The sequence below is a fragment of the Apteryx mantelli genome, chromosome 1 (assembly GCF_036417845.1).
Source record: "Apteryx mantelli isolate bAptMan1 chromosome 1, bAptMan1.hap1, whole genome shotgun sequence".
In the NCBI taxonomy this organism is placed as follows: Eukaryota; Metazoa; Chordata; class Aves; order Apterygiformes; family Apterygidae; genus Apteryx; species Apteryx mantelli.
This window is the reverse complement of record NC_089978.1, coordinates 107898257-107970345: the sequence shown is the minus strand read 5'-3', so window position 1 is coordinate 107970345 and position 72089 is coordinate 107898257.

The window sequence follows — 72089 nt, the reverse complement described above, 5'->3', positions numbered from 1 at the left end:
AAGAGCTTCTGGCTGCCACTGTGAAACTTGGTCAGTCACTGTTACAAGGAATTATGGTTGTGCTCCCCACCTCAGACTGAAGAAAATACACTTGGCTAAAATCTGTCAAAAACCTATTTTATGTGTACATGCTTTTAAAAATGTTCTTCCCATCCAAAGAAAGTTCTAGTGACGTGATTTCTTTAAAGGTTAGAAGCAAAGCTTTTCATCAATTTCTGACGAAGTCACCTGTCTGTACAAAAATCTGTGCCTCATTTTCAGACGTAAATAAGGAATGAACTCTTAAAAGCCAATTTCCATGAAGTAATACAACTATTGAATGATATGAAATGCAACATGGTCTATATCAATCAATAAGTCATGATTCAAAACTATTGGTGAATACTTCTAGCCCAAGGAAATACAGCCCTTTAAGGAACACATAATACCAAGGATTTTCTTGCAACATCAGTGTTCATCAACTGAAATTTGGAGAAGACAATAAGTCAGTCTAATGGCATCCATCAGTTTAATAAGACACATACTTAGGAAAGCTCAGAGGCTTTGAAAACTGTAAAATGGCATTTGTCTATAACACTTCAATCTTTACTCAAACATGAAAACAGTGGTATCATAAAAGTTTACATTAGTGACAGAATGACAAGAATAAAAATTAAGATCAAAATATTAGGTCTATTATTATACAGTGAAATTAGGGGGAACAATATGCTAACTGAACAGCTTGTCATAGCCTAGTAGATAATATAAATGTCTAAAGCTACAAATATACAAAACATTTTGGATAGGCTTGTAGGATTTACAATATTCTGCTACTTCCCCTGCATATTTTTTAACATGTATTGCGAAGCTTTTTTGTCAACAGTCATTCATGGGAGCTTTACAATTGCCAAGAATATTTAAACATAACTGATACTTGACAATACAAGATAGAAAAACAATTCTGGTGTGTGAAAAACACGTAATAAAACTTTTGTCACAAAGAATATAAAAAGTATATTGGATAGATCAGGTATTATTTATTCCTGTTAATTAACTGGTTACATAGTTTGTGGAACTTTTAAAATACATGCAGTTCTCTTACAGAAAAGTCCCCTTTCATCAAAACCCACAATTTCAGAGGACTGATCTGAATGAAGATTTCAACAGAAACAATTGAAAGCATTTAAAATTAAAATGGAGGGTTTTGTCTGAAGTATTTTTATGCTGTCTTTTAGTGTTTTCTTTCTTCTTACCTATTTCCTGTTTTACTAAATCATCTAGATTAGATCTTGATATCATTTAGACATGTTATTGTTTCCAAATAAAATATTACAGATATTTTGTTCTGCAAAATACTGATCAAAGCCTGTCAAAGTTCAAGAAGAAAAAAAGTTCTGAAAAGCTGTAATACTCCAAACAAACAGAACCCTGGGCTCCAGTGGATACTGACATCTGTGTACATTTTTCAGAAAATTAATTTGTGAAATGAGCATTCTCCCCCATGATTTTATCTAAAGGCACTGAAATAACCTCACCAATGATTTTAAGATGCAAGCAATATACAATAATAAAAATGGAGATATTACTATAGGACATTAGAACCTTTTTTTCCAGGAGAAAGTCTCAATTCAGAGACTATACAGAAGTAGGATAAGAAGTCTTTTTTTCCCAGAGTTTCAAATCTAAAATAAGAGACAGACTGATACAGAGGGATGACAGAGTGCAATAAAAGTGAACAGTGACACAGTTTTGGTCATGCAGTTAGGAGGGGTTTGTGTGCCTAATGAATCACGAAATAGAAAACTTAAAGAATAGGTTTCAAAGACGACTAGAGTAGTGGCTTCATATATAGTTTTGGAAAACTCTTTTCAAACAATAGGGAAAGGCTGAAGGATTATACAGAAATGTTCGTCTGAAAAATAGCAAATAGATAATGGAGTCTCTAGGCCAGTCCAGAGAGAGAGTAAATTAGGTCTTGAAAGCAAAGGCAAGTAACTGAGGTGTGAGATGACAGAGCTGAAAGACAGCACAAAAATGACATGTCAAACCCAGTCCTGGGAAATAGTCGGTACTGTGTTCTGAGTGGAAGGCACAGTGGTGTCCTTTAACACCCAGATACATCTGGTGTATCAGTAACAGAAGTAAAGTAGTAGTATTTGTCTACTGCCTACACAGAACTAGTATCAGCAGAATTACTAATTACTTCTTTACTACAGGGGGGAAAAAAGTCCTTACTACCATCTTTTTTCTTTCTGTCATCATTCAAACTTCAAATGTGCCTAAAATAACAAAGAAAAGCAAAGTGAATATTTAACTAGGGAAAATAAGATCCACTTTCATAAAGGATAACAAGTTTGACTAAAACTTCTCATCTTCCAAAATCCAAACTATGACTTACTGGAATCTTAAGAATTGTAAAATTGCAGAGGTAGCACACAGCTGTGTCAGTCAAGAGGAAGTATACAGTAGTTACTGCTATAGACATAAATAGGAGAAAGCCTAAGGACGCTGTTGAAACATTCCGATTTGAAGTAGCAGATGACCTGATCTTGTAGTGCCTTATGTCATGAGTAAAAACTGCCTGTGAATAAAAGGATGATATGATGAGTCATGACAAGCAGAAGATTATACATTTAGTTTATTGTTTCTTTATATCTTAGCAACAGGGCAACAATGGCATGCCTTTTTTTTCCTATATTTATGCCATTGGAGGATTTCCAGTATGTCATGAAGTTTCTGTATTTGTCAGGGAGGATGACAGAACAGAGGAGGTTGGGAACTACTGATTTGTCAATCAAAACCCCTAATTGTACCTGTATATCAGAGAATTTAGACATATAAATATCCTTAACTGTGATTGCTACTCAGCTCAAACAAGGTTGTCAGACACTACACTTCCTTTTACTGTTCAGATCCTGCGTGATGTTACTTAGTGTCCATCATAATGCTGATTAGGAACTCAGCAAATGTAGTTTTTCTGGCATCACAGGGAAAATGACATGTCCCTCAAAATTATAGCACTCAGGAATGGTCAGTCAAGTATATCTCTTGCTTAACTGAACGTGCCCTACCTGTATAGTTTTTTCATGGAAGAGCCAATTAGTTTTGCAATGATGTGTTTATAGTACATACTGAAATGCGCAAAGATTGCCAAGCTAGTGCTGCTAGTAAGTCTAGGTGATACAGGGCTTATTAGCCTGGCCGAACGCAAATACAGCTATGCCACTTCCAGACTCATGCTGTCTTTGCATGAGTCAGCTTAGGTTTCTTTGCACAACACTTTCAGTTCCATGGTTGTCTGGGTAGAGCTAGGCCAGAGTGGTGGCATCAGCAGTGCAAAGTTGTGGTCAAAGGATACTGGACCAAAATGCAATACTCTGTATGGAATGAAATGTTTTTGGAGTTTTGTGAGGAAAAAAATGATAATTTCACTACATTTCTAATTTTCTGGGATTCTGACCTTCCCAAAGTCTCAGCAATCCTGCCTGCCAAGTAACTATGAGAGCTTCAATTTCAAAGTTTCATACAGGGTCTAGGAAACAGCAGAGTTCAGTTGGTGGCTGCCTGGAGTCCAGCCTCTGGAGTGCTTTCTGAGAAGCTGGAAATCTAATCCAGCTGCTTTTTTTGTTTGTTTGTTTTTTGTTTTTTAACATGAGTTGGCAGACACAGTCCCACAGTATAGTTCTAATAAAGATTGTTTTCATTAACTTTTTTGTGAGCAACTCTCTGCATCAGATTTGAAGCTGTCCGTTCATTTCCTGGGTCGCATTTAATAATCTCTGATGAGATGATTATTTTTGAAAGATCATGGTGATTGGGAGAGGTTGCTGGGGACTGGGAGACAGCAAACATCACTCCTATCTTCAAGAAGGGCAAGATAGAAGATTTGGGAAACTACAGGCTCACCTTGAATCCTGGCAAGGTGATGGAGGAACTAATCCTGGATACTATTTCCAGACAAGTGAAGGACAGAAATGTGATTAGGAGTAGTCAGCATGGATTTATGAAGAGAAAATCGTGCTTAATCAACCTGATAGTCTTCTACAACAAGATGACTGGCATGGTGGATGAGGGGAAAACAGTGAATGTTGTTTTTGACTTTAGTAAGGCTTTTAGTAATGCTGTCTCTCATAACATTCTCATAGGCAAGCTGGCAAAGCGCAGGCTAGATAGGTGGTCAGTGAGATGAACTGAAAACTGGCTGAACTGCTGGGCTCAGAGGGTTGTGACTGGCTGCCTAAAGTCCAGCTGGAGGTCAGTCACTAGTGGTAACCCTCAGGGGTCAATAATGGGGCCAATATTGTTTAACTTCTTCATTAATGACCTGGATGATGGGACGAAATGCATCCTTAGCAAGTTTGCAGATGACACAAAATGGGGACAAGTGGCTGGTACACCAGAGGGTTGTGCTGCCATTCAGAGGGACCTCGGCAGGCTGGAGAAATGGGCAGAGAGGAACCTCATGAAGTCCAGCAAAGGGGAATGCAAAGTCCTGCACCTGGGGAGGAATAACCCCATGCAGCACTACAGGCTAAGGGGGCAACAGGCTAGAAAGCAGCTTTGCAGAGAAGGCCTTGGGTGTCCTGGTTGACAACAAGCTGACCATAGGCTAGCCATGCATCTCGTGGCGAAGAAGGCTAACAGCATCCTAGGCTGCATCAGGCAAAGTGTTTTCAGCAGGTCGAGGGAGATGAAACTTCCCCTCTCCTCAGCACTGGTGAGGCCACATCTAGAGTACTGTGCCCAGTTCTGGGCTCCCCAGTATAAGAGAGAGAAGGACATAGTTGAGCAAGTCCAGTGAAGGGCCACGAAGATGATTAAGGGACTGGAACAACTCTCTTACGAAGAAAAGCTGAGAGAGCTGGGACTGTTCAGCCTGGAGAAGAGAAGGTCTCAGAGGGAAACTGGTAAGTAACTAATGGGAGGGTGTCAAGAGGACAAGGCCAGACTGTTCTCAGTCGTGCCCACCAACAAGATGAGAAGCAATGGGCACAAACTGAAATGCAGGAAATTCTGTCTGAACACAAGAAAACACTCCTTCACTGTGAAGGTGGTTGAGCACTGGAAGAGATTGCTGAGAGAGTTTGTGGAGTCTCCATCCTTGGAGATATTCACAACCCAACTGGACTTGGTCCCAGGCAATCTGCTCTAGCTGACCCTGCTTGAGCAGGGGGTTGGACCAGATGATCCTCAGAGGTCCCTTCCAATCTCACCTATTCTGTGATTCTGTAATTTCTGATTGATGGGAATTTTAAAACTGTTACCCACTGAGCTGAGTACAGTCATGTCAGCCAATCCAGCTTCAACCAGAGTTGCACTGTTGAAGCACAAACAGGCAGAATATCTGCTGTACCTGAACAGGTTACACTGTAAATTGAAAAACACTCCTAAACAAACATGGGGCAAAGGAAGGAAGGAAAATGGAGAAAGCTGGTGAGGCAACCACTGCTGTCTGCATGATAAAAGAGCTTGCCACAGTTCAGCTGTGTTATTGAGACCTTTTTCTCTTGTTTTCTGTTGGTAGAAAAGAAGAAATCTTTTGATCAAAAAGGAAAACAGACTTACAGTAAAAAGACAGACCCTGCAGTTCTATTAAAAACAGCAGTTACTCTCTAAAAAAATCAAACCATACTGGTTAAAATCTGTCAGAGATGAAAAGATCAACCCCCAGGATATTTTGAATTATCTCAATATGCCATTATAGGCTCATCAAATTCCACCTACCTCAGGCCTCGGTAACATCTGACAGACTCCCTGAATTTTGTGAAATTTTAGAAGTCTATCAACATAAGCTTTTTTCTCACACAGGAAAAGGGAAAGTTAATAATTTTCCATTTAAATATCACAAGATGTTTTCAGACAGAATTATTGGAATGAAAAGGTAGCAAAGAAGAAGAAAAATATTGAGCAAGAAAAGGAAGGTATGGTAATTTTTTCATAGTCTATGAATGAATAAAATCTAACAGTCTATTTTGCAGAACTATAGGATGAAAGAAGTGGAAGATACTTGCTCCCTTCAGCATGAATGTGGTGTCTGGATTAGTCATACACAAGCACTTCAATAACAGTTATGATTAATATTGTTCAAAAATTTTGTTCAAAAACTGTTAAGAAAGAAATGGAAAGAATTTTTTCACAGTCTCTGAATGAATAAAATCTAAGTCTATTTTGCAGAACTATAGGAAGAAGTAATTATTTTAATTTGACTTGTCTCAAAGTTTGGAAGAACTGTAAAAATATGTATTTAATATGCCATAGCAGGAGTCCTTTTGGCTAGTTAGCACATTGGTCATAAACAACATAAAGATGTTCTTCCAGTGCTTCAGTTTGCACAAAAACTTGCAGGATCCATCTTTTAAATATTCCAATTACTAGAAAGCTACTGAACTAGATAAATAGTTTGGGTAAATCACAGAACTATTGTGACAAAACTATTTTCAGAAGAAAACGCTGATTAGACAAAAAAGTAATTCCTCTTGGGAATGTACTAGCAAGTTTGGGCAATGACTCAAGCAGAGTAAGATTTTGAACCATGACATTTGCAGATGAGTAGAATTACTTAAATGTTGGCTATTTGGAAATGGTGGTCTCTCCCACTGCAACTCTGCATGGAAGAGTTCGGCTTTTATCTTAGTTGAAATGGGAAAAATGTTAAAGTCTCTGAAACTTTTATAGGATGAAAAGTAGTTTTCCATACAGTTCTATTACTGCACACTGGTATCTATATTACACCTGTGACTTCAGGAAGTAACAAAACTCACTTTGCTGTAATAAAACCAATTGGTTTCTCTCAGCTGTGAAGTTCTATTCTGCATGGGTGGAGAATTTGTGATAGGTTTTAGTGGAGACTAACAGTTCTACTTAAAAAAATAATAAATGCAATAATTCACAATACTTTTTGGAGGGTTATCATATTATCCCTCCTCTTGTAAGTTAAAAAAAAAAAAAAGACAATCTGTTTCTAGGAAAACTATCTGACAACAGAGATCTGATAACATTTTCACAAAAAAAATCATCACAGAAGATTAAGGGATGATACATATTCTATTTCAAAAGTGAAAATTAAATGACTTCCAGCAGGCATTCAGAAACTGCCCAAACTTTTTTAAGATGAGACTTCAATGAACCTTAGTGATTCAGCACTTGAAAAAGATATACTCATCTATGACCAGATCACTGTTAGAAACTGCCTGATATGCACAGTGTAAAGCTACTTTTCACACAATAACAAAAGACCAGAGTACTTTGGGCAACTTATGGGTTATGTATCTATTCATTCCTACCCTAATCTCCTGCACTGATGGCAAAGGAAGCAGATATAGGAAGTTTTTACATGTCACACTCAGAACTGTTGGCAACCAAATCAGGGAATCACACCACCTACCTTACAAAGTAAAAGACTTTATCCTGTGGAAGATACTTACTCCCTTTAGCATGAATGCAGCATCTGGATTAGTGATACAAAATCATTTCAATAACAGCTGTGATTAATACTGTTCAAAACTTTAGAAGACAAAATGAAGGCATACCAGGAAGATGATGTGTATGGTAAGTGCCTATTGTTACCCTCAGGAAAAGTAAGGGTGGAAAAGAATGCAAAGGACAATCTTTCAAGGTGTTGGTACAACATTTAAGAATGAGTTAGGTCTTCCAGTTGTAAACAGATTTGAAGTATATAGAATAAATACCTGGAGCTGTTCTAGCTCATTTATCCTCCATTTAAGAAGATCTCATAATATCATGTTTTGTTCACCTAACTTTGCACATGCAAAAAATATCATACTGTCAGGAGATTTCACTATTTCTGAATTGAGAGAGCAATCAGTTACTCATTTTTATTAGATTGTAAACTTTTTACCCTCTAAACATCTTTCTGTTGACAAAAAATATAAACATTTTACACAACCTAAGACAGCTTAGTTCAGTGATGAAGTCATTAGTGCTGCAGAATCTGATTCATTTGATGCTTTAATAACACAAAACATGGTTTGTGCTTTATTACATAGTTGTTAATGCAGAAATGACATGCTTACAAAAGATTTACTTTATTACTGTTTGCATACAGGCTTCCTTAATAGATGAAAATGCTTATTGCTCCTTTGAAATAAAAATATTTAGTCTAGGTGTTCTACACTGAACAAAGACTGCCATCTTCTGCTGCATCTGCAGCAGACAGAGATACCCATAGTTGGCATCATAAAAGGGCAATGTGTTAAACTGGACTTGTCCTAGTAAATAGCTTAGAATAAATAGTCCCTCTTTTTTTCCAGTAATGTAATAAAAGAGATGTATCCAGAGACATTTACAAAATATTCCACTTTTTTTGCATCTTCCTTTTAAAACTACATATCTTTATTCTTCTAATCCTTTTGAAAAGAACAGAGAGGTAGCAATCTGAAAAAGGGATTCCATGGGATTACAAAATATGCTAGCCCACCTAGTCATGGAAATGGATTACTGCAGCAACTTCACTGCAAAACATCCTTCTCTTGTCTGGCAGCATTACTGCTATAGTTTATTGATTACCATTCAAAATAGAAATTTTTGTAACTTAGCAACAGTTAGGTTGCATTTGGTTCAAATAAATAAGTTACTCTAAGTGTCTATAGTGTCAATGGGACTTCCATCCAAGGTTTCTCAAATTTCAGCTAGGGAGTGAAGATCAGCCTGAGTCCCAAAGAGAGGATTCAGCATTTAGAGTTCTGAGGAAATCATCCGTTTCAATCTATAATTGATTAGATAGCCAATGAAATTTGAAACTCCAGCTAATCTATGAAACTAGCCCAACGAAACTTTGTTCACTCACAAATCAGCAGTAATGAGATCTCAAACATAAAGTGCCCTTAAAATTCATTTGGCATATAAGAGATTTGTAAATTAACAGATGTTTTGATAAGGAAGATACAAGTCTTGAATGAATGGTATCATAAGTAAATGAATTCAGCATTGCTCATTTTGGACACTCCAAGGACTTGTTTACACAATTCAGTCAAGTCCACAGCTGTCTAGCAAATACCTGACAAAATGATTTCTAATTAAAAATTGCCTACTGGTCAAGCCATTTGTTTTGCAAAAGATTAGAGAACTTTGGCCATAAAACAGTTTCTGCTCTTCCACCCTTTCAGATTTGTCAGTACGTTCTAAATACTCTGAACCACTGTTGAATGATACTTTCATATAACAAAATTGGCAAAGCAATACTCCCTCTGTCTTGTGGTTTTGGGAGGCTTTGGGGAAAGGGAGCAGTGTTCTGCTAATAATCCCCAGAGGAATGTGAGTGTTAAGAGGATATAAGAATTTGGGCTTCTTTGAAAATTGTTAGATGAAGGTCTATGCCCTATTAATATGGCAGGTTCAATTAGTTTATCACAGTTGCTCAATCTAGCTGAAAAAGACTTTCTTTCTGGGATGCCTTTCTATCTTTTTCTACTCAATATTAAAGATAATGTATAGGATGCACAAGCATTGCAAGAGACATTCTTACAGGTTAATTCAGCTCAGAAGTCTAGCATGCTGATATATGCCTCCTCATTGATTTAGAAAATGTGGTTAAAGGGACACTAAAGTAAACAAAACATTTTCCATGTGATAGAAATTTCATCTGATGAAATATTCTGAAGTCTTTTGTTATAAAATGTTAATTTGTTTATATAGAAATACTTCTGATGAATCTATAACCTAATTTCAAAAATATAGATTTTTCTTGTTAAAATCAGATATCAGTGTTGTACTTGAGTCCCGGTTCAAATGGCAAGGAGAGAAGAGAGGTAAACTTACTTTTGTATCACATGCAGTGCCCAGCCACAGATGATGTCTTCTCTCTAGTGTACTGATAAGTCTGTGCTAGATATGTTTGAGAGACACTGAGATTTTCCCACATAAAATAGGGAATTCATAAACTAAGAGCAAGAACTTAAATCTAACTTTACATGTCTAAGTCCAAATTCTGACCCATACTTTTTTTCCTCTTCTTCTTTCATCCAGTGAATTATCATCTTTACAAGGTAGAGCAGCTCCAGTTAAAGGCAAAGAGAGATCTGTTCCAGAATAGCTATTTACTTAGGGTGTGAATGCAGAATGTGTGACACAGTGGTCCAAACCCCCTGTTTTGGATTAGGTAGAAGAGAAATTTCAAGCAACCTACAGATGTATAGCTGAACCATGGATCACTGATGTCGGCACTGAGAGCCCTGATAACAAAGCTGCTGGATATCCTGGGAGTGGGGAAAGGTGTTGATCATTTATCTTCACCTTCCCATTTCTCTGTTCTTTGCTTTCACTGGATACGAAGGAGAAGCATTTTGAAAACCTCAAAAGCTTTCGCAGAACAAACTTCTATATAGAGTTCTGACTCTACTGACCTCTATGAGCTTTGTATCAGCATTACAAGGAGGACTAGCAAAATCATCAGAAACAGGGAAAAGAAAAGAATAACAGTGGCATGAAGCAAGCAGATGGGCACAAAGAAGGAAAACTTCCTTCACATTAGAAAGGCTGAGATGGAACAAGACACCAGAGGGAAAGAAAAAGAAGTAAAAAAAATATGTATATCACCATCTCTTATTTGAGGCAGTAAAGATTCCACCCCAAAGACATTAATAACTTCAGTGAATTAATGCCCCCTCCTCCCTTTGTTTAGCATAATGTGCATACAAGTGCTCACACACCGGGAGACTAAATGAGCTGTTTGCCTTATCATAATGAAAGCCCATAGGCAAGATGTAAGCAAAACAGACAGCAAGGTCAAATTAAAAAGTTATAGTTGGCTGGGGATTGCTATTTTAAATCAGAAGGTGCTTGCAAACAAAAAACATTTCTACTCCATTGTCACCAGGCAGGCCTAGGTCAGTTCGAATTCTTGGCAGCGAGAGAGGCACAGCGTCCATCCTCTTCCAGAAGAGATGTTTTCTCTCTGAAGAAGAACAGCAGCTTTACCCTGAGTCTTTGGCCTGCAGATGCAACCCATAGGTGAAATGGTTTGAACTGACAGAGCAGGGAGGCAAAAGGAGAGAGGGAACAAGGCAAAGGAAAATATCGACACAGTGTTGTTTCTCTCATGTTTCTAGTTCAAAAAGCCCCAAAGGACTGAATTTTCAAGACTAAGTAGAATGAAAGCTAATAGTGGAATCTCATTTTCCCCTCATAAAATGGGATTCTTCTTCACTAGACAGTCCTATTCTGGCAACTAATAATTAATTAATAACTGGTTCAAGATGAAAGCATCAGAGTCTTGAGAAACAACAAAAGGGTATGGCAATTAAATCATGGTAGCATTGACAGGAACAACTTTCACATCATTTGATGGCTTAACATGCAGGACATCAGGCATTGCCACAAGAGTATTTTTTCCGCAAGGATATTGAAGCTATCAGCCCACATTATTTCTCCAAGAGGCAAAAAACAGAAGAAGCTGGGACCTTGAGAGCATGTGCTTCCTTCTCTTCCATAGTCCGGCTGTAAGTGCAGAACTTATTCCACTGCTCGTCTTTGAATTCCTCTCCAGTATATTATTACTGAAAAGGGTCTCTCTAGAAAGGTTGGGTTTTCATTGTTTGTTAGTTTATTTTTAATATTACTCTTCAAAACTACCATGCTGCATGGAAGACACTCCCTCAAATATATATAACTATACTTGAGCCTTCCTTAAAATGATCCTATGTCACAGTGATTACAAAACAAGATCAACACTGCAAAAGGTATGCTACTTCTATTATGCTGTTTATAATCACCTCATTCTTGCCCAACACTCCCTCTCTCATCCTTTTCATCAGAGGACCCAAATCAAAAGAATCCTTTTCTGATTGCACAAAGTTTGGTATACTAAGGATTTGATCTCTGCAAAGTGATTAGTTCTGCTTTTAGATAAATTTATTCCTTCATCTCTGACAGTGAGATCCTCCTGAAATAATACAGTATACCATGGTCCCAAGTCATCATTGCTGACTCTGTCTGGCTAACTTGGCCTGCAGAAACATACGAGAGTAGCAGCCACAATGACACACGCAACAGTGATAAAAGGTAGTTGAAAAATGAACTGACTCAGCTTTAACTCATTTCAGAAATACAAAATGCATGAAAATGTGAAATTATATCAAAAATAGTTATTTTCATGCTGAATCAGTATGAAAAAATATGAAAATTTCCCATAAGACAAAAAAAAAATCTATATTTTGCTGATCTCAGCATAAGTCTCACTACAAGTAGTATAGTCAGATGCAGGCCCTTCACATGCTTCACCTTCTTGCTTAACTACATTACTGAATCATGGCCAATAAAAAGGGTTCCAGCTCTAGTAATCCAGCATCTTTTCAAATAGAAGTACCTTATAATTGCTCCCAAGAACACATATTCCACTTTGTTAAGCATTCTTACTTAATGAGTAAAAGTAGACAATAAATATTAGTAGTAATAATAAATTATGTTCTATGTTTCACGAGTAATGCTCTAAAAATCAAGCAGAGAAAGTAATTACTGTATGCAGCCATAGTAGGTCTATTTTTTTCAGCTCTACAGAGTATACTTGCTGTTAGCTTTCAATCTTGCATTGACTGAACTCCTTCAGGGATTGTCAGGTAGTGATAAAGGAAAATGTGATGTCAAAGCCAAAGTGGTTTAACTTAGAACTACCAGATTCTAAGATTCACTTAATGTTAGTATTCTGGGGGGCCTGCACCTATGACGTAGTCAGCACAGTTTTTCAAGGTTAGAAATGGCATCTTTGTCTTTCAAGAGCTGTGATAAATTGTTTACAGGAATGCAAATGTGTAGGATTTAGCAACAGACTGAAGCAAACAAACCAAAAAGAACGGCTGATTTTATCATCGATGCTTAACTTGGCTGAATAATAACATACTTAGTGCATTAATAAAGTTGTACAGATTCAGACTGTACTGAGGTGCAGTTCTCATCCCCTTAAAGTTATTTGCTTTTGTCACTGACTTCAGCAAGGTGAAATCTCACCCCAAGCTTTGAACTCACTGGTACTTTTGATGACTTATGGGCAGAAACATCAACATGAAACATGTCCTTCGTCATTCAAAAGTAAATAATCAACACAGATTTTTCTAAAGCCCAGCTGATGAATACCTTTGTACAAGCAAGCATTTCTCTCAACATGTTCCATTGCTTGAGGTTGCCTTGTAAATAATAATAATAATTATTATCATTATTATAAGTTATTTGGAGCATTTGTCATGTGACTCAGTCTTTCCATGACAAACTGAACTGTCATGTTAGTAATTACTTCTTCCCTCTTTTTTTCCAGTTAGAAATTTTGTAAAGTTTGGCATTGATCAGCAGCGTATAAAAATTATAGAGAAAAATCAATTGTTAAAATGAGTTCCCTTAGAGTGTGGCAAAACCTCATAGGTATTCTCTTATTTTGATAAAGAACCTACTATGATAGGCATAAATATAAATTACAATTATCTATCTGCAGAATTTGCATTCTAAAAAAGATAAGAAGACTAAAAAGAGGAATAAAATTAGACACAAGGGACAATGTTTCTGTCTAATAATGAAAATTATAGGATAAGGTAGAGAGAGGACAGGGGATTATCTAGCCCAAATGGTGTAGAAACTGTCTAGATCTCCTTTGCTGGGTACATATCCAACAAACCCGACATGCTTGTAGGAACTCATAAATAAATGGAAAATAGATCTACTTCCCCCACTGGTGGCAATAGATAGATTTTTACAGAGAACTGCTGGTACCTGCATTCCTAAGGAATAGTTCAGAACAGCCTTTCAGTAAGACAACTCCATACCAGTTTACATCATCAGAACTTCAAGTCCAAACAATATAGCTCCATACAGATGTTCAAAATATATCCTAAAAATACATTTTGGGTAACCAAATTAGAGGAAAGGCTAGCAGTCCAAAGCACTATACCCAAACTGTTCAGTTAAAGCAATACTGAGAATTAAAGATACTCCTGTTAAAAGAGCAGTGCTTTTGAAAATTGTTGTATAGAAAAGGATACGCTATTTGAAAAGAGAAAAATCCAAAATCTCTATAGGAACCAGAAGTAATTTAGTCGTGCTTTTTTCATTTGGGTAAAGGTCTCGCCATACTAGTTAGAAGACACTGACTATTCAGAGACATTTTGTAGACAGTGTGATAAGATTCAATTATCTAGCAAAGAAAAGAGATGCTTGTATCATGTTTATGCAAAGATTATAAATACAATTTCACAAGGCTTTCTTTTGTCATTGCTTGTAGACAGCAGTTTCCATTAAAATAGATTTTGTACTTAAAAAAAAAGAAATAAAGTTTCAATCTATGAGTAAAAACAAAGTTTTCTTGAGTCCACATTTCACATGTATTCTATGATATTGAATCTTCCCTTCTCAAAAGTCCCAGTTCATTTGTCCTGTTCATATGATTATCAGGTTTGCAGTATTCTCGCACTGCAGTATGGATACTTCAGTGCTTCCATGATCAATCAAAAGGTACCATGCTAATGCAGCGCAGCAGATGCTGAGGAGCAGTTTAATAAAAACTGTTCATAAAAAGGGACCTAAGAGAATGTGAATATTATTTCCTAATATCAAATTGTGATTGTGTTATTTGGCCTAATTTAAAACAATGGCAAAACTGCTATTGAGTTCAACAGACTTACACTACCCAAATGTGTGGATTTCAAATGTACTAAAGATTAATTTGGGTGAATCACATACCTGAAAACCTCACAAAGTTTCTAACTCCTTGTGAATCAAGAACATCCTCCTCCCACATCCATGATATATCCTTAATACTATCCACCCTATAGCAGTGAGTACTATTCTTTTTATGAAAAAAATATGGCATCTTGTGTCTCTATTAAAAGTTCATTTAACCTTCTATATTTAAATATCAGGCTAAACCTGAAGCATTAGAATTATATTGCCTCTTACATTTATCTTTATTTAGTAATAAACAGTAAGTATTGCCTTCCCACAAAACTATCCAGTTCCTCTTTGAATCCTGCTCTCAAAGATGTTCTTGGGAACAAGTTTCACGATCTAGCTAAGCATGAAAAAAATTTGCTAATAGTTTTGAACATACCTTTGAGTTTCACTGGGTAATGAGAGTGGAAAATAAAAGCTCTTATGCCAGAAAACAAACTGCATTCGCAGTTAGTGTTGCTTTGTGCAATGGCTAAAGAATTTATCTGCAAACTGAGGGAGCAGACAGGATGCCACACTGGGCTAGTTTAGGCCCTTAAATCATCAGCCCTATCTTTTTCTTGACCAGAGCTAATCAGGAAACTCATGTTTTGATTTGATGTTAAGAACACCAAAAAACCCTCTTTGTTTTATATATTATGGAAGTAGCTCAGTTTCAATCTAAACTATTTACTAAAGAATTTGTTTCATCCCATAATGATGTAAAACACTAACCTCACTTGCAGCTAAAGACAATTATCAGATATTTTGACTTCAGTGATAGACAGGATCTCCTCCTGTCAAGGTACTCTCTTCACCTCACACAATTAGAATATTTCTTTTGAAAGCTGCTGGGTTTGCCTACAGCTTCCTATCTCCCAGCAGGAGTCACTATAAACCAAAGCCATGCTTCCTTTCTTCAGTCAGTCATTTCATAATGCATACTTGCAAATACTCTTTGAAATGTACTTTTGATAAAGCTTCAAAGTAGCTACCCTGTACCTAGGGATAGACAGAAAGCTGAAATAAAAGCAATATATTTCTGTGAGGACATTTTTCTGTAGCGATAAAGGGGTATACAATAAGCATTCTCCTGATGTTCTCAGCATTTATTATTTCATTGAAATATTCATAGGAGGAAAGCAAATAATGATTAGCACCACAGTCTATTATTTTATGACATCTCATTTTTTTGCAGGAGTGCCTTCAATTTTCAGCCTAAAATTCTAATAGTTCTTTGCTGTAACATATTTTTTTCCAGAAAAAGATATTTTTAATAATGCAACTTTAAAAAAGATGTAATAGTAATGCCACTATCTCAGAATAAAAAACATTCCATACAGAGGACTATTCCAAAGCTTATGCATGACTTAATAAGGATAAAGAACTTCAAAAACCCCAAACTTCAATATATTCTGGGAATGGGTACATAGAGACTAGTGAGGAGGAAATTCTAAGACGAAAAAATATGGAAGAACTGGTAGTTACTGGAAAACACAGCATTAAAGGGAGAGCTATCCCAACATAGAGGGAAAGTAAGAAACATAAGAGAATAGTAGGACTACAAAAAAGGTGTTAAAAACCCTGGAATATCATAAACAGCAAGATTAGGAATGAAGACATGATTAAGCATGGGTTTAAAGGGATCGCACAAGCACACGATAAGATCAGCAAGGCAAATGCACAAAGCCAGTTACAACTGTCAAAGGATTTAAAGCAACAAGAAAAGATTTTATGAATATGCCAGAAACAGAAGATGACAGAGGAAAATAACTATCTGTTTTTTAAACATGGAAGAAGAGTATTAAGAAATAGAAGATACATTAAAGCTGATATTTTCATGTTTGTAGTTCCTACTGCTTTTCACAAAGAATTCAATTTAGCCAAGATTTGGAACATTGTTCCAAAACTGTTTTGGCTGGTTCTTTAATGATTCTCAATAGATCCATTGGATCTTCGGGAACATTTTAAAATATCTAAGTACCGTATAAGCTAGTCCCCTCTCCTTTTTGGACTATTAATAACTATCTGCAAGTACTCACCAGAGCGCAGAGGAGGTCCTTAAAGATTAAAGAACTTCTAATATGCTACCTTATCCATTAGTGAAGGAGAAAGTGCAGAGCTGGGTAAAGATATACTAATCTGTCTATTTTCAAAAAATGAAAAGATACTGACTGAAATTATTAAACAGTTTATTAGTATCTAGAAGATAAGATGACAGCATAGATTTGTCAAGGTCAAAAATGTCAAACCAATAGCTTTCTTCTTTATCAGCATATATGGCTATGTTAACAGGATATAGCACCACAAAGATTTGAATGCCTTCCACATGACATCTTCATAATGTTAGGAAAGGCTATCTAAATGAACAACCAAAGAAAAAAACAAAACAAAAAATCTCAAAGCAAAGCAGATAAGGATATAATCTTTTTTATTGTCAGGGCATTTCAGGTGGTTTCCAGAAATGGTTTGCTCTGGAATCTGTTCTGTTCAGTTATCCTTGAATAATGGAGCAACTTTATGAGGAAATGGAAAATGTATTCACAGAATTTATAGACAATAACAGTATAGGCAAGATTGAAAAGGTTTTTAAAGACAGGATAAGAATTCAGAATGATCATGACGAACAGGAGAGAAGTTTGAACAAGAAACCAGAGGAAAATCCAAGCGGAGACCAAATCACTATATTTCAGAAGGGGAAATAAAATGTACAAATAGGAAATAATTGGCTAGGCAGAAACTTGTCAGAAAAGGATCTGAGAAGAGTGTGGATCAAGCTACAGAAACGCCACAGTAATTCTGCTGTATATTACCACAAATGTCATATGTAAGAGAGACAAGAAAATTATTCCTGTTTAGTGCTAATGAAGTCTCAGATTCAGTACAGCATAATGGTTTAAATGCCAAATGAGAAATACACAGCTTATAAGAAAACACAGAAGGAATGCAGTTTGTTTCATCTAGCAAGAAGAGGACTAAAAAAGACATAGATAAGAGGGAACAATCATCTAGTATTTAAGAAATTATTTTTAAAATTTTTTAAGATTAATTGTTCTCTGTACAAACATAAAAGGTTAATTTTCAGGAAGGACTATTTAAATTAGATATTAGGAAAAAAGTCTACTCTTTAAGCATAAATAAACTTAAACAAGATTTTGGAACATCTATCATTAGAGGTGTCCAGCCCAAATAAAAGTGTGTTTTGTGGGGAAATTGCCCACTGGCTTTAAATGTATTTTTCTTAATCCCATGGTTTTATCCATTGACAAAATCTACTATTCAAGATTCTGTTTTTCAGAACATAAAGCCTAAAAACAAGTTCTATTCACAAGTACTTAAGAAGCCCTCCAGTACAATTTATTACTTATCTTATTAGAACCAACTGATGATTTGCAATATGTTAAATCTGAGCTTTTCAAACTCCATGAAATCAAGCTATTTTCCAGACTGAAACCTTAAAAACACAGGACTTCAAGTTGAAATGGATATGTTTTTCATAGCCTTGAGCAATGGTTGAAAAAAAAAATGCAGTCTAGATTAAACATTATTTAGTTGATTGTGAAATTGATATCTGTGGAAGAGGATGTTCTATACTGCCGAAAACACCTAAGGTATTTGCTATGCAGTTGTTAAGCATTTTGAGAAATCCATAATTTAATCTGCCTGGAGAGCACTGTAACTGACAGACCTGCTCAGGAAACCATTTGAAGAAGAACATATATTGAAATCTCTTAGTTTTTAGAACAACATTTTCTGACAGTATACCTAGAGATATTCAGAAATGTCAACATTGGGGATTTTTCAAGTGCTAAAGAGAATTTCTTAGCAGACAAGGAATCCACATTAGGGGGAAAAAAATGAAAAGGTATTATTTTTTCCTTCAAGGTAAATTCATTCAATTTTTTTTGAATTTTTATTCAAAACTCTTACCGTAGACTTAATCGTTGCAATAAAACCCCAGAAATTTGCTTTATTATTCCTCATCTCCCCTCCCAACAAAAAAATCCTGCATATCATGAGGATAAAAATTAATTTTGTTTTCAGTACTACAGCATGCACCTATGTGAAGTATGTGCTCTTCCATCGACTTTCCTTCACTCTTTTGCTATAAAATGCAAAAAGCTTTAGGTGAGATTTTAATGCTGGTAGCTTCTTTCCGCTTTGGTTTAGAAGAAACCCAACTTTTTTGTACAGGTTCCCAATATTCCATAGGTGGTCCTCATTCCTGACCAGTCAACACACTTCTCCACAGAGTTTTCTCCCCCACACAGTCAGGCTATACTTGGATGTCTGTCAGACACAACCTAGGAGTGGGAAATGCTCCAGAGAGTGCTCTGAAGAGTAAAATGGGGTTTTAGCCTGCCTCTCTGTCGAAGTCCCCACGCATGCCCACACTGGCATTACAAACTCAGCTACTTATAGCCCTAATAGTTAAAAAAATAGATGTAGGCAAGCTGTCAGCTAGGTTCTCCTTCTGAAAAGCAACATTTCCGCTAGGAAAGCAAGAGCTCATTGTCTGGTGAGTATTTTCTATTTACAAGAACAATCCTCAGTCATTACGGTGATCACGGATTTTTCTCCTCATTAGGAGCAATGGGCTTTCTCTCCTGGAAGAGCAAAGTCCCACCCCCGAAGGCCTCACTTTTGAACCTCCCAGACTAACCAAATTCACTGATGTGGTTACCTTGGCCTCAAGAGAAACAACTGTTGTCTCTGAGGATAAGTAAACCTCAAGAAGTTGCCTGCAGCAAGATGTATTTTTTATTATGTGGAGAATTTTTTTTTCCTTAACATATGATTGTCTTACTGACAGCATGATTTTTTAAATATGATTTTCAGATAAAAATTTTCACTTTTCACATCATGTTGCTTTAAATCTATCATACATGTTATTCTGATGCAACAAGACATGAAACAAAATGAAAATGAAGCATCTTCACGGAAAATGTGACAAAACTTGACAAGTCAAACAAGAAAAGCCAAAGAAGGAAGTTAAATGTCTTAAAAAAATAAGTACACTTCAGAAAAATAAAGACTTTAATTACCTATAATTAGATCATTAAATAAATTGAGCAGAATGGGGACAAGTTCATATCTTCTTTTATTTTACTTACATTAAGCTGACAAAACCATGCACTTTTGCCTAAACATCTGGCTCAGAGATGTTATGACAATACTGCAAAATAATATATCATATTATTTGATGTATTCATTTGAATGAACAATAAAGATATTTAAAGTGGTTATTTTTAAGCTGTCAAAACTTCTCATTTCACAAGCATGGAGAATATGAAGCCTATCACTACTTTAATAATTTTACTCTACCCATGCATAACATTTTCAACCAAAGCCAGACCTTCCTAGTACTTACAATTCAATACAAACCAAAAAGAATCTGATGTCTGATCCAAAAAAATTTCAAGCAGAAGAGAAACATATTTAGCCACAAAGCAAAATAAAAACCTATATGTCTTCTAAGGTATAAGGATCAGCGAAGTTCTAACCATTTTCCTTTAGGTACATCTTATCCTTCTCTTCCCAACAACCTTATCTTTCTCCAGCACTTAAGTTTTTATTGACTTCAATGGGCATTAGACTGGTGTCAGCCAATAAGTAATTACTCCTGTGTAAGTAATGGTTTGGCCACTGTAGTGAGGTTGCCTGTCTGCTCATCTGATCAAAGCTTCAAGCAAACAGGCAGCTCAACATGAGGAAAAGAATTGATGAAATTCACTTATTCATATAGACTACTTTATAACTGACCAAGCGGCAAGACATTTTCACTGGGTATTTTCTTGCTCAGCTCTACTACTAATCTTAATCCCGATGCTCTAACTAGCTGTGAAAACTCCATGTACCAAATAACTGCAGATTTTGATAGAAATACTCCAAAAAGTGATAATAATTACAATATCAAAAAATTATATTCTTCTCTAATATTCTATTACCTTCTTGAATATTTTATGTATATAGGCGGTACTAAACCCAAGACCGTCAAGCAAGCATTACAGTTCACAAGTTAGCATATAATTTTACACTGCATTTATCAATCTTATCAGTTTTTCCAAAATTCTCTGCTGGACTCCTTCCAAAGACAGAAGGCACCTAAAAGTCATTACCAACATAACTGAACTTTGCTTTTAAGATGACTCAGTCAGGAAACTTTGACTATGTTAAGTGAGTATAGTTCACACTCGTTGTTGGTCTTTGCAAGGAAGTCTTGTATACCAGATTTGAAGCTGACACATTCCATCACTGAGCAGGGAGAAGAAATTACTAAATAGGCAACTCTGTTGTTCCTTTTAATTTCACACTTTAAATTTCCATGTACACTGGAAAAAAAAAAAAAGTAAATTCTTCCATTGAATTAACAGGTATCGTCTGACTGGCTTTTTTTCTTTTTTCTTTTTTCTTTTTTCTTTTTTCTTTTTTCTTTTTTTTTAAGCATGTTAACTAGAATATGAGTTTCAAGGAAATTAAACATACATTTAATATATATACTTTTTTTTTAAATTATATTTCCCTTAGACACAGTTGAATCTCTGTGTGATCTAGTCTTCCAGGATGTTTGATAGATGATGTTTGATAAGCAGAAAGATACTGCTTTACATACCAGCACATTTTCAGCATTCCCTTTAAAATGCCTGAAAAGCTGTTGCAATTTTAATGGAAAAGCCTAAAGGGAACTTGAGCAATCTGACCATCTGCTAAGCACCTAAGCATCAGCCCACAAAAACTGTTGGATACTCATTGCTATATGCAGTGTCATATGGAGCATATTGAACACAAAGGTGATCTGTCACAGAATCATGCAGGCTGGAAGGGACCTCCAGGGGTCATCTAGTTCAACTTCCTGCTCAAAGACAGTCCAGTTGAATCTTGTCCTTGTCCAGCCAAGCTTTGACTGTTTCCATGGATGGAGTAACCTGCGCCTATGCCTGACCAGCTTCACAGTGAATTTGTTTTCTTGTACTGAGTGGGAATCTCCCACGTTCTAGTTTGTGCCCGTTGCTTCTTGTCCTTCTACTGTGCACCTTTGAGAAGAGCCTGGCTCTGGCTTCTCTACCACCTCCCATTAGGTAGTTGCCAACAGCAGTAAGATCTCCCCTTAGCCTTCTCTCCTGATATAACGTGATTTAATAAGAGCTTGTATCATCTTCAGTCCTTTCTTCTCTTGTCTTACACCTTACCACCAGATTCTGCTACCATTTTTCAGGCAGAATAATGTTGCTGGTTTTGCAGCAGTATCACTGAAACCAAAGGCACAACTTAGAGCATAACATCATTCTGCAGTGGTAAGAGTGTGCTTAATTTAAGGAAGCATCACGCTTCTCTTATTCTCTTTTAGCTACATCTTTCTTCACAAGCAATTGTACTGAAACCAGTAATCCAATATACTGAATAAGTTTCTACTTACATAAAGGATATCAGAATATGGTTTGAATATATTCAGTGTTTCTCATATGATTGTTTCCTATTACCTAATTGCAGTTTCATACATGCACATAGACACTTTCAAGCTCACACATAGCACCTCCAGCTGTATCATAACAAACAAACATACAGAAAACAGTGTAAAAATATATATTTGAAATTGTTTGTCAGCAGCATTTGCAACTTTATATACTCTATGTCCCTAGTTTTTATATCAGTGTCACTTCCCTGTAATGGCTATGAAGGAAAATAATATTGTAATACTAGATAGTGTTCTTGGTAAGAGAGTAAAATGTTTATTTATTTTCAACATGAATGGTCTCATATATCTGTGCAGTAAAGTGTATTCAAATTGCTTCAGGTGAGATAATGAGGAAATGTGGAACAGAATCCAAGGATCTCCCTCAGGGCTAGCTTTGTTACAAGGAGGCTTCAGTTAAAGTCAGATTTATGATTTGGATGAAGCCAACCTCTGTTGTTCTCATCATTAAGGCTCCGCTCAGTTAAGCAAGGCATATTAGCAACTATTGTTGGGCAGGAATTTTCCAAAGAAATATGCCTTTGACTCTGTAAAACAGAAGTGTTGCTGAATGCACCAAGTTTGGTTAAGTTAATCAGGGTTCTCACAAAAATCTGCTCCTCTGGCCTCCTGAAACCAGTGAGGGAATCTGCGAGGGTGCCAGATGGCAGGGAGCAAGGCAGAAGACAGCAGGGGAAAGAGGCAGCCGTCTAGGACAACAGACTGTCAGCGCTGGCTGTGGCAGAGGAGGTGGAAGATTGGCCCTCCCAGAACAGCAACCAATACCGCGGGCACAGCTTCCCCTGCAAAGGAACGTGGCTTTCTCTTATCCAGTCCCACCTCATTCCCCCTTGATCTCCCCTTTCCCCATAGTAAAAGAAGGTGCTGGCCCTAGTTCCTTCCCAGCAGTCCCAGGGATGCAGGGTTTGCTTCTTGCAGAGAAAGAAGATGTGAGAAAAGGAAAGATCTAGGGTTAAAGAAATACTAAGGAGCCAAGAAAATATTTTCAGCAGAGCTATTCCACAGTACCTCAAGATTTAAAATAAAACATTCGTTTTTTTTCTTGAGTAGGAAAGTGATACACACAAAAGGCAGTGACCTCCTTGCTACTGAAAAGAACCTCTTTGCAAATCTCCTTTCTCTAGATTACTGGTTCTTAATTGATAATTTTGTAGTGCTTTTAGATTCCAGTTTGTGTAGTACTCAAACACTGTTTTAGCATTGACAGGTAAAACAAAAGACGATTGATGTGCTGTCCTCCTGAATACAAAAAGACAGCCTGTTTTCCTGACATAGTACACTTGTAAAATAACTGGAGTTATACTTGCTTTGGCATGCTTGTTTCCAGGCAGAACTAGATTGTGTGGACAGGCAGATTCCTAAATAACCAGCAACCATCCCACATACCTCCCCTTTGACCCAAGGAGGCAGTTTCTTTGCTGATATTCTTCTGGCCACTAGTGTAAGAAATGTACATCCAACAAGCTAGTCAAGTTTGCTAACAGGAAAGTAAAGGAGGAAATGGGACTCCAAACTCCAGCCACTATCCATTTGCTTTACCTATTTACTTACAGTAGTTAGCATGCCAAACAGCAAAGGCTGTGGTCTACACCAGACATGGTATTTCCCTTCTTTAAGTGAGTGAGATGGAAACATCACCTATAATTTTAAATAATGGGGAGTTTTAATGGAATGAAGGCATGCATGAGTTAATTTGTTTATAAAAATAAGCTTACTTCTCCTTCATTTCTAAAATATCAATCTGTAACCAATGCATACAGTCCTGTATTGCATGCATCATTATGAGTTACAATACCTCCTGTGTAAAGGTTTAGACTTACAGCATGTATATCTATAAATTAACATAAATTGCCATGTGGAAAGTCACTAAGGCAGTTGTTCTGCTTAGTTAAGACTGATAATTGGACTTCAAGCTATTCAGAAATTCATGGGATGAAGTATATTGAACTACATCCCAAACATTATACATAGACTGAAAACCAAAATTTGAATTTTTCATGTTAACTGCTTATCACATTTTTGGAATTAAACTTCATCAGCTTGTTAAAAAATACCTATTACTGTGCTGAAGGAAGTGCTAAGTCTCATTAGCCTTTCCAGAAACCACATTTTTCAATTAAAAAACTAATATACTGTTTTACAAGTAAATTCTAGGCTTGAAAAACAAGTACTGTTAACTTTATCAACCACTCTTTTCCATTCAGAGAAGGCTCAACTCTTCTGTCCATACAGGAAAAATGGCAACAATAGTACATAGGAAAACACATCTACACAAAAGCAAAAAAAAATAGTTTGTCTATACAAAAGCATCTCTATTCTGAGAGAGGGGGGGAAAAAAAAAAAAAAATCTTGGAAAACTGATATTCTGGTCCACAGAAGGAATACCAATACTTTGACGTATTCCACACAGTATTCTGTTTCTCCCTCAGAGCTTGCCCTCAGCTTTGTTTGTAGGAAGCATATCATCATTGTTGCTATTCATTCATATCACAATCTTGTGGACTGATATTTATAGTCTCATCTTGAGCTTGAGATTAACCAAGATGACACAGAGATCAGAGGGGGGGTGCATAAAATGGGAATGCTTTCAAAATAGCATGTTTTGGAGTCTTTTGACACTGTTGGAAACAGTTGAGTCAGCAAAGTTGTTATTCAGGAAAAAATCTCCCTACTGTTTACAACAACTAGTACTACGTTAGCCTGCCTCTATTTCCTAAGTCAGACCACAGAAGTGACTTATGAGCTCTGTTCTTCTTCCCTGCTTCTGAAAAATGGAAGATCTTCTCTTTGCTCCTTCTCTTGTATGCCTGAAGCAGTATGTATAGTGTGTGTGTGTGTGTGTGCACCACAGATTCATGTCACTGAGGGAACTGGAGAACAGGAAAAGTTAATTAAAGAGCACATAGGGGGCTGCACTACCAAAACTGGCATGAGAAATGGAGCAAAGAGTAATAGATTGTTGGAGTCAAATACAGACAAACATTGTAGTGAACGAGGACAATTAATGCATTAACTTTTCAGTGGTCAGAAGAATCAGAAGTTGCAATGGCAGACAACCAAAGACAACCTTCCAGTGGTGAAGAGACAGAAAAAAAACATATTATCAAATAAGAGTGCATTGGCAACATTGTAATTGCTTGACTGTGGGTTTCAGGAGAAGATGTACACATAAGCAGAGACAGACTCAAATCAATTTTTCATATATTTTAATCTGATAATTTTTGAGTCTCTGTCACGCATTTTGAGCTTCCAATTTTGAAGTTATTAATACTGCATGTTCAGACCTATTTTCTTCCAGATCAGCTCTCTAAATGTGGCTTTCAGATGTCTTGCTGACATTATGCTCATTCTCTCCAGGAGAGAAAGAAAAACATCAGACAGAGGAAATAGGTGTGAGGAAAAAGCTAAATAGTATTAGAGGAACTGTTGGAATCCATTTCTAAAATTTTTCTCAAAATTATTTTGGAACCAGTTTGCCTACAAAGAAACCAACAAAAAATTGGAGGAAGAGATCAAGTATTCTCTCATTTTCTCCCCTTTCTGCAATCAGACATGGGAGAAGAAATGACAATTACCATACCCAGCAATTCAGGAGTTGAGGGTAGAAAACAGGGTTCCGCCGCTCCTGATTTTATCACTATGTGCCCAGTTTGAGTAATACTGTGACATGAAGCCCAGGACATGATATATCCCTTCTTTAAGGGAAAAGGGAAAATACTCTGTAGCTTTAACTGTTGCTCTGCTTTTACAACCAGAATGAGAGATTTTACTATGCTTCATACAACTTACAGTGAAGAATCAAGACAAAATAAATACCTAAGCAGAACTGCCAGTTAGTCAAGCCATCTTTTCCATGTGTCTACTGTTTGACTTAGGAGTCAGGGAAAGAGAATTAACAAGGGAAATACATATTTCCACCTGTCTTGCACACAAACATGAGTATAGGCTTCCAGTAATGCCCAAATCCTTTTCGGAGTGCAACTGCACCTCTGAGGGAACTAGTTGCTTTTGCTGCAAAATGTGTTACTGGCACTCAGCTGCATCCAGCCTAGGTTTCTCCTCACAGTGTCTGTCAAAAGGATCAATCTGCCTTGGAAATACAGTTGAGTACTGGGAGTAACATACTGAGGAAAAGTGGATTCTGTAGCTTAGTCACTCAGCTTTCAAAATGAAGGTTTGATTTACAATGCTGAGCCTTTGAAGACTTTTCACTCCAAAATGTGACCCTGTCTGTTCTGACAATCTGCCAAATATAGAGCTGAAATGGATGGTGATATATTTAAAAATGACAGCTTTAAAGATCCTCAGGGCTGTCAAAGAAACCTCAGTTTTCAGCACTGACAAACTATGCACGATAGCCATATTGTGAAGTACTAGGTCCAGCCATCAAAACAGACCAAAAGTGCAGTTTTGTTTTTAGAAGTTGTTTTTAGAAATTAATTTCTCCCTAAGCCTCAACTGCTTCCTCATTTAAAAAAAAAGGGGCAATAAGAGCAGCGAAGAGACAACATATGCAGATGGAAACCACATTATAAAGCAAATGGCTACCAAAGTAATCCTTCCCAGAAGAAACAATTTCATCACATAATTTGGCTGTATTATTCATAACTATTAATATGTATTGGGAAGAGAACAAAGAAAATCAAATTTAATGCTTTGGGACACACAGTGACATCTTCCCCCATTTTCAACACCATGATTCTTTCCTGCCAAGTCTCAAACACTGCAGAAAGGTTTGAAAGTAGCAATCCTTTAGAATAAGCAACTAAGCAAGAATGCATTGCACCATTACTCATAGTGCTTTGATATAAAACAAACAAATAATGCCCCTCCCCTGTGAAATACATCTTTTTCTGGATGTTTGCAAAGAAATAAATCAGTTGGGTTGTGGAAAGTGCAAAGTAATTTTTAAAAATAATTTATTACTTGCTGAAGAAGCAGTTTTGCAACTGCATTCTGTGGGTAGTTTTAATAGGAAAATAAAACTCACAAATACAGAAGTGCTGCAGTGGTTTGCTCCATGTGGAGACCAAAAGAGCTCATCTCATTTAATCTAACAAAAGGCAGTCTAAGGGATAGGAAGATTTCCATGAATGTACTAAGGAGAAAAGAATAAAACATAACCCTAAGTACTAAGTGCTAGTGTGGACACTGGAAGCAAGTAGTTTAAGCTGGTTTTGATACAGTGAAGAAGAAAATCAGGAGAAAACTATTCCAGTGGGAGTGATGGGGACAAATATGTGACTTCCATTTCAGTGGAACTTGGAGTATATAGAGAGTGGATTTAATGACAAGAGGCAGAGGGAGAGGGTGAGGGAGAGGGAGAACTATATGAGCCAAGATATCCCTTACAACCTACTTTTTTGTGTTCCTATCTTTGCTGTTCCGACATGTTTCCTCTTGGGAGCGTAATCCAATTTATTTGACTATTCACAAAAGTGTGCTCTCCCAAAAAAGTACTTTCTCTGTGGGCTTACAAAGAATGAGTCTTTCTCCATGTTTTCTCCCAGTTTGTGCGATTTTCTTTTTAAAACATAATTAAAGTATTGAGCCAGGTTGTTGCGACGGAGAGACAGACAGACAGACAGATTCAACAATTCTTGAACTCCTGATAATGAAAGTCATCTTATGATAAGGTACAACCCATATTTCCCACTTGCTGTGCCAAGGAATTCTGAATAATTCTTTAATCCTTAACTACTTTTTAAAAATGGGTAAACTAAAATAACAATGAAAAAAATAAATGAATTCCTTTTCCAAATTATATATCTTAGTGATCAAAGATTATTGTTCCCCCCACTTTGGCCACAAAAAAGAAATGTCTTTCTCACCAGCTTCAATCACAGAGAGAAAATATATAAACTCTGTATGTTCATGCTGCACTACAGAACTAAAATTCTGGCAAATAGATTTCTCAACCTGGGATTTATCATAAGCATCGATATAAATTTCGGTACAAAGAACCTTGGGCAAGGTACACATGAGGTTTCAAAGCTTTCATAAGTACATTCTCTGAACCGAAATTTCTATCTTGCTTTTAAACATCTTTAGTAATAAATAGCATTTTGGTCTGTCATACAAGAGTTAAAAAATTGCAGGGAGAAAAATGAGGAATTTCTCATATTCTTTTACACATTAAGACAGTTTATATCTCTTTAAAAAGGGGGAGCTGGGTGCCCAAAGTCTATTAATTTATGCATTTGAAAGTCTTACGTTTTTATAAAATGTGGATGGTATGTTAAATCGTTAGCTAACTGGTCAGATCTAGCGCTTCTGGCATCTCTGCAACAGCTGCAGGTACTAAGAGAGTATACAAATGGCAAAGTCACGTCTGTTCAGCTCATTTCAGTATTCATCCAAACTGCAACACATGCAGAAGGACCAGGAGTGTCACTACCAAAGTTCTGATATTTTTATTAGTAAAAAAAAGAAAAAAAGAAAAAAAAAGAGTAATCATATCCTTCTCTCCACAGGAGAGAAATTTATCCTCTCCACAGGACAAAATTCAGTGTGTATGCTAAATACTCACTAGAACTTTGAAAAACATCTTGGCGACAATGTACGTTTTCTACAGAAAAATTGGGAGGCAAATATTGGCATGTGCACATCTTAAACAGCAATGCAATGGAAGGAGTACATGAGCAAGCACATGGTGAGCTTTTGTATAAATTTAGAATAATTCCAACATTGTCACATGTTCAAAAACAAACAGAGATGCACTATCTGCATGGGCATCCACACAGATGAGTTCTCCTCCTCCTGGTTATTCTTCTTCAGAAATAATTTGGGTACTTCTAGACAATGTCAAACTGCATAGTGGAGACTTGAACACTGTCTAGCAGTGGAATTTGGAAAGTGCAGCCAAGTTTGTCTGGAGACTTTAGGATGAAACTGAAAAAAAATTAAAGAGGATTTGCCTTCAGTTTATGAAACAGAATTCCCCTTTTCTTTTTCCTAAGCATTTTATTGAAATTGGAAACAACTTTTTCCTTCTTTCTTTCTTTCTTTCTTTCTTTTTTAAATAAGAGACACTACTTGCCATTCTGAGAACAATAAAAATTTAAGTGACCTTCCCTAACTTATTGGGAATACAGGAGAGAACAAAAAAAGAAAAAGAAAATGGTGAAGATGAATATACAGTCTCAGAGAAAGGCTTGAGTCATTTGATGCAAATTCTGAATATTTAGGATCAAGTTTGGAAGAGCCATGGCTGAAACTCACAGTGCAGAACTGGTGAGAAGTTTCTCATGTTGCCAGATGACTTACTCAGCATCTTTCTCAAAGACACTGAATGGGAGAGAAACTTCCCGGCATCTCAGATTGTAAAGACCGAATGAGAGACAGTTCTCGCTCTTCTGTGCTTTTATTTTTATGAGTTATTTCAAGTGTACAGGGTGTCAAATGTTATTATTTGGGCAATTGGCAGTCTGAGACGATCCAGGCTCGGCACGTGCCTGGCAGGGGCTAATGGAGCTTCCTACACTTACGAGCCCTACGTGTGGGCAGAAATTGAGGGCGCTGCTGGCAGCAGTTATCACCAGAAAACTTCATGCAGGCCAAGAGAAAGAGCACACCCTGGGAAGGAAAAAACAACCCAGACAATTTCAAATTCATGGCATAAATGATTTGAGGTAATAGTCAAGTAGTCTAAAGGCCAGCCAGCGGCTATTTGCCGACTTGCAGCAGACCCCTATTCAACACTTTACTTAGACCTTTGAACTCCTCTTCAAAGGCAAAGGGACTTGGATGAATTTAGACTGTCTTAGCAAGATCTTCAGTTCCTATTCCATTATCAGGACAAGCATCTAGTTCACAGCCATTTGAACAGGTACTGATTATGTAGAAATGGCTTTTGATAAAATTACATTCAGCTGAAGGGAAAAATAAAAATCCAAATCCCTCAACTTTGCATTTGCCTGAAGCAGGCATTACTAAACCTGAGGAAAGCAGCACGGGAATCCTCACTAAATCACAAGAATGCATCTTAAGACTACTTTAAGAGTGAGTAGTTTTATAACTAAATACAGGAGATCCCAGCCTTATCTGGAGCCCCAAAGCCATATGAAACACTCTGGCTCTACTCTGACATTTTCTTCACAGAGTATAGCCTGGAAGGGGAGAGAAACAAAAAACAAAAAATGAAATGTAAAGTTATTACTGTGTTATCGTAAAAGGGTTATTCAGAATTTTTTGTCTTAAAATAGAAGCAGAAAAAAGCATTTTGGTTCCACTTTAGTAAAGGAATAAGTGGTAACATGAATTATCCAACATGCAGTGGTACAAATTCACTTGCTAGACTTGAAATAGTCTCTGTCTTTGCTATTTATTGTTTAATTTCATTTTTATGTATACACTCTTAAAGCCTTTCCCTCCTCCTCGTAATTATTAACACAATCTTATTTTTAAAGTTGCTTAAAAAGAGCAGGAAAAAACCTTCTGTTCATTGACTTTTGCTTTGATGTCAACTCTTCATAAAGAAGGCAATCAGTAGCATAAAATCAACTGAATATACCAATCAACTCACTTTTCCTGTTGCTGGTAATGTTGCCAGATACTTGCCTTTTAGTCAGATATTATTCACAGTCAGTTTAACCCAGAAATGAGACACTCCTAAGGGAAAGCCATTATTGTGGATAGGGCTTTTTTCTTCTGCTGCTTCTTCTTTCCTCCATGTTTGGGTAAACAAAGCCTTTATTTTCGATTTGTGCATCTAAACACATTTTCTTTGTATTTCAATAGACTATAACAGTACCTAAACAGATTTTACCATAAATTTGATTTATAAATTTTCTTAAAAAATAAAGATAAAAAGCATATATTTTGTGCATATTTGCTTTGTGCATATTCATGGTGGAGACCTATAGCAGAGAAGCATAATTCTTGTTAAGTACTTTAATTTTGTATCCACACTTGGCAAAGTGTAAGTAAGTAACAGTCAATGTAAACTACTTTTATTTCACAAGGGATATTATACTTTCAGTTTAACTATTCTTTCATGATTTTGCTTTGTTGTGCCTTTGGTAAGTAGTACAGCCCATTCTAGTTTCACAATAAGTAGGCAATATGCAGCAGCTCAACCAAATTATTAACTACCATAAAAGAAATCATAAATAACACCTGTCTTCATATATTCCAATATATTAGTAAAAATGCAAATTAAGAACATCAAACATCATAAATTGCCATTATACTGAAATCATGATATATTCTCCCAAACATAGTGAATACTAGGAGTTGTTTGCACCTAAACTGCTTCAATATTTGCATAAATATCTGTCATGCAATTTTAGCGACATTCTGGATGCACTTCAGGGCTTAACAGAGCAGCTAAAGGTAGTCAAATGGAAATATTTAGCATTCAGTGGAGCTGCATGTGCTGAAACACCTGGTAGACCTCTCTGGGCAATATTTTAAATATCATCACACAGAGTCATATTAAGAGAAGAAAATAAAGGTGAAAGAACTGCCTTCAATTCTGCTGCTGCCCTGGGCTTTACTTACTTCAAGAGCCTGGAAGCAGAGAAAAGATCCCTCCTGAAGGCCCTAAATGAAGAGTAAACATCAATGAGTAATCAAAGACAATTTTTAATGCTGCACTGAAACCTATACTTCCAGTTGATTCCTTGCTAAATGTGTAAGATATTGTACTTTGACATGTATAAAGCAAATACTATCATAAACAAACATTACAGCCATGAGCATTTGTTTTTGTTTTTTAAAAAAAAGTTTCTGCACTTTATTTCCTTGGTTCCAAGTGTATGAGAACTTCTGTGCTTAATGCTATCAAAAGTATAACAAAAGCAATTGCAGTAGGGTAAGTCAGAGCCTGTGCAGAAAACAAGAGGAAAAGTGTGAGTACATGTTCAGGAAAAATTGAAGGAAATACTGCAGTTTAACAGACCTACTCTTAAAGACGTAACAGGGTCACTAGGAAAAACTCTACCTCTTCTTTTGTAGTGTTTAGTCCTTTATGTCTTAATCTAGACTTGCTTCCCCAATTTAGAATAAAAGCTCAAATTTTATACTCTATTTGTAGAGAAGTTAGATTTAAATTAGCTACCATAGAGAGTCAGGTACTGCTGTTGACATTTCTGCTGTCCAGTTCTGTCTAGACACTGCTCACATCATACTCACATTTTCAGAGTTGCAAATATGCTGCAAAACATGAAGGGAATTACAGCTCTTGGACACAATTTATTCCTTATTTTTTTTCTCTCCCTTGTAAGGAGTGTGATAGTGTAGGCATTGGTGGCTTACAGCCTATAAAAACAGAAAAAGGTGTGAAGAATTGGTAGAAAGCTGAACCAGCAAAAATGCCATTATAGAGTAATGGGGTTTAGAAAGCCTTGTATCACATTATGCTTGCATATAGTCACCTCGACTTCACTAGCCCCTTCTCCCTCCCCAAAGAACAACCAGAATTGCTTTACTCAGGTAAAGCGTGAGTGAGACTTCAGCAATGATTTCCTCTTCAGAAAGCTATAGAATGACTTGACAACATGACACACTTTTGCAAGATCCCCATTTCATTACCACATTGACTCAAATGATGGAGATCATAAACTTCTCCTGGTGCTGCAGGCCTACAAGCCCAAGGAGGGAATTCTGTGCCACTCCAGTAGAGCACCTGCTTTTAAACCTCCCCATTTTGTTGGGCTTCTCATCTTCTGCCCTGCAAAGCCTCTCAAGCCACCTCTCCCTTTCTCCCTGCTTCTCTGTGCACTCCAGCCTCCCCCCTTATTACCAGCTAAGCAGAGAATGGGGCAGTTTCTTTGACCCAATCCACTTGAGGGAGTCCTAACATTTGCAAGCTGCCACATGCTCCACCTCCAAATCAAAATCACCGCAAGGCTAGATAATTAGTGTGAAAACAAAAGCTGAGTTTCTATTTTCAATATAATTAACAAGTTTTCATAATTCAGTGATGCAAGCCATTAAAAATGGTTAATAATTTGTAAACAATGGATTAACTTTCCAGTGACTGGACCTATTTCATTTCAAAGTAACCAGCTGTCTTATTCTAGCTTAAGGATACAATATGATCCCTTGAAAACTTCCATGAAAGATACTGATGATAAGAAAAGATCTATCAGCCAGCAGAACCACCCTGTACATCAGGCTACATTCAATACTGCTGAGTTAAACCATTTTTGTGGGTATCCTCTCCACCACTCTCTCATTATCTTCTTGGACTAATTCAGGAGATAGCCATGATTCTGATGCAATGATGCTTCACAACCACATCAATGACTAGTACGCTCTTTTTTAACAGGGCAGTACAAAGGATTCAGGATATAAAATGCCTGGCACGTGATATAGTGCAACAACCTACCTTACAAAGTATGAAAATGGGAAGAATTACAGTAAAATTCAATTCTTTAAGTATATTTTATTGTGAACTGTTGTACAAATTATGATTGTCTAGTATATGAAGCTTGGGGTTTCATTCTCCTGCCTCACTAAAATGGCCTTAATCTCACTTCTTTTTTTTTTTTAATGCCAATTGTATTGTCTACAGTACATACTGTTTCCAAATTATATCAGGCACTAGATGACCTCTTATTCCAGCAAAACTTTACTAGACATCAACAGAAATTTAGCTAGATTTAAGGACTTCTAAACAGGTTGCATTACTATATGTTTCTTCTTAATACAAGTTGTGCCGTATATTTCAGTGAACTTGTTTATACATATGATGCAATAAAAAGTGGATCACATATTATAAAAATACAGTAAGCAGATTTCAAGAATCATAACTGATTTGAGGTGTTGCCACATTAAAGCAAGTCTAAACCAACTCTGTTTGAAAAAATATATAATTTTCAAACTTTTGAATGCTAAGAATCAGACTCAATCTATTTCTAGTTGAGCTTCAAAAGATTCTAACCTTTTGAAAAAAAAGGGAAAGACAAAAGAAGAAATAAAGAAACCAAGTATGTGTATTTAAAATACCACTTTTGACAGCAACAAGAACAAGGTGCCAAATTTTTACAAAGACTTTGCTTCTTTCATGGAAAAAAGCAGAGCAAAAGAAAACATCAACATGCAAAGATCTACCCCTTTTTCACCAGGTATGCCTGTTAGAGGGGAACTAGACATGTCAAATAGATAAAAAGGTACTTCTAGTGACACTCCTATGGCACATAAACTTAGTGGTTGATTTATTTTAGCTAGAGTGTTTTTGTGTATGTAATTGGCACATTAAATCAAATTCTGTACATTGTAGCCATCTTCAAAAAAATGGAAAGACAACTTTTCCCCCTCCCCCTTACTGCATGGACTTAGTCCTTTCCATTTAACAGTGTATTATGAAATTAGGACAACCAAAACCAATTTTGAAAGCAAAGAACATCGCCCCTGGGGAAAAGCCACATGTATCCTGCCAATATTTGAGCAATTAGTATCAAATTATCTGCACTCATCACAAATGACTGTCTTGACCTTCTACTGATGTGAAACTCAAGTATAAAAGCAGAGGAAGAAGTCAATCTGTTCCTTGCTGTCCTCTGAACATTTGAAACAATTATTCTTAATAAACTGGGTAGACCCTGTCAAACTATTTTTAATCAGAAAGAATTTTTCACTGACACTGCTGTTAGTTCTGCCTAAGGAAAGACCTCGGTAATAGACACCCAGCATTCTCAAAGCAATTTGAAATCCATTGAAGAAAGCAAGTCAACAATCTAATAATGTCATTATTCAAGAGGAGACATTTCCAAAAGTTCCTGCAATTCGAAACAAATTATTTATGTACGTATAATCTGGAAGCTATTCCTTCCTCACTAAATGTCTGTGAAACTCCATAATCTGAATGACATGTCTGTTTGTGCACCAGTTTATGTGGTCAGGTCATCATCAACACCTCCATCTGAACAACGCTGCTTGCCTGACCTGATGTCTAACTCTTAGACTTGATGTTTCCAAAAGCATTATGCATATATGCACTGACCTGAGCACTCACAATTAGGCAAACAAGTCCCAGAGCAGAAAATGAACTCTGCCCTGGCCAGCAACCAAGTCAGGTAGTTCTGTTCAGAAACGTATCGAGCTTAAAATCAGTTACATTGTTTGCCCCAACACTTTAATGGAAAGGCAGTTTCAGCACATAAATATGATTAATTTAGAAGCTCCAAGGCAAAGAGCCACAAGAGAGTGGGAAAACACAAGAGAGTCATCCTCATGATAGAATTCATGATAAAACTAGTTATCAATACAAACTCAGGTTCCTTCTCTCAGACACAAACCTGTACTCCTCTTGAATAAATGGTGTTTATCAGATGAGAAAAACAAAAATATTCTTAAGAACTGAAGGAGTATAAATAGTTGTATGATTTAAGAAAGAGACAAATTAGCTAAAACCAAAACCAACCAAACAAATCACAGTGCTACCACCTTCCTGAACTATTAGTTTATCATCAGCACACATCAGTGGAATATATGAATGGTAGAGCATAACCTTTCTTATCCTAGCCAAATTCCATCAAAAGTAATTTTTCCCAGGTAAGTGCTTCAGGATCTGGTACTACTTAAACAACTGGCAAAACACTGAGCTGTGTTTTAAGTGTGCTCATAAGTACAGACAATTAAGAAACAATTAAGCGTAAAATATTAATGAGGGGGAGGAAGGAATCACAGATTAGTCTTGAGGAGAAGTTCAACATTAGAAAATGTTCAGTGGAGTTCCTGGTTTGAGTCATTGCCATGCCAAGTACCCCATCCCTTCCTCCACCACTTCTGTGCCACGGCACGCTGTCCCACTGGAGGAGAGCACTAGAGAAACTGTGCAGCTTTGTTGCAAATGTCAGATCAGGAGTTGATCCAGCTGAGGAAAAAAGAAAACAAATATCAACACCCTTGCCTGCCCTCCCCACCCCCATCCCCCACACTTTTCCCATGTTACTTTTCAACAGAATCTGTTTCCTAACCTAGTTCATACTAGAAGCTGCTGTGTCAGCACAACTGAGGGGCTGGGGGGGGGGGGGGTGCACAGACAAGAAACAGAGGAACACCACCTTAAGCTGGTCTTGCAGCTACATATAAGATAAAGCTACAGGCTCACAGTGCATGTAGCAACTTTGATCATCATATAAATGAAGTAGAGTTTCCTAGACTTCTTCTGTTGACTTCTTATCCACTTCTAGTACCATGTTTCTTAAAGGCATTTGCAGTGTATTGCCACCTAGGCTTGATCCTTAACCAATACAGATCCACCAAAATCAGAAACCTGTGTCACTTTGCATTATATCATCAATACTTTCTCCACCCTCAAGTAAAGTATCCGAGATTAAATGCACATCATCGGAAGCCCTCACCCACAGCAACAGGTCTGTTATGTTTATTTCATCACAGCTAAATGTATTTCAGACAGCTTCATTTTCTCAAGAGAATAGTTTTCTTCTGTGTTTGGAAGGTAAATTTAAATATATTAAAAGCTTTGCCTTCAGCAAAGATCCTTTCAGAACAGGAATACTCATCATTCAAATAAATGATAATGTTTTTTTCCATCAACCTGTTCATTTATCCATGCCACTATTTTTATTGATGCATTTCTCCTTCTAAACAAGGTTGAGTAGAAATCTACATTCTAATTAACATTTTTGATATGACTATGCTCTGATTAAAACTAAATGGCAACACTGAGAAATTTGCATTGATCATTCCAACTAAGGTCTAATTGCTCCACAGTGATTAGGAATGTTTTTTCAGTTGGGTTTCTTTGACAATTATTACACCTACTGAATAAAAGCGGGCTTACTTCTGGAAAGGGAATTCCTTTTTAAATATTTTAATCTGATAAGAATTTACAGATCTAGCATGGTATTGTGTAGCATTCACTGCACTGAATATTTTTTCTCCTTTTTGTATCAGAAATATTTGTTATTCCTCATCAGGTCCCAGAAGAATGCTTGTACCTCATGCCCTGAACCATGATATATGTATGTGGTGCTTTTTCAAATAATACAGCTGGGCACAGCAGTTGCAACAGCATTCAACCTTCTTAGCCATACTCTGTTAAATGTGTAACTCACCAGTGGGAATGATGGATATGCACTAGCACAGTTCAGAGAAGTGCTAGTTACCAATGCAATTCTTTATTGCCCGAAAGAATTTAACTTCAAGGAATAAAGGTAATCCACTGAGGCCATCTCTACCTACAGCAAAGGAATGTCATCTATCCTATGTTTTATCTTCAGAGCAGGTTTGCTGCAATATACAGTTTGCACCAAGGTTTATGCTGGCAGAAGCCCATGTGAATCCTAAGAGCTCTGATTTGTGAGTTATGCTGGAAATCCAGAACAAGGATGCAAGAAATCTGATTGACTTTATAGTACCTACTGGACTGTGTTCCTTCAAGAAGTTATTTCTGTACTTCCTAAGATTACAGCACTAATATAATCCCCTAGGACATCTAAATACTTGCATATTAGCATTCTCACTAGCATATGATATTACTTGATTGTTTTGGGACTTGAAATGTCAGTTCCTGACAGGGCATTTATGAAGTAGTATCATCAATCTATTTTATTATCTACTGGAGTGAGTGATCACAACAGACTCCCCATTTACCTGCCTGTGTAAGCGGTAAAGAAGAACTATGAGGACATCTATATTAGCATTTTAGTTCAAATCAGGAATGCAATTTTGAAGGGCAACTCCTGATCATCCCCACTTACGGCACTTTGGCAGGGTAGTCTGAGTGCCTAAACTGGATTCCTCTCAGGTGAAACTGAAACAGAAGCTCACCTAACTTCCCAGAACCACTAGTGAGCATTCAATCTGCATGGTCAGGCTAAAGCTAGTCCAAAATAAACCCCCTGAAATGAGTATAGCATGACATGAGATCCTCAACACTAACTGTTTTGCCCTAAAGATCCACTCCTATTTCACAATGCTAATATGGGCTCAGGTTGCGATGTGACTGATATAATGTCTGTTCTCTTTTACTACTTCACAAAAGGATTAATATAATAATTGATACCTTGAGAAAGATTTATCCACATTGCAACATTCCATTCCTGTAACATGTAACTTTAAATGGCAGAAGTGAAAATAATTCCCCAACAGGATTGCATACAGCTCACTAGAACTGATGACCAAGTGGATTATTTATTCATTGGCTATTTTGTTAAATAGGAAGGATCATAGTATTAAGATAATTCAGGTTGGAAGAGACCTTGGGAGGTCTCTAGTCCAACCTCCTGATCAAAGCAGGGTCAGCTATGAGGTTAGACCACGTTGCTTAGGGCTTTATCCTGTCTATTCTTGAAACCCTACAAGCATAGAGACTGCAAAACCTCTCTGGTCAACCCTTTCCACTGCTTGCCTGTCCTCAAGGGGGAAAGGTTATTCCTTGTATCCAGTCTGAATCTCTCTATTTCAGTTTATGCCCATTGCCTCTTATCCTCCCACCATTTGCACAGGCAAAAAGTCTGAAACCATCTTCTTGATAACATCCCAGTAGGTACAGGAAGGCATCTGTTAGGTCCTTCTCCAGACTGAGCAAGGCCAGCTCCCTCAGCTTCTCCTTACAGGGAGAGTACTCCAACTTGGTGACCCTCTGCTGAACTTGCTCCAATTTATCTATGTATTTCTTGTCCAGAGGGCCCAAGACTGGACACTGTATTCTAGATATGGACTAAGAAGTGACAGGTAAAGGGGGTAATCATTTCCCTCAGTCTATTGGCTAAGATCCGGTTCACACAGCCCTGGATGGCATTGACCTTCACTTCTGCCAGGGCACACTGCTGGCTCATGCTCAGCTTGCTGTCCGCCCTGAGCCTCAGGGCCTTTTCTGTAGAGCTGCTCCCCTGCCAGTCAGTCGCCAGCCTGTGCTGTTGCCATGGGTTCCTCCTTCTCAGGTGTACAACTTTGCATTTGTCTTTGTTGAATTTCATACTCACATGGAATATGTCAAGCAGTGGAGTGGGTTCTTCTGCACAGACTGAGGGTAGGGATGGACTTGAAGACAATCATTACCTTTGTCAGTGCCTTTTGTAGGTTAGAAAGGATTCCATTTGTCTTTGGGAAACACTGGATAGCATCTGGCCTTGCTCAGCACTTAAAGAAAAGAAGACAATCCCCTCACATGAAACTCTCCCGTGTCTTTTGTGCTGTTTGCAACCCAGGATTCTAGTCTGGGTGCACTAACACACCTAAGGATAAAGAAGAGGACATTATATGCATTTATTCCACTCAAGTCAGAGGTGACTGGAAAACTGCACTAGAACAATAAGTTTGGAATGGATAGCCCAGTTAGGTAATAGTTTGAAAAGGAAATCAAAAAGCCCTTTGTGTTTAACAACATCAAGCTGTCAAATATGCATGTATGAGGAGGTGTTTGCATGGAACCTGAAACTGATGCACCCTTAAAAAAATTGCTGCTGCTGTTGTAGGTCACTTAATCTTGAACAATGTTTCTGTTTGAATGGCTTCTACTTTTCCTCATCTCGGCATTCTGTTGTTGACTATTTATAGTTTAAAAGTCAAAGGAGATGGCAACCAGCTTATATTCAGTCATTTATACCCTTGGTTATCTTTGAAGACCATTCTAACATGTTTTCTCCTTTTCCCTTCACTTTGGAAAATGTGAAAAGGCCTTAGAAGCCCTACAACTCCTCTGGCCCACTGAAACTACCTTTAATCTTAATTTCTTAATGGACACAAAGCAACAGTGCTGCTAGGATTGCACAGAGATCATACTGCTTTACATGGAGTAGATGCTAAATACCACTAAAAGAACTTCTACAGCTGATAAATGCTGTCCACACATGAGCATGATAACAACAACAGCCTTGTACTCCTTAGCCTTTCCTACCCAAGACAAAACATCAAGGAGCACACTCAACAGGCTGCAGCTACTAATGGGCGTTCAGTTCTAGCTGTCAGACAAATCCTTTTCTTGTCAGCACTGAAATACTTTTGAACAAATCTGCCAATGACCACATACTTTTTAACAATGAGAATTTTCATTCTGCTTTTGTAAAAATAAGTGATCCTACACAAAGCCTGGCTGACAAAATACCATAATCTTGTGGGCTATCCACAGCAATAAATTGATCTGTCTACAGCAAACGATTTCACGCAAAATGAACTATTAGTCCAAAGAGAGTCTTTGAATTCTTGTACTGCCACTTTTGATGCAGCCTGCAATCTGGAAAGAGAAAGCAATCCTATTCAAAATTAGTCCCATCATTGGCTTTTAGTTCCTGGATAGCCATATTTGGCACTGCTGCATGAAATAAAGCAAACAAGGAAGGCTTTGAGAGGCATTTTTTCTTGTCCACAGTCATCACAGAGAAAAGATTGAAATTTGCTGATCTTTACTCTCTTATATATCCCATGGTGTACCTGTCTCAAAATATATAAACAAGTTGCATATCAAATCATTCCATGAGGTTGCAAAGTCCAGAGTAGTTGGCATAAGAAGAGTTTTTCTGAGATCAGTGAAGTCAATATTTGTCACTTCTAGATTTTCTGAGCAGCAAAATGCATTCGTTTGTAAAGATTTGTGAGAAAAACTTTAAGACTGGTATGAATTATGCATAAATAGGAACATACGTGCATGACAGCACTAGAAGAAATGACAAGAAGAACGAATAAAGAAATAGCATGTGTCAGTGGCACCTAAATCATCAGGTCATCAGGAATCATAGCACACATCTATATACAAATTCTCAAGACACTCAGAGCAGGAAAACAAGAGGCAGACTACATCCAGAGAAGGAAACATAATTAGATTAGCAGTGTTCCCTAATGACGCTCACAGAGGAGGGACATGATGGAGAGGTAAAAGACTGCAATCACTGTCAACCTGAGGGCACAAAGGCACATCTTAAAAAACCAGCACATGATTGCTAAATAAAAATATTCTGTGGGGACATGGGAGGTCCTCCACAGTGGTGACTCTTATCCTCTGCGTAATTCTGCCAGACTACTTAGGCAAACATTGTGTCGCTTGTAACTATGAAGAAATGCTTATGAAGGTGTGAGAGAAAGTGATCTATGCAAGAATACGGATGAGTGAATAAAACCCATTTTGTTCAAAATAAATAGAAATCTTCCCTTCCTATGCAGTCTTGCATTGAGCTTTATTATGCTAGTTGTACATGTTGCTTTGTCTGTCCAGAACTCACAGCTACTTGAAGCATATTAGAGAACCACAGAATAGCTGGGGTTAGAAGGCAACTCTGGAGATCATCTGGTCCAACCCACCCTGCTCAAGCAGGGTCACCCACAGCAGGTTGCCCAGTACTGTGTCCAGCTAGGTTTTAAATATCTCCAAGAATGGAGACTCCACAGTCCCTCTGGGCAACCTCTTCCAATATTCAACCACCCTCACAGTAAAAAAGTGTTTTCTTGTGTTAAAGTGTAACTTCCTGTGTTTCAGCTTGTGCCCATTGCCTCTCATCCTGTCAGTGGACACCACTGAGAAGAACGGTCTGGCCCCATCCTCTTTACACCTTCCCATCAGATATTACACACTGATAAGATCCCCCCCCCGAGCCTTCTCTTTTCCAGCTCTCTCAGCCTCTCCTTGTATGAGAGATGCTTCAGGCCCTTAATCATTTTTGTGGCCCTTCATGGACTTGCTCCAGTAAATCCATGTCTTTCTTGTGATGTATGTAAGTGTACTCTTGTACACTTATATAAGGTACAGCAACAAGTATTTGAGAAAACTCAGAGATGAACCTGGATCTCTTCTGCAGAACTTATATTTTATTTAAAATATATTTTATTTCTCTTCTTTGCTACCATTGAACTATCATTGTTTTATACTCAAATATTTGAAAATCAGGACATGTGAAAATTTTTCTTTTTCATTTCTTTAGTTACTGTACTCAAAATCACATATTTCCATCAGAAAATTATTTTCAAGCCAGTCATATTTCTAAAGAATTTTCTATTACAATACAAAACCCTGCCCTTCTCTTTAAGCAGCAGTGGTTTTCACAGATCTGAACCATAAAAAATATTTCAGTCAAATTGCATCAAGAGTCAAAGGAGACTTAAAGATTAAAAGTGCTTGCATTTTTATCTCCTAAATTTAGTGATAACATATGGCATTTCCCTGGACAGTCATTTTTATTTTCTTTTTGATAATTCTTTATTTTAAGTATGCAAGGTCCAGCATGTGCCATTACAATTTTTTTATGTATTTTTAAATAGATAAGTGTGAAAAACTCTCCCCAGCATTGATATCTTTTTTTGCTTAATTGAAGATAATTTAAAAGTGAAATATCTGATAGAAGAATATAGACTAATGTTGCAACTGAAGTAATGTATATGAACTAGGAAGAAAAACTGGTGTTTTTTGAAAAATTCAATAACATTACTTTATATTTCTAACATTTATCTAAAGTGCCAAAGAGCACTCTTCTCTCTTGAATCCTGAACATACTCATGGCAATCAAAGATGAGCAAAAGTATGAAATTTCAGTTTAAGAACAGTATAGTACACCCAAGGAAATATGACAATAGGATTCTTTTTGTAGATAAAAGGGGGGGGGGGGAACCTTTCCAGGACAGTATTTGCTATTTTTAGAAATCATTTGATAGGTTGGTTCATCATATTAAAACATACCAGGTATGGTTCATTATTTCAATTCAGATTAAAAAATAAATACATAAAATAAAGCAATTCTTCTGCTTTCCATTCAAACAAGCCCAAGAGCAGTGAGCTGATTGGCACTTCACTGTGAAGGCCTTGTGCTGCTTGTTATGCAGAAGGGCTACTAGAATACTTTTGTCATAGACAGCTATGAGCTGCCAAACAAAGATTAGCAATCATGGCAAAATATTACATTTCCCAAAAGTCATGGACATTGTGACTTCAGTGACAAATGGGACTTATTTCACTTTTAAATGACACTGAAGCATTGAAAAGTTTTAAGCTTTGATTGCATCTTAATGTAGAAAAAGAGCAGAAGGTTCTTTTAACTTATTGTAATGAACTTCAATTCATAATTCATAATTTTTAATATTTTAATAGATTTCATGTTTTAGAGCCTACCCAAGCAAACTGGAAAACCACAGGGTATGGAAGCATCCTCACTACCACACAACAGTAGCAAATAAGATTTCATAGTTCCCTGAGCAATGAAAGCTTGCCTCAGTAAAATTTTATGTACCCTTTACCCTCAGACATTAGGGAATTTGGATCAAGAAGCTATTCATGACATACTCAGAGAGTCTGTACCAATTTACTTTCATATTCTTCTCTCTGGAGTTTCTAAATGCTTACAACTACTGTGAAAGCCTCTCAGTGAATGGGAAGGAATAAAAAGGCCTTGGTCTCAAGAAGTCTTTAGGCAGTTAACAAGAAAGTGAATCACAGTAGAGAAATCCCAGCCAGATAAAAAACCCTGGACAGCACTATATTTATTTATTTAGGCAAAAGTATTGATATTAGAAAGCACGGATTCATTGAAATCAGTACAGTTCCATGGGCTTCCAAGGTGGGCTGCCAAGGGGAGGCTGTCCAGCCCTAGGACAAAATAGGGGCGTTGCTGGATTTATCCAGAAATTATAATGTAGTCAACAGCCTGATGATTTTATGTACAGGATCTCCTATTCTGCTGATGGCTGGACTGCAGAGATTACAGTCAGAGCTAGAGTTTCAGTAGATATGCCTGAAACAAAGTGAAGAATGAAAAAGCACTGCTTACCAAATTGAAAAAAAAGTTGTTGCTGACAATAATCATAAAGTTAGATTCATTTTGCCTTTATTAAGGTAGTAGATTCTAACAGTCTCAGAATTTTCTGGTTTTCCTTATTTAGTGATTTTATTTCCCCAAACTTAAACTATGACTTTATTCTATTAAATTGTGGGTATTTTGAAGTGGATTTTATTAGTTTTTCTAATGTGTTATTATGGGGAACATGTAGAGCACTCACATTGTACTATAGACAGAGGAAGGTTACATAATTGCCAAGAGCATAGACCAAATACCTACCAGCCCCAGGAGTGAAAAATCAAATCTTTTGATTTGCAAAAAGATGAAAGCATAACCACACTACGGCAGAACCAAAACCTGTTATTCTTCTATATTGAGAGTTGAGGTCTTTGTAAAGTAAGTCTGTTCCTTCTTAGCCCTCAAATAGCACTTTTTCCTGTGCAAATCTCAAAAAGCTTTGTAAAAGTGTTTATCTATCCCTTACCCAAACTAGATAAGAAGGGAGAACAGGTTAGAAGAATGATCAGAGGAATGAAAATATGTATTAAGAAGAGAATATCTTACAGTGTCCAGTTTGCTTTTCTTAGTAGATTAGAGAGGGAGGTTTGTTTCCTATAAACACATAGATTAAAGGACAAACTTAGTGTGAAAAAAATAAGTCTACTGATAAGGAACAATTTTAGACCTTTTTTTTTTTAACATTCCAATAGATTAATGGTAGCAGCAGACCAACTGTTTTTGGAAGTTTATGGACAGGTTATATGACATAATTGCTATTACATGTTTGTGGACAATATTTTATTTTGCATTCATGCTGTTCACACAATACCCCTTGGCATCAGTGCAATACAGGAACTGTAAATGTAATTTTCATAACAACATTCAGAGCCAGAAAGGACAAGGGCATGGCTCCACATCTGCACATCTGCAACTGCATTACAGAAACAGAAGCAGGTATGAGAGCTCAGCTGCAGCTCAGCCCTTAGATAATCTGTACTTGATTGTAGCCTCCAAACCGTGATAGGAGGTGTAAGTCCTTAAGCTTCCAGGTAGAAGGGCAACAGAATAGACACACAATATAAAGGTTTTATGGGTATTAAGCTAACTAAATATGCAGGGGAGCATACCTTTAAACAAGTACTTCCATAAGCAGTATCAAAAAAGACCAGTTTTCCAGCAGATTTATGCTCCATTTTAAAAGAATCATAGCAAGACCTTAGTGTGAACTCACCCATTAACAGACATCAAAGAACTCACACAACAAAAGATGTTATGAGTGCCATAAAAGCTTCAACTAATACTTCACATACATTTATAATCTCTCCTGCTCCCACATGCCACGTTTATACTGCAGTGACCTGTTCAGTAATTAATAGTGGCCTATACCTTGCACCTTGCTGCCTATTTCCCTGACACTGTAGAAATAGGTCTTGAGATCTCTGCCACTGTCATTTTAGTTGAAACTGGACAACAAGTTCAGAAGTTGATTTCAAAGGTGAAAAGGAGGAAGAGAAAAGGAAAGAGAACTGACGAACTCCATCAGTATGATCATACTGATTGTACCTCATTTGTTAAGGAAGACATTTGTAGGAGGCAATCTAAGCCATTTATAATAAGTTAAAACATAAACAGAAAGCTATTTCAAGCAGTATAGCCCAGCATGCCTTTGTGCTGTCATTGATAAGGACATTGCAACTAGAGCCATTTGTTACCTCCCATATGTTTTCTGTTCAAGAAGTTCAGAGACTAGTCATTGTGTGACCTTAGAACATGCTCCTATTTCAACCTTGTTTTACAGTCCTCCTAAAAAAGAAGAAAAAAAAAAAGTGGTCTCAGTGAATAAGTAATTTTGGCACTGAAATCACTGTCCAGGAAACTTCAAGTTCCCAGAGTGCTCTCTCTGGTCAAAACACTTTGGGATTCTAGGTCAAAACACCAAGGACACTTTGGAAAATGAGGTTAAAAAAAGAGAATTTTTAATCTAGCAGTTAAATGAGGGTATATCTCTCCCCTGTTTTAATAAGAAATTCTTCCTGAATGTTGTTAATATTTCAGGAATAAGAGTAAGCATTTTTTCCCCTGCTTTGGGCTGCTTCAGTCATTCCTCCTTCGTGGAAGGAATGCGATCGTCTCCTTCAGAAAATATAGCCCCACCTAAAATAGAAGTTGCTTTTGGCCATCAGCCTTGGACCCCAAGTACTCCATCCTTTCACCCCAGTAGTCTTCTCCCAGGATTGTAGACATTTGTCAAACATTCGCATGCAGCAGAAAAACAGCTGAGATGCCAATTAACGGGCCTAGATTTCCTCTTGATCACTGCTCAGTGATCTCCCCATTAGTGAGGAAGGCATTTTTTCCTAGTACCCTCAGTAACACAGCTGCATGCACAGAGCTGTCTTGTTCGAGCCCAGGCTTGCATTCAGCCTACAGTACTAACCTGACTCCACAGCTGAAAGAGCCCTTTCGGCTACTATTAGTTTTCAAGAATAATTCACCTAGAGTAAGAAGTGATACCTTTCAGATCAAAAACAGGATGACATGAAATACATGTTTAACAAGTTGTGTCACATGCAACTTACTGTCAATCTTGAAACTAGACAGTTAGACATTCTTCTTTACTAGTCATTCTGCCTTTACTTCATTGTCAATGATCTTCGCACACTTTTTTTAGATTTATTAATGTACGGTTTATATTAACACCTTTTCTAAAAAGTCTCAGAGTGAAATGGGAATGTTATCTTTTTTTTAATATAATTTCTTAGAGTCTTTTAATTGTCTCTCATTCAGAATTTGTTAGGTTATCAGGCCCACTGCTTTTTCAACTACTATGATCAAAGTGCTTGAAAGTAGCCTAGTATTCTGAATATTTTAATAAAGTTGCTATTAGATTTTTAAAGTAACCATATATTGGATCCCAAAAAAATTTTATATTATCTTATCACAGTTCTCCAAAAGTCCCAACTGTACATGAGTTTTATTCTGAAGGGCTTACATATTATTCTGAATAAAGACAAGGAGCAGAAAGCATAATACAACTTGCACTTCACTAAGAATGGAGGTGCCATAACACACGATTATATCAGGTGTGTAAATATTCATAGTCTAGATTGTATCTTGGACTACTTCCGCAATGATACAAGGAACAAAGGGTGTACTTCCAGTGGGTTGCCCCAAAGAGAGTCTTAGCAGTGCTTTGTCCTAGAGGCCCATCCTAAGAGAACAGGCATGATGCCCACAAAAGGGAAGCAGCATAATACCTAGGGATTGGAGGGTCTGATTTCCCTGCTGCATTACTCTTCTAAGATGTAAGGGACCCGCAAAAGTAGGAGAAAAGAACACAACTCGCACTCTGCAGAGTGAATACTACTGGCATCTAATTTTGGCTGCCACAGGAAAAAAAGTCTCTTTTCATTCTCAGTTGTTGCACACTGCACAGCAGCATCAGTGGTGCGCAGCATCCACACTAGCTAAATAGGGATCACTGCAGAGACCACGGGCTATTCTTCACTTGTAAAGCTGACATAGCTCATATATATCGTAATAGACTCTCAGAGAAACTAGTCACAGTAGGTTGCTGGGTTAGTACAGAGTTATGTTACACAATGGTTGCTGGAAAAACATGGCCTGACAATAGTCCTCAGGCCACACTTAGTCTAACTTTTCCCAGAAAAACACCTCGCCTGGCATAGATGACCTGCCAAACTGTACTAGTGGAGGTAGGAAATGACAGAGATGGAAGAGGAGCAGTAGCAGCTGTTACCAAACAACTTTTCATATTCCCCCAATGTTAACAGTTCGTCCTCTGGTGAAGGAGCAGGACACAGTATCTGAGCTGTTTTTACCCCTTCAAACGGGAGCATTTTTTTCAGCCTAGTCACCAAACCCTACCTGCTCTGTAGAACCCAGGTCCCAGCTCTTTAAGAAATGAAACAGGCAGGTAAGTTTTACAGGATCTGCTGTTTGCATATGCTTCTCCTGTCCTTGGAGAGAATGAATCCATAACTCAATGATGACATACTTTTGGGCTAATAATACTATTGGTTAGTCATTGCCAGCCCATTAGTTGTTCTAACAAGTGTTCATGGAGCCAAGCTTTAAACTGAGCCTAGTAAAAGATAATCTTCCTTTCCTGGCAGGAGTTTTTAAATCCAGATCAATTCTTCCACCTGCCCCAAATGCTTGTTCTGCAAACAGGTCCTACAGAGTAACTACGCAGGCCACACACTGTGAAACAGGATTGAGAGGAACTCCTTAAGCTGGTAGTGCTACAATAGCCTCCATATTATGGAACCACAGGCTAAGCTTCATAACTGCTTGGATAAAAAAGTCAAAAGCTTACTGCTGCAAGGGATTTCTGGCAATAGCTGTTTGTGTAGAATCTTAATATGTTTTTAATACTCGCATATTCCTCCTATTACTCAGTTTACTCAGGCAGAGGAGGTTGACTGTGAAACCGTGGTACAGAAATCCAGAGGTGTATTGCGTCTCATAAAAAAATAAAACATTTCTGCAACATGGTTTTAAACATCTTTCTAAACAATACACACAAAGCATGAAAATGCAAAAGATTGACTAACTGAAGACTGAAGAGCCAGTTTACTAATTACAGAAACTAAGTCCAAGATAAAGAAGCCAGACTGCAACAGGAAACAACAGTATCAGAGAGGCTACTGAAAGCCTCTGTCAATGCAAACAACATTTATCCAAATCACTTCATCCACACTCAAGCTTGAGGACAGATAATTCTACAATCCTTTGACATAGTGTCACCACAAACTAGAACAATGTCTGGATATTGAAAAAGATTAAAAAATTTCAATACATTACATTACTTAAAAGAGTTTGTAAGTGCTAACAGAATGGGTGCAGAGTAGATACAAACAATGACAGCAAAACTACTTTGCCAAAGGAATTGTCAGTGCTAGGAATGGATGATGCTATATTAGTGAGTGAATAGACTGTCAGATTGAAAACAACTAGAGCATTTTAATTTTGAATTTGATAGAATGGTACAATGCAATATGGGCCAAATGCAGCAGTGCTGAACACTGAGGAACAAGCTAGAGGGAGCAGAAGTTAAACATGTAAAAGTCATTATGCCCTCTTAAGACATGGTATAGTAAATGTATGGGCAAAAAGAATTATGTATTAATGGATTATAGAATACGATGGTACCCTTGGTTACTTAAGTAAGATTGTCATGACAGGAGGGACAATGACCAAAACAAAATACAAAATTCCAGATGATAGTGAAGGATAAGGTTACTATGGTCACATAGAGCCAATATGTTCCAGCTATCCATTATCTGACAGTCCTAGAAATATTCCAATTACTGTGAAATAATTAAGAGATAAGCTTATCCTAAGATTCAAAGTCTAAAAAAGCAACTTAATGAAGAGGGTACATCTTTTTCCTTCCTCCTATAGATGAAAGAACATATATTTAAGCATAAAAAAAGGAATGTTTTTTCCATTATCTACAAGGGGAGAAAATGATTAGTATCAAGTGTTCTTTGCTTAATGCTTTACGGCAGGATTCTAGCAAGAGATCTTAGAATACCATGCTTATTTACAAATGTATTCTTTTAATACCCTCCCTTCCAAAAATCCCAGTTCCATGATGACATTTGAGTTATGCTCTGTCTCTTGTTCTATGCAGACTGACCTCTGTGTGAATATAAAGTCCCATTAACTGTAATGAAATTCTGCATAAATTTGGGTTAATATAATTGGAGTTGGTCAATTCACTAGCCCCAGTTCAGTGTTTTACACAATCTGGTTATCAAAAATTGCAAATATTGTTTCCCTTTCTGAAACTCTTCATGCACTGTATGCGTCTGACACAATTATTATAAATAGGTTTGGATAGTAATGTGAGTTTATACCCTTAAAATTTTTAGGCAAGGTAGATAGACAAATAGCTAAGAAAACATCATCTTTTGATTGCTAAAATATTGATATAAATGATAACTGATGAACTTCACAACTGATCCACGTGTGCATCTTTAGGTAATTAGATAAAAGTAAAGATGTATAAATTAAAATGGAGAGAGAAAAAATATGTAGAGATGAAAGAACACATAAAAATGCATAGAGATGAAAACAGTCTATTTTTAAAATGTCTACTACAAAAAAAATACCGATTGTTTTACTGGTATAATTAGAATACTAACATCTATATGTATCACATCTATGTCAGAAAGAACCAGTTCTGTCCATGGAAAAATTTACAGCTTGTTTTCAAACTTAAGAATTCCAGCCAAATAAATTCAGAAAATATTGACCCCCAAAAAATTAACATTTGGAAGAGAAGACAAGATGGAAATAATATGTAATTTCCTTATCTACTAAAGCAACAGAGATACAACATATTTGTAATGATGTGAATCACAATCCATTTCCAAATGGGAAAACTTTTTTTAAGCAATTTTATTTGGCAAGAGTGATGAGCTATCAAAATCAGGAGTCACGGCTGTTTGTATTCATTCATGATTTTCTGACACTTCTCATGAAAGGTTCAGAGTTAACTCAGTGTCCAGGTCAAATTTCAAAAGCAGTAATTACACTCTGCCTACTTAAATTGCCAAGTGCCGCTGTCTGCAGCTGAACTGGTGTTGAGTTCCATACCCAGATGTCCAAACTTCAGCAGTAAATGACATGTTTTTAATATATATTTTAAATCTTGTGAAGGTCAATATGAGGCATGATGTTGTTTAACTAGGTTGTGTCAGTACAGTATTTTGAGACGTCCATCTATAAAGGTAATATAAAGTAGTATTAAATTCTTAGTAATCAGATGCTCCAGAGAACTGGGGATGTTCTTCGTCATTGACAGTATATTTTATACACAAGTTTACATAAGATTAAAAAAAAATCATAATTCAAGAGTATCTGGTTGCTTGAAAGACATCAGTGTCTGAATGCTGTGGTGAGGGAGTTCAGGGGAAAGGAAAAAAGTGAAGAAAAAGGTAGAGGTGCATGTGCCATCTTGGATGTGAAGGGAAGGCACTGACGGGTCTTGACCAATTTCTATGTTCAACTGCAAAAACAGGGGAAAGACTTGATTTCCACAGAGGTTTTAAAAACAGACAAACAAGAAAAACAGAATTTGAAATAACAGTTCTGCCCAGAAAAAAAGCATGTTTCATACCATATGTCATTGATGAGCCAACAAGCTTCAAGATACTAAATATTCAGAATAAACAGTCTCAGAAAAAAAAAGTTTTTCAAGAACAGTATATAGAACTGCATTACTTAACAGTTAGTTGTCTGTCTACACTAAGTGAAGAACACAGAAGCCATAAAGTACAAATCTCCTGTCATTTCTGAAAAACAGTGAGTTTCATTTACTGTTTTTTTTCTCCTCTGCCTCCATTAAATACAGTTTTCATTTCTATGAATATCTTCAAAGTGTACTTGTTCTGCTGTTTGGGAAGGGGGACAGCAGATTAAGGGAGCAAAATTTCAAGGACTTTTTTCCTGAATTGGTTCAGTATCCAGGATATTATATTAATACCTGCAATCATTTGTAGCTTCTTATTTTACTCTCTAAGCCAGGAAAACAATTGTCAGCTCCTTTAAGATGCATGGAGCAATAATACAATAGCTCCCGAATATTTTAAGTGTCATTATGCTATACATATCTGGACAGGAAATGTTCCTGATACGGTAGTCAGCTGTAGTAATGTTCTGCTGCAGTTCCAGCAGTGACTGATCATATCTAATGTGTACTGGAAAAATGTGCAGGAAGTTTGCAATTAATTCCTGTTTTTAATATGTCCTCTGCAGTACTATCCAAGGACAGTTTTAATAGTCCTGAACTATTAAGAGATTAAGTCAATGTGTCTATTTCAAATGGTCTAGAAAGCTTCTAAGATAAGCAGAACTCACTAATACCACTTCTGGATAACCCATGTCTTCAAGAGAAAAGAATTCCTCCAGGCATTTTATTAGGAGGAGTCAGGAAAAGTGGAAGTTCCTCTGGGGGAAGAGGGTAAAAGAAAATCTATTTATAAGACAGTACAGTATTATTTTCTAATATATAAATATGAGTAATAAAAACTAAGCACTATAGATCTTTGAAGAATCCTTCAAAAGCATTTTGATCTACCTCAAGTTAATATTTCATTAGGTATGGGAAGGCATAGTCTGAAGCAGATTTCTACCAGCTATATTTCTTGGTAGAAAGTTTGAAACAAGAAACACATTTTTAGCCAATGTAAACTAAAAATAGAAAAAAAAACCCTCCCCTCCCCCAAGTCTTCTTTCAAGCAGTGCATGTACACCAAGTCCTCCATTGGAAAAAATGGCTCTTTCACTTTAACATTTGCAAAATATTGCAAAACATAAACCAGAACTGTTGGGGAAGAAGTTACTATATTTTGTCCACATGTGTGAGGACAAAATACGAAACTAATATCCAAGTAAAAGCCCTTGTCAGATGGTAAATCTTCCCCTTTTAAATCTATTGCCAATTATAACCATTCTGACACAATGTTTATAGCTAAGTTCAATACCTAAGTTAAATAAATATATAGTCCATACCAAGAGATACAGCTAAAGTTCCCCGACTAGAAAGAAGTGGCTAAGTCTCATATTATCCTGTAAGGACCTTGGCCTTGCACAATTAAATGAATTTAGATAATTTTATCTCTTTCAATCACAGAAAGTAAATAGCAGACTTTATTGTACCTTAATTAAGTTTACCTCACTGTTGGATTTCTACTTCATCTCCCTCAATGTGTATTTCCAGACAGACTCTACATACAATAGGTAATCTTTCAGGTCAGCATGTGGGAGTACAATTTTCATTTACAATAATTGCACTTGTTTGCATAACTCTTCTCAAACAATTCTCAGGATGTGTTCTCTACAAAAGCTGCATCCCTTTCAGAGGGAGCCCTCTTAATGGGGAAGTTTCCCCAGTGAGCTGACAGTCAGATCACTGCAGTTATTTCCACCCACTCCCCTTCTTTCTTACCCCCATATGTCTACTAGATTAAACAGTTTGGGCTACTTTCAAATGTCTGAATTCCAGAAAACTCTATACAATTTAATTAGTAAAAGGACTACCAGTGGTGATCCCTAGTGATCTCAAAATCACAACCATTTAGACTCAGTTGACTAATGAAGTCATAACATTAGTATAAAGGCAGACACCTTTCCAGATGACTGGTGAGAGGGGAGGTGGGGGGAAGAGACACAAAACAAGAGAAAGAAATTTTTCATAGGTTAGTTCTACACAGACAAGGGACCTCACGTGCATAATTATTCAATAGGTTTAATCCTGTAAAATTATTTCTGAGCAAATCTCAAGTTGAGTCCCTAGAAATGTTATAAGGCATTCAGATGGATAACCAATCACCACCAGCTCTGCGGTGACTGCTCATGCATATGCTTTTATGCTGCAAGAAGTGTGAAGAAATTTGAATAGCTAGAGAAGCTACAGGGCAATACTTATTGAGTAGACAACATGGTACTTTGCTCCCCCACACCAAGGTGCAATTCTGCTAACAGAAGAAGCTGTAGTGATCCTTGGATTTTAAATCTCTAAGAAATGAGGAAAAGAGGAGTCTTGACTTCAGGTAAACATCATAAATAGTCTACTAATTTGAACAGTTGCTTAGGAAATGGGAGAATCAGAATCAATACTTGTGATCTTCGACCACTCATTGTGGATGAGAATGCCTTCACCATCAGGCTAATCAGCAATAACTGTACTTCCACTCAGCTAATCTGAGATATACAATGATGAAGGGAAAAAAATCAAATCACATGATCAGAAAGACTGTGATTCTTCGTATTAGTGGGTAAGTCATTTCTGTTGAGGAAAAATGGACTCTGGTCCTATTTGCAAGTTTTCATCAAACAGTCTTTAGCTGAAAAGCAATCTAACTGTGGAACAGGCACTTAATTCTTTCAGGATTATTGAATTTATTTAATATGTTGCAATCAGAGAGAAAGTTGGTACTGATCTTTTAATTGAATCTCACATCACAGAAATCACACAAATTGAGAATGAAAAACATTAGAGCAATTACAAAATTGAATGCACAAGTTTTTGCTCTTATATGTGACTCTGAAAATTATTTTTTCACAAAGACCAGTAAAAGTCTTTGCTCTAACACTCTCAAGCAGTAGAGGCACTTCTAGATTCTGAGAAATCTTACTCATCTCCCTTGACAGTTAAATCTCACTTGAAATTGTATTTTATTTTGTACCAACAAAAAAAAATTATGCCTATACATCCAAGTGATGGTACAGGCAATTATCCTCTTTCTGCAAAAGTAATGGTAGCAATGAAGAAACTATGGCTTCGGTTAGCAGCCCAGGTTCAAGGGAACATAGGGGCTGAGGAGGCCTGTGCAGTCAAAGCAGAAGCTTGTGTAATCTTGCCTTAATTGCTGCTGTTACTTGCATTATTCAGACCTTAATTTTGCTATACAGAAAAGCCCCACCAACAAGTAATTGGCGCAGAATCACAGTAAAGCCACGTTTTAGTTCAGCAGTAGGCGGTAAGGGCATTACCCACTGCCTAGGCAACAGCTGAAGAAGGAGGACTTCTACAGTTCTTGTTCTCTTTGACAAGATCATGATTACACCCTTTTAGCACCATAAAAAGTGTTATTGTTATTGCCTTCCCTGAGGGTACAAATCATATTTAATCCCAAGTATAAAGCAAACTCTGATTTTATTTACTATCCTTAGAACCACCTCTGCTAACACCGGTGGAGTCATACTGATTTAATAAAACTGCAATCAGGTAAGAAGTTTTCTGAATTTGTACAGCTGGATATTACTTTTATTTGCACCCATGTGAAAAGTGTATTTATAGACCTTTCTGTTGCTGTATATAATCAGCGCTGCATGATGTAGATAACATTTAAATGCAGAAAATGCAGATGTTGCACCTTAAGAAAAAGAAAAGTTACTGATGAACATTCCTGTAGTTAAATGGCTCCAGATTGATAGTCGTTACCACTTCTTAGATGTAATTATGCCTCATGACCTTCTGAGGTCTTAGAATGTTGTGAAATTTTTAACCCTACACATTTTCTACCCCATGTGCATGAAAAGTGAGGTTAGAATTGGTGATTAACAGCTGCTAATTGCAAGGACCATAAAATGCAAACTAATCACTCTCCACCCCCCCCCTTTTTTTTTGATATGTCACACAGCTGTGAATTTCAAAATGGATATTTGCTACAATATTCAGGTAATATGTTGAAATCTTATGGTATGGTAGATGCATTTTTCAGAGAGATTTAACTGATGCTCAGTGTTCTGCAGTATGCATATTCAAAGGTGATTAATTCATGAGCTACAGAAAGACCTACACCCTTCAGAAACTGTGATTATTCATTTAGCTTTATTGGTAGCTTTACTGGAAATCTAGTTTAGCAACAGGTATCTAATGGTAACAAGGAACTTAGTACTTTTGCTCAGAAGAGTATTTACTGCTCTTCATCATTTTCCCACAGGGTGTTTCGCTCATGGCCAAGTGCCCCGTTTGTAACAAACAACTGCTTTTCAGGATGTTCAGCTGTAAGACCACAGTACACTCTCAGATCTGTAAGTCTGTGAGTTTTCTCATCATCCGTTGTAAACAATCATGTGTTTCCACTGAAGTGCCTAGCAATACAAGTTTATTGAGTTCAATTTTCAGTATGCTAAAAATAGCAGACAGATTCATCTCCGGGATCAGACTGTCAGGGAGAGAGAAAAAAAGAGAGTCCATCCCCAAGCGCAAAGAGAAACCAAAAACATCAGCTATGTTTCTTGCAATTAATCAAGTTTGTGTGCATGCTCTTAGATCCACTTAGACATCTAACTGAATACTTAAAGGAAAGCAGGTTCTTGCAACACACATGTCTATATAGTACTCTTTCCTCAGGCATCCTCATAAGCGCTGTAGGAAATATAGATTGGCTGAAGATGTTTCTTAGGAGACAGCTCTGTGTTAGGAGGACAAAGGCCTAGAAAGGACCTTCTACTTTTGTTTTTAATCATACAGTATCTTAAGAAATATATACACCTTAAAAGTAGTTAGAGGTTTTTGCCTTCATTACTTTGACTGAAAAGTTCTTTCATATCTTAGAGCTCTAATGAACATGAACTTCAGTTCAAAGGTTAAAAAAAAACCACTGTACTGTTTAAGCCCTTGTTATTTTCTTTGCCAACATTGTTCTTCAGCTTACAAAAAATTTTGCCTTCTAGGTGTTTACCTGTTGAGGTACATACAGACAGGAGTCATTATTTCAGTTTAGCCTTTGGTTTATGCTATACTACAAATCAATCTTTAATAACATAAGCACTCCATTTGTCTTGCAAGTGCTTCTGTGCAAATATTCTCATTATTATTTTTTTAAACTGTGAACAACCAGAATTACACACAGTACCCAGAAAAAGTTTACACAGGCCGTTGATAACCCCTGATTCTCAATACAGACCGCACTTGTCACAGCTACACCATCTTGGTGCTCATAATCAACATATAATGAGTCAGTGAGCCCAAATACCTTCTCCTCAGCCATTTCAAACTGCTGAGCTGCTAAACGTATAACTGAAGATACTAGTAGGATCAGAGGGAAAAGCCTGTGCAAGCTCAAACAAGGCTCAGTAAGAAGGAGAAGGGAACATCTGTTCAATGTATTTCATCTGTAAGGTCTGATACTGTTTGTTTATACCCAGGGATGCAGCTACCCTACCTCCCAATGGATATCAGGAGTTCACTAACAGCAACGGAGTTGCTGGAGTTACCAATGTAAATCAAAGTACAACTCAATTCCACTTCATGCATTTTGTGAAAAGTTTACATTATGTGAAGATTTCAGCAATGAATTTGAACAAAAAAATTCCTGCAGATAAACTGAATTATTTCTCTCAATGGATGCATCACTTTTGGCTTAGAAACTGCCTGAAACAGAATCTTAAGAATAATTCATTTCCTACTAGTGAAAATCATCTTGTGAACAAACTCTCAGTGACTGACCACGTACTTCTCAGAGCTTCCAAGCCTCCAGGATTATTCTTTGAGTTGCTATGATGACTTTTCACAGTCTCCTTAAATCCATATAATAAATATCATCACTGAAAGCAAGACTGAACTTCTGAGTCAGTGAAAACTAGTGAGCATCACATTCTCTATGTTAAATCAAATTTAACAAACTATGATCCTCTAGTGTATTTCATTTGCAATCCAAGCCAGATAAGCAATTAATGCAAAATTTGATTTGTTAAAGTGCAAAAGGCTAGAATATGACTGGATCTACTTCTTATATAGAGCAGTTTGGCAGAATCACAGGAAAGCCGAAAGAAGAACATAAAATTGAACCTTAAGGCCGTCTATCTCCATACAGTTTTGTGGTTTCTCTGTTGGTTTTGTTTGTTTTTATAAAAAAAGTTTTGATTTTAGATATACTGAGAAAAAGTCACAGGCAACCAAAAGGATGGGCACTGGAAAAACCATACACTAAGAGAATATGCACGTTTAATTTAGAAAACTGACTATAGAGAGATATAATTAATATACCTCAATGTCAAAAGTTAAAAACTGATTATTTGTTGATAGTATCTGGATTAAGAGAAGATATTTACTCTGATGACACTTGCTTAGGATTTTGTAGTATTAATTTACCTAGCCACCAACAATACAATCTAAGACACAACCTTTTATCATTAGCTCTAAAAATTGAGCACCCCACTCATTTTCATTGCAGTTATCTTAAAAAGAAACAAACACCTATTTGAATATAACTATTAATGTTCTAGAGAACACATAAATAAATAATATAAACCACCAGCAAACCTCTAAAACACTGGAGAAGATAACTTTTCTACATTATTCCATGCCCTAAGACTCCAGTTCAACTACTGTATTTTTTTGCCCATATAGGACCATCTAAGGGAAAAACGGGGGATCTATCTCCCCTATCTTTCCATTGAGGAGGATGTGTTATCTCAGACGCACACACTCAACGAAGTAAAACAGATGCCTACCTTCAGTGGTCTCCCAAAGATATTTCTACAGTTCTGTCATTGCATTATGATCTTCATGACAAGTGCATGATTTTCATGAATTATGTCAGCTCCTGGGATCCAGAAGACATTTTTATTGCTTTATATTTTCCTTGTCATAACTTCAGCAGACATGAAACTGAACACAAGAATATTTTCATTTATTAAAAAACCTGTCAGATCCCCTTGACTGAAATATCATGTAACAGCACATCACATTTCATGCTGCTGTTCTGCAGTCCAGAGGTGTGTCTACAGTAGCATTTCAGTGTGGATAAGCAGCACTCATTTGAAGCAAATCTCCCAATCACATCCATTTATGGTACTTCAATTAGCTTCATGGACCATCTCAGACCACATGCTCTCCCTCAAAAACAAACAAACAAACAAAAAAACAAACAAAAAAAGCGTATAACATGGATACCAGGTCCTCAGCACCAACTTTTTCCTCAACAGTTTCCAATTGGTCAACACTACTGTCTAATGCAGACAAATTGGTGCAGAACAGGAGGTTAGGCTGCAGATAATGCATCTTAGAAGTTACTTGTCTAATCTAAACTTTTTGACAAAATGCATTCGTGTTCACTGAACTGTAATCTTGTGTCTGATATTACTATAAAAGTTATGCCACACTTACAAAATGTAATACACCTAAACATTTGTTTACTGCAATATCTTCCAGCAACGTCAAAAAGATAAGATAAGATGAAAATAGTCAAGAACTAGTACACAACTGGAGAGGAATAATAATAAAAAAAACTACACAAATGCACACCTACTTCATTCCAAGTCAGTGCTTCACTTGACCTCATATTTTTAGCATATACAACAGGTGTTAGCAGCTCCGCTAATGACAGTTCCCTGTTTTCCATCACAATCATCACACATTTGCAGCACTTCTTTCAGAGGAATGAAACAGCACGGTGCTTGGTATTTAATAAATAGGGAATAAAATGGCAATGCCTAAGACTTTTATATCTAAGACGATATAAAAGTGTCAGTGTATTTGGGCACACTAACATTCCAGGACTCTTCTCCAAACTTTCAAAATAAGTATCCTGAGAATAGTGACTTGTAATCTGTGGTCTGCAACTGGACTGTGTCAGGGTGATCTACATAAGGTATATTAAAGGCCAACCTTTTCTCAAAAGCTTAAATCGTCATGACAGGAGTCACACTTTTTTTGGTAAAACTTTCAAGAAACCACAGCTCCTTTTGAGTTTGCAAGTGTGGAGCGATTAACAAATAGCATGAACAGAACACTCACTGCAGGTGGATTGGTAAAAGCTGTAATGGATTTGTCTGGCAGAAAAATGTTGAGTTTCTTTTGAACTGCTTTGGAATTTTGTAATATTTTCTGCTACAGTCATCCTTTAAGCAGAAACCAGACACTTGCAAAGCTTGTCAGAAGAGGACCTCAGCCACAGACAGAAATTAAGACAAATTTAAACTATCATCAGAATAATACAGGATAGCTTTCAAGTATGGTAAATCGATTACTTTTTTCCTTCTAGCTTTTGTATTTACCCTAGAAGTTTAGATCTTTACAAAGCAATAATCCAAGTATAAAAATAAATCACATTTTCTATTATATAAAAAAGGTCACTTAAAGCATTTTACTCAAATTAAGCTGCAAGAACTGAGATTTAAATCTGACCCAAATATTCATTTTACCAGTTTGAGTGTTACTTAACAGTCACTGGATTTCTGTTCAGCTAAAAGAAACAGCTAAATTAGTTGTTGGTTTTGTCTTGGGATTTCTTCTCCAAACTTACAACTGAGTGTTGGTTTTAAAAGTGCTTTTTAAGTTAGATTTCACTTTTGATTTGCACTTTAATCTGCGCTTCAACTTAAATACTGAATTTGTCCATTAAAATGAAATGATATTATTTGAAATGATAGATCCCTTAGTTGTCTTGAAAGAGGACTTCACTCTAATATCTCCAAGGGCCCCATCTTCAAAATTACTGCTCTGACAATCAAAATCACTGCCTTCATTTATATTCTGAATATGATTAAGGAGGCTTACAAGACCAGGCCCTAATTAACTTTATCCTTTCTCTCCTTTGATAAATAACTGGTTCCTATCAATCTACAGGTCTGAGGGACTGTGTGACAGGATGATGGCAAGTATCACACACAGGCTTTTAAAAATTCTTTTAAACAATAAATGAATAAATAAAGTCTTATAAACAAGAAGTTAAGTGTGTGCTTAACTTCATTCCTTTCAGTTTAATTTCAGGCATACACTAACACGAGTGCTGACCTCAGAGCCATGGGAATCAGCAGCAAGAGAGTGACTTAGTGTCTTGGAGCTCACAGAAATGCTACAGATCACGCTGATGAGCTCTCTAAGAAAAGTGCAAAATGATGTTGCAAGGTAAGGATAGAAAAGAATGACTACGACTTTATTTTATTGAAACTGATCTTGTTAAAGCAGGAAATAAAAAGGGTTTTGTGCTATTATTTAAATACCAACATATTTTTCCAGCAGCACATGAAATAATGGACATTCCCTGTGGTGCAAGTAAACTCTGTGTCTCCACACCGAGTTGTTTAATACCTGCAGAAGAGAGAGCATTCAAGAGAAATGTCTGTTCTCCTGCTTTTCAGATCCTCACATGCTAAAGTGCTTGGAACTGTTCAATTATCCTTCCACAGTTTATCTTGTTGTTGCTGCTGTTTACAGAGTTTCATTTTGGTTGCATACATTGCCCCACCCCACAATACCAAAATGATAGAACACCGCATCTGTCCAGATATAGTTGCTGTTAAATTCCAGATGTAGTATTGACTAATTACTGTACTGAATGCATAAAGTGATGCATTTTCAATGTCATTTTTAATGTCGTTTTTACAAGACTTAGCTCATACACGCAGCACTTCTTTTTTATTCATATAGAATATTATAAAATAAAAGCAAATATCAATACCTTCACTATCCTGAGAGATGGAGAGATAAAGTGACTTGCTCAAGATTACTCACTGAGAATACAGTTTCTTAATTCCCATTATTTTCAAAAAGACCACATGAACTATTCGGAAAATGTTGACTTTTTTCATTAGTACAACCTCATTAATCTAATTACTATCAGATAAATACACTGTGCCAAAAAGCAAGGAAAGGGAGCTCAGTAAATTCGTTCATTTTCTGAGATCTCTCTGTGTGAAAGTTACTGTACTGTCTCTTAATGGAGTCTAGAGATAATTCAACATCATTTCAAAATTGTTCAGTCTATTCTAAAATGGATTATTCCTCCAACAATATTCATAAGGACAACTGATATTTATCCATCAGCAGGAAGATATCATCATTAAACAGTAGCAGTGCCAAATTTACATATTAATTAAACAGACCCAAGATACTAGTCTGTCTATACCACAGCACCAAGGCCAAATTCTACAGAGCTGTGATCATGCATAGCATGTAATGATGAAACTACAGGCATGCCCAAGCCCTCCTGAGAGGCCTTCTCACAAACTGATGACCCCATTAATAACATGGAAGACAACAATTCCTACAGGATCAGTAAACAGCCCTGCTCTTCAGTTGTCAAAAATATAATATGCCTTCTGCACAGTGCCAGAAATTCTCCAGAAATGCTAACACCAAGATAAGTTTGGCAGGAAATGCCCAAACACAGCAAGATTGACTAAAGCTTTGGCATATATATATGCTGAGCAGTACAGGTTTTTTTCAGTCAGCAGCTAGTGTATGAAGCATCAAAGGATCCTAGAAAACCTGAGTTTGGCAACAACCTCTATAGGTCATCTAGTCTAACCTTCCGCTCAAAGCACAGCTGACTTCAGAGTTAGAGCAGGAGGCTCAGATCCTTGCCCAGTCAAGTTTTGAATATTTCCAAGGGTGGAGATTTCACATCCTGCCTGAGCAACTTGTGCCAGTGCTTGGATGCTTTCATTATGAAGAACTTTTTCCTTTTATCCCATCAGAATTTCCCCTTTTCAGCCTATGACCATTGCTTCTTGTCCTTTCACTGTTTCTAAGAAGCATCTGGTGCCATCTTCACTATAACCCCCATTAGACAGTTGATGATAGCAGTTAGATTCCCCTTTTCCTTCTCTTCTGCAGCCTAAGAGAATCTCCATTCCCTCGGCCTCTCCCCATGTGAAGTACACCCCAGCCCACTCCCTGAATTAGTGGCCCTCCCCTGGACTCTCTCCTGTTTGTAAACATCTCTCTTGGACCATAGGGCCCGGGGTGGAACATGTTGTTTCATTTTGCCCCCATGGTTGTTGCATAGAGGAGAATAGCCACTTCCCTTGACCTGCTGGCTACCCTCCTGCTGACACAGCCCAGTATGCAGTTGGCCTTCATCACTGCAAGGGTTCACTGCTGATTCATGTTCAATTTGCCATCCACCAGGACTCCAGTGTCCTTTTTTGCACAGCTGCTACCTACCTAAGCAATGCCAATGCAAAACTCCGAATCAGTAGTGGTATCAGTGCAAGAACAGTGAAAACAGAGACTCAGGACTCCACTGCAAATCCAGTTCCCCGTTCAGCAAATCAAATCCCACATTAACTCTACTGAGCTGAGCTATGTTTCACTCTTTTGTCACCTTCATACAAATAAGAAGTAGCTTCTGATTTACTGCTAAATCCAGTGTATATAAGGGAAAAAAATGTCTTCTTAGTGAATATTCATCATCATTTTTGCTTTAAACTCCATATTGTGTGTTCAAAGGTTGAAATAGTTCCCTAATGAAGTAATAAACTTCTGATATTTAGTCCATTACCTACTGTGAAGGAAAAATTTGCATGATACTAATTATGATTTATAGCATGGCTGTGTGCAGAATAAAAGTTCCCATAGCAAGAGGAATGAGTAATGATACCTAATTGTGCTGAAATTAGTAGCATCTCCTTTTTTGCTGTAATACTATTTAAAGGAGTTTTGCTTTTGCTGTCATTTTGATTATCCTTTTTCATGGGTTAGTATGGTACAAACGGCCAAGGTCTTGCCTCTTTTTCCAGAGCACCCCAGTCATAGATTTTACAAGAGATTTTCTTGGCTCCCTCAAACTCCAGTATTAACTATTTTGCACAGAACACAGAGAAATGCCTTGGACCTTTGGCTGGAGATTATTGCAAGCCTTCAGGGAAATGTAGGTGAATTCTCAAGGAGCAAATTTTAGAGGGCTTTGTCTTTCACTTCATGGCATGAAAATAGTGCAGCTCCTTGACATACCTATACAAGTGAAAAAGAAAACTGTAGATCTTGAGAAGACTCTGCAGCATCTGATGGGGGAAGACAAAAAGGCTGAAGCCAACAAAAAGTTCTTGTTCTGCCTTGGCATAGAAGGGAAAAAATTCTGTCCCAAAGTATTGCTTCACACAACTGTGCAAAACATACCCAGAGTTTATTCATGATAACCAGGCAGTCTCTTGACCACATGACATCATTTCTGCTTCCTAATTTTAGACACTATAACATTATTCATTATTAATTCATCTTTGCTACAAGTTTCCCAGTGGATGTTCCAAATAATGGACCTTGCATAATTTCTCAAACATTTTCACCAATACAGCAAGGCTACAAGACAGCAAGCTAATCTCCAGCTTTTTTACAGAGAAACATTTGTTGTTATTTGATCAGCTCTGTAAAAGGATGACACCTGTTTGTTACAAAAGTTTTAAAATTAGAAGCCTGTTCTTTGTAATGGTACTATATAACCCCTCCCTTTTATCACATCTAGCTTCAGGTTGCTCTACAAAATTCTATGCAAGGTATACAAACCTATTGTCTGTCACATGTAAAAATTCAGAATCATATATCTTGTTCCTTTTAATTGAAATATTTGCTTGCCTGTTCTACTTTTCCATACAAGAGTCACTTCCATCTTTTTTTTTTTTTTTTTTTTTTTGTAATATAGAGCTTTCTTAATCCTAACACAGAGGCTTTCATCTTTGAAGCAAGTAAACAAGAAAAAGATAGATTTCTTTTTAAACCTATCAACTGTAAGGGTTTTTTCAGCTTGTAACTTTTTTTTAGTGCTCTAATCCTTTATTCTACTTTTAATGTAATGTAAATTTACAGTCAGAGTTGGCAAGGATTTTTTTTCTTTAAGGAATTATGCTGGGAGACTGCATTTATCAAGGGATGGGCAACAGAATGCAGTGTTTTTTCATATTATTTCAAATCCAGCGTGTCTGGCTAAAAACTTATGTAGAAATTAATTTCAAATAAGGTTGTAGTAGGGACACTAAAGCACCATGCAGGTTAGTCCATCAAATGCAAACTCAGCTGCCATATTCCAACCCTTTTGCAGATTTACATTACCAGGCTTGCCTGAGGTAGGAGAAAGGATCCACAGCTGTGCCTGTAATTCTAAATACATACATTTCCAATGCAAGCTAGAGCAATCTGAGTTGCTTTAAAAGCCAGGTAAAATTTTAACCTCCTCCCCAGTTCATTTTTCCTGGAACTGGGATAACTGACTGCGCTTTCATTATGCATTGTATTGTATAGGCCTGAATACGCTTTTAAACATACCGGCTGGTTTTGGTTCGCTTTTAATAGAAAGCATTACATGACAGAAAGGAAGTAGAGAAATGGTGATTAGGTACAACCTTTGATTCAATTACCGAATGAACTGTATGTGGGAGAACTCTGTGTGGCTACACTGTGACTTTGGATTTACTTCTGTGAGGGAAAAAGCCTAAACAGCATCATTTTTCACCTGGAACTGCACACTGACCTGACCCTGGAACAAAAGGGCACCCCTTCCAATTTATTTATTTAGTAAATATATTGCCCAGACAGCTGGAGGTCAACATTATTTTATGCTAGTTCTCAGGTTAAGTAGCACATTCATCGCAGCTCTCAGCCTTTCTGGCAGAAACCCCCACAGGATGCACAGGCATGATGGCTTTAAGCAAGCTCAGGGCAAAGATTTCCATTGTCATAGGGAAATTCATTTTGCTGTGCATAAGAGTGTAAAGGTGCAATAAAAACAAACATTACAATCACATAGAGTAAATGATAATACAGGATTTACATCAGATGCACCAAGATCATTGCCATGTTGTTACTTTGTTTGTTTTAAATAAAAAGTATCTTTAGTTCTCATTTGGGCAGATTTTTCTCCCTCTTAAAAATGTGAGCAAATAATTCCAGGTGGCCTGGATACATAATGCTGGATTTTCATACAGCATGAACAATAATATAAAAAGCCAAGATGTTGTCATTCTTCTTCTAAGCCCCAGAAGGACTAAGGAGAGGAAAGGAGCTAAAGGCTGTTGCTGAGAGCTGCTCGCAAGTTTACCATTGATTTTGTCATGTTTCAGAGTGGGATCTCCTACTTCTGAAAGGACCATAACCTTCAAAAGCTTAAGGGGAACAACAGAAAGGCAACTTCCACTATAAAAAAGCGTATTGCAAGAGTTCAGCTTATCCATGCCTTCCTGTATGCAAAGAAGGGGAGAAAAAGCATGCATCTCAAAGGGAAACATTCCCACGAGGACAGCACATTACTAGATTTTGTAACTCAAGAGTTTGGAGCCAAGGAAGGCCAATCCAGGCTAAGCCTAGGTCTTAGCCTGTGCATGTAAATGTAAATGTAACCCACTCACAAGAATGTCTTGCAAGGATAAGGTGAGGATAATCTCTCTAGAAAGGATATGATCCTGCTTGTACTCCTAATGAAACAGGTCATACATTTAGTTTTGGAGGTTTCTATTTCAATACTCTAAATATAGCTATGACATGGTAATAGTGAGGTACAGGCAAATGATAATTCTTTAGGAGGAATTAGGAAGGAGGAATTCCATGAGGAATTTCTCCAACAATTTTCGTAGAACAGAGCTGTTGGTGCTCAGCATATTGGACTTACTTCAACAATTTCACTTGGACTAATAGCCTTTATTACAAGGGAATATTATAACATATTCTGAAATTAGATAAGCAATCCATAAAGTACATTGATTCTCATATTTGTTCCTTTCTCAAAGAGCAAATCTCATGACTACACAATACAGTGTACTAAAGTTGTGTTCTGTGTCACCTCCATTAAAGCAGGTCTTGACATTAATGATCAACTTTCTAGTTATTACAGGGAAGCAAATGGAAGACACTTCATTTGTTGCAGCACATTATGGCATAAATTAGGCTGGGCGGAACATTTCCATTTGGGGATGTTGGCTGGACCTTATGATTTCAAACAAAAGTTATGTTCATATGTTAAATCTTCCCTCAAAACCTTGCTGTTGCAATATTGATCTCAAGTTATAAAATACAAGGAATAATGTATAATGCAGTCTTCTTACCTAAAATTCAACCACCTGTCTTTCTGAGAGATCGGTAATAAAAAAATCAAAGTTGGCCTGCCTAATATCCAATTTCTTCCAAAGTTTACAAACCCAAAATGCAGATGTGAGGTTATAATTAAACATGAAGCAAAAAGACTTTCAATGATAAACAGCAATTTGTTATAAGGTTAAAGGCTCTCTTCTGACATAAAGATTGATGGGAAGTACTCCTAACAGGAAAATATTTGTCTGCTTGCACCTACAAAGTGGAGGTTTGCTTGTCTGGTTTCCCATAATTTATTTTCTTTGCATAGCACCTTTTTTTTTTTTTTTTAGCTTGCTTTTATAAATAGCACTGCTCTTATGGCTAAGAAGAATCCTACTAAAAAGAAATCAAGCAGAACTGTAAAAGGGCAAGTCAACATTGTTTAGAATGTCATTCTGGGATCCTTGAAAAATACAATACATCAAAGCCCGTACTTCAATTCTGAAGTCATGCACATTCTACAAAATCTGAATTCATTTTTTCAGTGGCAGACAGAGAGCAGAAAAAAATTATTGCTCAACTTCAATTACCTTTTCACTAATATAAAATATTTCAGATGTACCAGAAGCTGAAAAAGAGAGTGAATTACAAGCATTTTCAAAGCCCACCCCAAACTGTTTGTGCTGTTCTTCTCTTGAACAATTGAAAATTCTCCAAAGCAAGAAAGAATATCTCATTTAATGCCATAAGCATTAACCAAAATGGCATAGGTCTCAATTTAGTTCAACAAATATTTTTATGGCATTCTTTTTGTAGAACACTACTATGTTTTCTTGAGAAAAACTATTTCTAGCCTTCCAGAAAAAAAAAAAAAAAATCCTACTTGCTGGTATTACTCACATCCTGAAGATTATTTTCATGCTGGGCCAAATCCTGTTTTGCCCTGTTTAGATCAATAGCTCCAGTCACACACACAATAAAAAAGCTATTTGGTAAATGAAGCAACTGAACAGAAAAACACAGTAATACTTAAAAGGGCCAGTCCTCAAGGTTTAGAATTTATATCAAGAGGGAAAATAAATAAGTGCAAACAGAATTAACAATAAAACTTTCCAAATGAAATTTAAAACTCCTGCCTTCCTAAGGGTTCTTCTTCTCTTTACCGTCAGTCACCTGGGAAGGAAGTACTGGAGCTAATCTAAAGTTAACTCCTTGCATGCTGAGGCATGCATTAGATAGAAGCTCCTGGGGAGTAGCTCTACCACAGTTTATTTTCAGTTAGAGCTAATGATTTCAATGTAATAGTGTAGGCTCATCTCTAAAGAGTCTAATGTTTACTCAAAATAAACTTTCAGACTAGATAACATGTAATTTTCATTAACTGAAAGAATGTAGTAATATATTCATGACCATCCCTTTGCAGTACAATATTAATATCATTCCTGTTTAGTTTAATCCTTTCACTTTTTAACAAGCATCAGATGTTTTGCAGATAAAGACTATTTTGCAGGAACAAGTTACTGAGCATTTTAAGTTTCTTCAAAGCCAGAAAGACTTAAAGAGAAGCAGGCGCATGGGTGCTCACAAGGTCAGGAGCCTCTTTGAGAATTCAAATGATGAATGTACAGTCATTCTTTTTCTCAGAAAATCCATGGTTTATATGATACCCTGTATTAACAAGCTGATTATCAACTGCATCTTTCATATAATTATGTTCTCATACTATTTTTTCGGTACATAAACAAGTTTAATCCTTGCCCTCTCCTCCTCCTCCGGTATTTGATTTCAATATGTTGCATTTCAGGCCCCCATTTCACACAGGCTTTGAACTCTGTACAGCTATCACGCCAAAAGGTAGCGCTTGTCTGAGCCTTGGCAACACTGAGGCTTTTACAGGCATATGTCCTGACTCAGCAGAAATATGTATTTCTCCAAAAACATTATCACCTCCATTTTCTTGTCTGTTTTCCCTGTATATGAGCATTTATTTTTCCTTGAAAGAGCAGGAAAACAGCTTTCCATTTCTAGAACAATGAATAAACAGTGCCATCTTCTGTCTGTGTCACTGCAGGAAAACAAGGCAGTATAGACTCAAATTACAAGACTAAACTTAGGATTCAGGCTGTAAAGTTAGATGGAAAATCACTCTGAGTTTTTGCACACACAATGTAACACAGTACAGTCTTTGAATGCTTGCAGGTACTGAAAGCTTTTTCAAGCAATCATACATTTAAGGCACTGCTTTGCAATTAATTGCCTGAAACACGTACTCATCTCTTTTTTCAGTGGAGTAAGGGTAGGATCACTGACCATTATTGAAAACTGCATTAAGCATTTAACAGCACCCTTCTAAGAAATACCTATTTTTAATACTCTGAAGCTTACATTCATATTCTGCTTTGTAGAAATACTTGGTAGTTTAGTCTCCATTTATTGTTCTTAACATTATTTATACATTTTAACTTCTATGCCATGGACACAGAGACTAGAACATCCAAAACATTTCTGAGATTGAGTCCTTGTTTTTATATATTACTCCATATATGTTCTTGAAGCTAGAAAGTTGTAATCATTCAATATGGTAATGGAGAGATAGAAAGCCTGGTGTTCTGCTAATTTCAGGCATGAAAAGTAGTGTGTACACACATTCATTTCTTTTCATATCTAGCAGAAAGTAGAAGAAAAACACATTTACAATGAAAAAATTCACATCACCATCACCGAGCTAATGAAAACTTGGAGTAATCGAGTAATCTGCATTAAACCCACCAGTAGCTTCACGATGACTCCATTGACTATAGAGCACTATATATTTATGAAATACTTTTCTAACAGGCTAATGTAAGCGGCGCCTGCTGCTCTCCGTAGACCATACTTTAATTCTTATGGCCACCACCTATTTTAGTAGTGGCAGTTTGCTGCAGGTTTGTGAGTTTTAGCATGCTAAGCAGTAACTTATCCCTCTAAGGATTTCCCTGGAGTGGCTGTGAACTGAAGTGGAAAAAAAAAAAATCAAACATCTTTTATCACAATGAGTTCAGCCTATACTTGGGGCTTACACTCCACTATCTGAAGAGGTCCTATTGAGGACAAGACTTGTTGAAGAAATAAAATAGCCATGGAAGGGACCTATATCTGACATTAGAGAGAGTTATATTTATTAAAATGGATGAAGCACTGATTCCCTTTCAATTCTGCCAAAAGTGTTCTTAGTGATCCTGAGCCAAACACTTCCTTTACTGAGATTATTAGATGTCTGAAACAGTGTATATTTGTTAAACAGTCATATCGCTTTTAACATAATGCAGTCCCAGAATTTGCTGTGTTTTTTTTTTTCTTGAGAAGCAGATGGGAAAAAGTAAGGAGAGAGGACTGGGCGTGGCTATTTTCAATAATTTCAAATACAAAGATTTAAAAGAAATGACCCCAAAAACATATGTTATAAGAGTATTGTAGAGGATGAGAAATCATGCATGCAGAAGTTATGAAATGCCAAAATTAAGGCTGTTACTGCAATATTCAATGAATCTTCATTATGATATACATTGTAATATAGTTTAATTTCAGGATGATAAACTATTGCCTATTTCTAAGTCTAGTTTCTTCCGGAAATGAAACCTTCTTAATGACAACAGAAAACCATCTACTCCCCCTTTCAGGGCCTTATGAAGGTACTGAGAAACTTCAACCCAATTTAAAAGAGGTGAAAATCTTAGCAATTTTACACACCTACAGTTCTCCTGAACACAGATTGCAGTACAGTTACAACAAAAAACTTAATTTAAACTTTTCAAGCGGCAGTAGCCAGCTGGCCCATTTACACATATGCAGCTCCAAACCAACTGTAATACTTATTGTCATTGTCCAGCCAAACAGGAAGAAGACTTGGGATGAAGCAGAAGGCATTATGCTGGAGTTTAGGGACTGTGTCAGCCAAACAGAGGTTTTATGGTAGAGATGGGATAGAACAGATAGGGGCTGCAAGTCTGTAAAAAATTGGGCTGCTGATGGAAACCTCCAGAGACTCAGGATTGCTCAGCATAAGGCTATTAAGATTTACGGACCTGGGCTTCCAAATAAGCTCTGAGAGCACATGATCTCTGGGCACAAACTCTCTGCCCTGTCGTGCTTGGTCACATTCACCCAGCCAGTCCCTATACTATTTTTTCCAACCCTTGTTTCCCAATTTCAATTGTATTCTTGCTCATCCAGTCCCACAGATCTATCCAGGATCCACACTTGGCCCTCCTGAGTTGTCTCTATTCCCAGTCTCCTCAATTTACCCAGTTTCCCACCATCCCCTCTCAGAAAACCTCCCCAGCTCCCTGTCTCTTCATCCTTGCTTCTTTGCTAATCTGTCCCCACTTCTCTCTCCCCCCCACTTTGCTCCCTTCTCTTTCTCTCTAACCCAATTGTTATTTCTTCTGCATGTGAACAAAACAGTTACCTGAGTGCCAGACAGTGGATGGTCTAGAGCACAGAAAGAAGAAGGCAGTCCCTGTGCTGCAGCCTAGTCCCTCCTTAACTCCAATCAGCTGAGAGCAATAATTACTAGAGTTGTTCAACCTCATTTCCTAACTGGCTGGACCATAACACTTTAAGGAATTTGCATATAAGTCCTGAGGTGTTGAGAAAGTATGAAAGTATGAATGAAGCATACTCAATACTTCCGGGATCATGCCATTATTTGTAGATCTGTGTGTGATGTATTTTGCCATATGTTCCAAGCAGTTTAGTACTGTTACAGATGTGATGGCCAAAGGTCCTAGTGAGGCCAGATTCAAAGGACCAGCAAATAGTTTATTTTAAAAATAACTGTTTTTCCCTAGAAACTTCCAGCTGTTTACATCTTTGATAGCAGATATTAATTTATGCAGTCCCTGCCTACAAAGCCTAAAACACTTGTTTAATTTCATGAATATGTATAAATCCATAGCTTCACATGAATAACTGTGTGCATGAACCAGTATTTAAAAATTAAGAGCTTTGAAATACCTGTATTATTCTCTTTGATCCCCATAGTGTGGAAAGATAAGAGGGAGAAGGATATAGTTCTTGACTCTAAAACTAAAATAAACCATGCTTTGGGTTACTTCCAACCTTAATAGAATAAATTATCTCATAATACATTTTAAAATATAAACAGTGCTATTTTATTCTAAACATGACTTCACAGTGTTTATTCCAGGAAATATTTATTAACACTTGATATTAGCTACTTGACAAATAAAAACAAGTTTTGGAGGAAAATATCAATCTCCAATCATCTGCTGTACCTGACTTCTTGTTAGAAAACAATCATTTGTTCTGTGTAGACAGGATTTATATTTAATATCATAAAGTGGCCCAGTCACAGGTGTTTTGTGAATATAAATTAAAGATCTGATTCAATTAAAATTGTTTGTCCTTGACTGTCTCAGAAGTTTTCTGGTGCAACAACAAAGCTGTACTATATCTTTTTTACTTTCTTCTTCCTAAACCAGGATGTAAAAAGAAAGAAACAAACAAACAAACTGTGATTTGTATCTTCATTTCAGTAGGAAGAGCTTCTATATGAACTAATAATAGCCTTCACAACTGATAATAAGACTAACCCTCTTTAAATATTCAGCAGAGTCAACATTCCATTATTTCACTGTGCCAGCTGGTCATTATGGGATATTATAGGAAATGATGACATGACATGCAAAATTATAAAATGATGGCTCCCTATTGCAAGTGTAAAAAGATATATACTTATTTTTTTACTTTGAAAGCTTGAATTATTTCATATAGAATTTTAATTTACATTTTTTCCTCTTTTTGAAAAGATGACACTATCCAAGGACAGCTCTTTCTCTTGAAGCAGCTGAACAAGATATGTGTCAGTTAAGCCACTCTCTCCTTTTATTTGAAGAATAATTTTCGAAAGAGAATATCATAAAATGATACAAATAAAATGATGCTGTACCATCTCTGTACAGATAGAATTCCTACCTAGAAATCTTTTTCCTACATATTTATTAACGAAAGATAGCAACACATTGCAAAATGAACTTACACAAGC